Source organism: Humulus lupulus, chromosome 1 (assembly GCF_963169125.1).
Source record: "Humulus lupulus chromosome 1, drHumLupu1.1, whole genome shotgun sequence".
Classification (NCBI taxonomy): domain Eukaryota; kingdom Viridiplantae; phylum Streptophyta; class Magnoliopsida; order Rosales; family Cannabaceae; genus Humulus; species Humulus lupulus.
The window spans coordinates 237,666,819-237,738,907 of record NC_084793.1 but is presented as its reverse complement, the minus strand read 5'-3'; the positions used below and the strand labels follow the sequence as shown (position 1 = coordinate 237,738,907).

General features: G+C 37.9%; 1 protein-coding gene and 1 long non-coding RNA gene across 2 annotated transcripts in view; both read right to left on the bottom strand.

The window, feature by feature from the left end:
• Positions 1-60,460: 60,460 nt before the first annotated feature.
• On the bottom strand, positions 60,461-65,713 carry LOC133804544 (uncharacterized). Its single transcript, XR_009878532.1, has 3 exons — positions 61,757-65,713; positions 61,225-61,676; positions 60,461-61,138 (listed from the first exon to the last, which is right to left on the bottom strand). It is a non-coding gene; the product is annotated as an uncharacterized LOC133804544 (long non-coding RNA).
• Positions 65,714-68,280: 2,567 nt separating this feature from the next.
• LOC133804538 (bifunctional aspartate aminotransferase and glutamate/aspartate-prephenate aminotransferase-like) overlaps positions 68,281-72,089 on the bottom strand; it is a 10,069-nt gene continuing 6,260 nt past the window's right edge. The window contains exons 4-10 of the mRNA XM_062242695.1: positions 70,721-70,824; positions 69,926-70,174; positions 69,716-69,829; positions 69,478-69,561; positions 69,000-69,170; positions 68,779-68,892; positions 68,281-68,631 (exon numbers count right to left, since the gene is read on the bottom strand). Of these exons, the coding sequence (XP_062098679.1) occupies positions 68,497-68,631; positions 68,779-68,892; positions 69,000-69,170; positions 69,478-69,561; positions 69,716-69,829; positions 69,926-70,174; positions 70,721-70,824 (971 nt within the window). The 3' untranslated portion in view covers positions 68,281-68,496. The remainder of the gene's footprint in view (positions 68,632-68,778; positions 68,893-68,999; positions 69,171-69,477; positions 69,562-69,715; positions 69,830-69,925; positions 70,175-70,720; positions 70,825-72,089) is intronic.

The window sequence follows — 72,089 nt, the reverse complement described above, 5'->3', positions numbered from 1 at the left end:
GAGGATGTCAACATGGGCCCAATCCCCAGCGAATTGACCCTGTATAAGGCTTCAAGATTTGAGCTGGAGCACACCCGACCAAGTTGAAAATCTTGGATGCCTTGGCCCACATAAAGTGTTGGGAAAACTTATACAGGATCTTTATTTATTTTTCATGTATATCTAATATTAAACAAATTAATATGAGATAGCCTAAAACATGTTTCTAAAATTGAATTCAAAGAGAAACAAAGAATAGAATACTTACAGTATACGCAGCGGAATGAAACAGTCCTTCCTTCAGTTTCTCTAACTCTTGTATCCTCTCTGTCGCAGAGTATTATCAAGAAACTGAACCGATCTTCTATTTTCTTCACAATCTTCCAATGTATCCTTAGAACCACCTAGACTAGTGTGGGCTATTCTCAACACATGAGATAGATATAGAGAGAAGAAGAGAAAATAACAAAGAGGCTTAGAAAAGGACTTGTGTTTAGAGAGAATCTAAAACTATCAGAAAACCAGTTATTAAACTTATGTTTTGAATTCTCTCTAAGCACTCCTTTTATAGACTCAATTAGGCCATTTAATTTAATTAAAAAATCAATGAAATAATAGCCATTTTGAAGTCCTAAGTCGAAATTATCATGGGCTATAGGCCTGTGAAATTTCCCATTTGATTATAAGCCCATTGGACTTAAAATCAAGGCCTGTATTATTTTCTATTGATTTAATTATTTAAATCCTTTATCAAATTAATTATTTATAATTTGAACCTTGATTTAAACTTATTTATTAATTTAGATACCAATTTATCTTAATTAATAAATTGGCCATAATTTCTATTTTCTTCTCAAAATTACACAACTCTGTGAAACTATCCAAAATTGACCTAGTCAACTTTGATAATTCTAATTGATAATTAAATCAATTAATTGAGACTATCTAGATGATTTTATCCAAGGTACAATGGGGACCATGGGTTTATGAAATCAAGCTCCAATAAGTTATCATAAATCTAACAAATAAATTTACTAACTTATTAATTCCTCGTGACTCCACTATAGACTCGGAATTGCACTCTTGAATTCATAGAACGCTCTATAACAAATATACATACACTATTAATTATCCATTGTTACAAGCATAATTTTCACTCAATCCTCTATAGACGGTCTACAATGAGATAGGACTAAAATATTGTTTTACCCCTCATTGTATTATATCCTTAAAACACTTAGTTCCTTGTAAATGATATTTTAGTAAACTAATTTAATTACTGAAATGAGATCTCTATCATTTAACACCTTGAACCAAACTAAAAGGAAACCATCATTTCACTTCTTCAACAGAAGCTATAGATGTTCATATCTATGATTAACACTCCTACTCAATTATACTACCGAGTTCCCAATATGTAAGTATGGGCTAGTCCGTAGGGTAAGCTGGTAACGAACAAGTCAAAGAACTCAAATAATACAATCAGTTAGAATACTAACCACTCAGAATTGAGATTGAATTGACCTATGGTCAACTATATGATATGACTAGAATAGATAATAACGGTATGTTTACTTATCTTATCAACTGTCAATATCGGTCCAGTCCGATGTAACAAATACATTCGATCTCATCTGCTTTGCTAATGTTCTGGAAAGAACATAACACTGTAATGTGTAAGTAGATCATATCGTAAATTGGCAAGTCAATGTAAATATGGTGCACTGACTAATCTTAGGACTAACTTATTTTGAACATATAATCATATTTATATTCCACTGTGATTACGTCACTATAAATAAGATTAGCTATATGCTCAGGGTTTAATAAAAGTTTATATTAAATAAATAATCATGAAAATAAAACATGTGAGCAAAGTGATTCACCAAGTCAAAAAAAATGATTTCTATTCTTTTATTGATAATAAAATGAGATTACAAATAATTTGGGTTTTAATTAGGGCAAAAAACCCCAACATAAAGGCCCACAACAGGATTCGCAATGATGGCTACCTCATCTGTCTTTGTTGGGATACGGAGAAGTCCCACCACAGTGTCCACAGGTTTGGGGCCTGGAGCCAATCACATCTCCAGGCGAGCGCAACACTCCCACTCAACCAATACTTCATGAATTTTCTGAAGTATGTGGGAATCACCCCCTTCCAACTTATTCTCAATGGCTATAGGGTCTTCGCAGGCTTGTACATCTTGTACAAGTGCCACCAGTGGCCCAAACCTTCTCCAATGGAGATTCTGTACCTATACAACTTCCAAGCATGTCCAAAAAAAGAAGGAAAGAGACTTGGATGGGTTCTACACTCTAATGAAGTATGCCCAATTCAACTATAAGGCTCCTCACCAGAATGAGTGTCATGCTCGGGACATTCAAGATAATTTTTTCTTCACCACTAGCTCCCTCTCCAAGCTAATTTTACTTTACTCCTGGATTTCACCAGGGTTGGCAAGTCTTCTCGTCATTTCACGAGAACTCATTTATTAGCTCTCGAGAGCTTTTTAGACTTAAACTTTCTTTTTATATTGGAATGATTTCCTATGCACCTCGTAATTCCTACTTTCCAAGAGCATTTACAGGCAATAAAGGACTTCCCAGACGTGGAGCTGAAGTTAAGACAGTTGGTCACTACTGCGAACCTGGTCCAGGTGGGACTTCTCCGGGAGGGACATGATATCGAGAACCTGGATCTCACCAAATTCTGAAATTCCAACATGTCTCAGGCGCAGGCTAAAACACATATCAAGCAATTGATATATTGCAAGAAGGTACAGACCCAGTAAATGGCCAAGGAGCCCCGAGAAATTGGTCGGGCACTTCAAGCAGCCCACGAAGCGTTCCTCATGCAAGAAATCGAGGATGAAATAGAGGCGGGAGTTGGAGCTTCCTCCTTGGACCAAGGTAAATCTCGTCCCCTTGTTTATCATGCTAAATTGGTTGAAGGGGGTAAGTCTTGACCTTGTGTGGGTCTCTCCTACGATTCTACAATGCAACCTCATCGGCAATCGCCAATGTACTCAGAAGGAGTATCAAGACTACCAGGGCCTCATAGCCACCACGCGAAGAAGCATTTTCCTCCTTGGGATTTGTACCCCTCGATGACGTAATGTCTTTCCATGATCCATGGTTTTTCTAGTACGAGACCAATACTACTTAGGAAATGGGCCAGCTGGTGAAGGCTTCTGCTCATTCAGTGCTTCACCCAAAGGAGTTGTCAAGTGGCGCAGCTTCCAGAGAAGTCCATGTGCTCTCAATTAGCTTTATTACTTTACTATATTAGTTCCTTTGTTTTTGTTAAGTATTGACCCACTGTTTTTCTTTTTGCAAGTTCGATGAAGTTTGGAGCTCTTGCGGGAGGCTAGTGGATCCGAGACCAGATGGCAGAAGAAGTATGGAGAGGGGGTAGATCCTTCACCGCCCCCAAAAAGGCAGCAAGTGACTCAAACTTCCATCAAGGAGTCTGGGGTAGCACACGATCTTCCATCAAGGAATTATGTAGGTGTACTAAGGGGAGTCACCTAATACTGGCTCTATTGAAGTCCTTGGGGTAGCTGAAGTCTCAAAGGTCTAAGATCCTCCTCACCCTATGGCCATAGTCCTCCTCACCTACTCGTGTACTCCGAGCACTACTAGGGGAAGTTGCTCGAAAGGTACAACGCAATGGTGGAACATTTCAATGCTCGACTGGAGGAGGGAAACGCTCTAGTCCACTAGATGGGAGTGCACATTCTATAACTAAAGCCTCCAAAAGAGAAGCTTATAGAGGCTCCGATCGGGCACACATAGTTGGATAGTATTTTCACCGAGAAGCTCGATCCTTTTATTACTTCGTTGTCTGCAGAGCTTCTCCAAGGGATCAGTTTTACGATGTGTGATCTAACCACCAAGAGATACACACAACTGAAAGATGACAATGAGGCATGTCCCACAGTAAAGGTAAATGCCCTACACTCTTTAAGTTATGTTTTCTGCTCTGTTGCCAGTACTAACTTTGTTTTTGTTTTCAGGCAACTTTGATGGTCCAATGCCTGGGGAACATAGTGATGGAGAAATCCTATGAAATCCAGCGGGCCATGGATCAGTTGGCCAAATTGAGGTCTAGTGCACCTGCTGAGGAGGTCAAACAACTACAAGCAGTTCTCGAGGAGGAGAAGGCCTGATCTCGATAATACCAACAGAGGTGCTCATTTAGTCAAGCCAATTGGTATGTCATGGGATAGATAATGCTCTCGACTTGGTAAGGGTCTTCCCAGTTTAGGCCTAGCACTCCAACACTTGGATCTCGTGTTGCTAAGAAAACTCATCGCAACACCAAGTTCCCAATCTAGAACTTTTGATCCTTCACTTTAGAATTGAATTACTTGACAACCTTTTGTTGGTAAAAAGCTACTCGGAGCTAAGTAGCTTCTCAGAGTTCTTCAACTAGCTTCAATGATTCCTGGAGTAAGGTGTGATTGGTAGTCGGGTCATACGTTGTTCGTTGGAGCATGGAGATGGCAGCTTCAATTGGGAGCATAAATTCATACAGTAGGCCATGGAGAAGGGCGAGTGATCGGTGGACATTCTAGCAGTGGTATGATAACTCCACAGTACTCTAGGTAGCTCCTCAGACCAAGTGCCTTTCGCCTGTTCAAGCCTTTTCTTTAAAGTGGCTTTAAGCATCTTGTTGACATCTTCCACTTATCTGATGTCTTACGGATGAGATACGGAGGAGAAACTCTTGATGACTCCATGACTTTCGCAAAAATCAGTGAACAAATCACTATCGAAGTGTAGGCCATTTTCGGAGACTATCTTCGTTGGGAGTTCGTAATGGAAAACAATGTTTTTAATGATGAATTCTAATGCCTTCTTTGAGGTGACGGTAGCGAGAGGTTCAGCTTCAACCCACTTCGTGAAGTAGTCTACTACCACAATCACGTACTTTACTCATCCCTTTCCTAAGGGCACAGAACCTATTAAGTCGATGCATTTGACTGTGAAAGGACCTAGACTTTTCATCTGAGTGAGCTCATTAGGAAGAGCTCGGGGGATGTTAGCGTATCACTAGCATTTGTCGCATTTTTTGGCATACTCCACCGAGTCACTGTTCATTGTGGGCTGAAAATATCCTTGTCACAGAAATATCCTGGTCTCCAAAGAATCCTTCGTGCATTTCTCAGAGGATAAGTCCTACTACCTATTTGGAGACACACCAGAGTAGTGGCAATGAGTATCTTTGCCTGTATAATTTTTTGTCCTTGATCACGTATCGAGGAACTTGATAGAGTAACTTTTGAGCCACTTTCTTGTCCTACAGTAGTTCTCTAGAGACAAAGAATTTTGTGATTGGCGCCATCCAACTGTCCTAAGATTGGATTGTGTAACACCCTACCTCCTTAGAGTCATTGCTAAGTGAGTTATAAACGTGCAATTGACCCGCTAATCAAGGTTTTAAGGCAAAAGTGTAATTAAACCATAAACAAAGTCACATAATTTGAAAATACATCCATTCATTGAAAATTATAAAGCATTTAACATTTGGGATCCTGAAATACTGTTTTAGAAATATTTACAACTCAAAAATATAATTAAAGTCGACTAAACGACAAAATTAGGTTTAACACAAGCATCTCCAAAAAATACCCATGGCCATGGCAGCCAAGCAGGCCAAACATGTACACGTTGCTTCACACTCTCCGTACTCATGGTTGGTCGACCTTCCCCTTGCCCTTACCTGCACCATAGAGCACCTGTGAGCCGAAGCCCAGCAAGAAAACTCACACAAGCAAAAAACATATGCATATTTATCATTCAGCATATATTCAAGCCGCCAACAAGCTAAACACATATGGCCATGTCGTCCCAGGTGCTTTACCAAGCCCTGGGTTCGTGGTCTACACCATGAGGTATCCCAGGTATCCTTTAGGGGTCTCACCCTGGCAACTTGCACTCCACGTGCTTAATGTTGCTCCCGGCCCCTTGCCGTACTCGGCCTTGCCGTTCTCGGCCTTTGCTGTTCCCGTCCCTCACCGTTCTCGGCCTTCGCCGTTCCTGGCTCTTGTCGTTCATTTACATATATGCACACATAGCATAAATAAACAAATACCTAAACACATATAAACATAATCAATGGGGCTACGCCCTGCAACACAATCATATAGGGTCGTGCCCTACAACACAAACTATAGGGCCTCTCCCTGCTCTATGGGTACAACAGTTTTCTTACCTGTGTCCCGAGCTACCCGAGCTCCGCAATCACGAGCACAATCCTCTAACCCGAGCCTCGCTGAAAACCTAGTCACAACTCAACAACAGCATCCATCCATCAAGTTCTAATCCATTAAATAACTTTGGATCATAATTCTAGTCTCCGGGACCTCGAATTCTATCAATCCAGGTGATAAAATCCATCCTGAGCCTTAACTTTTGGATTCCCGAGCCTAAAACCTCCTTGGAGTCCAAAAGCACACTAAGCATCGCGGCTCCAAGGTCCCATGCCGCAGCCCCAAGCTCTACCAGAGGCGCAGCTTCATTTTCTCCTACACGCACCACGGCTCTGCCTGTAGGGCACCGTAGCGCACCCCTACTTTTAGGCCTCCCAAATGTTCTAAAGGGTCGCAGCTCAGCAAGAATAATGTCGCGGCCCGACCCCTCAAACCCAGAAAAATCTTCCATTTTCTCTACCAAAACCAAGCCAATTACCCCAAAAATCAACCTAACAATCCAATTTAATCATCCCAGAAGTTCTACTATGATTCCAGCAGCCAAAACCTAACAACAACTTAGCTCAAAACCTCATCAAACCCAAAATTCAATCTTCAACCCAAAGACTTAATAAAACTAAAACCCTGCCAATAACTTATAGAATTTAATGTTTAGAATCACGGTTTAAAGCTTACCTTAGCCTCTGCTTGAATCCACAAGTTGATACTGAGCTAATCCCCAAGTTTAGAGCTCCAATTCTTAGCTTAATCTTCAAGTTCCCCCTTGGTGTGTTTTAGAGAAAAAATGAGATAGAAAGAGAAATGTTTGGGTCAGTTCTTAGTTTTCCGAACATATCCTTAGTTTTGTTTACTTAACTTAGTCTCTAAGGTTACCTCAAAGGCTCAGGGTACCAAAAACGTCCCCAAGGGCAAAATGGTAAATTTCTTCGATATTCCCTCCTAAACACTCTCTAGCTTCAAATATATCTCCAAATATTTATTTCCATAACCTGATAACCCAATAAAATATCTAATACTTGAAATACCCTTCGACTCGCCCCGAGTCAGGTATTCAACCTTGTTGTGACTTTCTAGCTAAACCGCTCCTTAGGACTATCTCGGATCGTGCATCACAGATATATCACAAGTATATCACAATAATTACATTTATGCCCTCAGCGGGCTAAAATTACAAACATGCCCCTAATAACCAGACGGGGCCCACATACATATTAGTTCTCCTAAACATCCATCTCTAATCACATATTCATCAAATTCACACATTAACATAATAAACCACTTATTGCCCTTCAAGCATGATAATCAAGGCCCTAAGCCTTATTAGAAAATTTGGGACCCTACAGATTGTTTCCACTTCCTAAGGCTCTATGATGCTTGGAGAAGCCAAGTAATCAATTGGGACCATATTGAGCATCCCCACATCCTTGGTAGTGGCTAGCTTGGCTAGAGCATCTCCGATGAAGCTTTGTTCCCGTAGAACTTGTCATATAGTATATTTCTTGAAGCTGTGTAGCATTTCTTGGTTCTTGGCCAAGTCGGTAGCCATATTGGTACCTCGGGCTTGATACTCCCTGAGAACTTGATTCACCACTAGCTAACAATCAATGTAGATTTCGAGCCCCTCAGCTTTAAGCTCTTAGACAACTCGTAATTCAGCCTCATTGTTTGAGGCAACAAATCCAAATCTTAGGGCACTGTGAATCCTGTGCCCCTCGGGTGATACCAAGATTAGCACTGCTCCGACCTGATTTTCATTGGATGACCCCTCCACATAAAGCTTCCATATAATCCCAATAGAAAGGGTTTCCTCAGGCCCGTCAGTTATTCCTGTGTACTCTGCGATGAAGGATGCCAACGCTTGTCCTTTGATGGTGGTCCTCGGGTGATATGATATGTCAAATTGACTAAGTTGGACTGCCCATTTTAAGAGTCTCTAGGAGGACTCTGTCTTCTGGAAGACCTGTCTCAAAGGCTAATTGGTGAGCACTGTGATGTGATGTGCTTGGCAATAGGGTCGGAGCTTCCTTGAAGCTATCATTAAATAGAAAGTCAGCTTCTCCATGAGTGGATATCTGGACTTCTCTCTGAGGAGTTACTTACTGGCATAATAGACTGGGTGTTGGGAGATGCCCTCCTCGCGTATTAATGCTACACTAATGGCATGCTCAGTGATGGCCAGTAGTGGAGCAATGGTTCTCCATCCACCAGCATTGATAGTATCAGAGGATTTTCCATGTGCGCCTTAAGTTGTTGGAAAGCTTGCTCACATTCTTCTGGGAACTTAGATTGACATTTTGATGACTAAACCCCATTTATAACTTGTTTAGAAGTTCTATTGTTATTGATGTTGTAATTTGAGATGGGATTTTCGTACTTTGAGTAAGGTTTTTTTTATCTTAGAACTTTAAAATGGCAAATTGTATTCTATGGAGTTTTGGTGCGTTTCTGTGGTAATTTGATGTTGATAGTAGTTTATTTAAATTGTATAAGGTGTTTTGTGGTTTAAAATATGTTGGAATACATGTTTGGGTCTGTCATTGCAGAGGAAAATCGTAAGTTCGAATTAGGGAAGAACACGTTGAATTTTTGGGCATTTTTGGGTTTCTAGCGACCTAGCGCGACCGCGCTAGTGTCCGAGAAAAGGTGAAAAATTGAATTGAAATTAGGGTATTAAGTCTAGGACCACGGCCACGCTTGGTATGGTGCAATCGCGCCAGTGCCCCAGAAACCCCAAAGTTTATGTGGGCATGACCGCGCCAGGTGCCCCAAAATGTTAGCTTTCTGAATTTTGGGAATAAGGCGTGGGGTCTCGGGAATCTAGTTTGGGGGCCCACTTGGGGGGCTCGAGGACGTTTCTAGTGCCCCATTGACTGGGAACAGTGGTTCCGAGAGTTAGGGTTTGGGTTGGAACCCGTGATCTATATTTGATTCTTGATAAGTGTACACCTTTGTTGTGACTAGGGTTTCTGCGAGGCTCGGGAAAGGGATCGCACTCAAGGTCGCTCCGTCTTCAGCACAAGGCCTGAGGTAAGAAAGCTAGCATATGCACATAGAGCAGATTGGTTGTCATGGATACTAGCATTGAATTATCTATGAATGATTGGAGTAATTAACATTCAGCCATCGTGTGTAACATAGGCGGGTCGACCATTGTGCGAAACATGGGTCGTGAAGGTGAGTCCAATTTAAGGGTGAAGTCCCCACTCGCCTGGCATGGACGTAGGCTTGGTGCCAGAGTATGCACCTGGCTTGGTTGGGTCATTTGGCAAGGCTGTTTTCCTGGGCCGTGTAAATGATTGATGTGATTAAAATGAGTATACTTGCAAACCGTGAAACATGTTTACAATTTATATGATTGGAATAAATGCACTTTGTATATGTGAAGCATGTGATTATTACTTATAAATAATTGGATTATCATTATGCCATGTGGGGTTTTCTTGCTGGGCATTGGCTCACGGGTGCTCTATGGTGCATGTAAGCGCAAGCTAGAGTTGGACAAATAATAAGTTGGAGGGCTTCGAAGTGACACGTACATATTCGGCATGCTTGGCCACCACGGATAAGTTATTTTGAGGAACTTAGAACAATTAGTTCAGTTTTGCTGCTTAGGTCGGCTATTTTTGTAATGGTTAATATAACTATTTTTTGTGTATGAACTTTTGGGATCCCGTGTATATATTCGAACCTTTTAATGAACAGTTTAATTTTATTGACCAAAATTTTTAGTACTTAAACCATAGTTTAATTTTAATTACAGTATTGAGTCCAAATGACTCGTTTATCGAGTTAGGCACTATTTAAAACAAATGGTGTAATGGTCCTGGATTAGTAGGACGTGACGACCTCAAAGGTAACTTTTCAGGCCACTATGAATAGTCTTCGGAACTTAGAGGACAGCTAGGACAAGGAATGGATTGAACCTGGCCTATGCTTCTAAAACCATTCATCAGCTGCTCATGTCAAGGTTAATAGGAAGTAGTGGCATCTTGCATCCTCGGAGACACGGTGCACAGACATCAACTGATTGAACTTGGAGAGATGGTCGAACAAATCTGTCATCCCACTATACATGGTGATGTTAGGCATTTCGAAGCCTCTGAGCACTGGGCTTCAAAAATGTGCTAGGCACATACATGGCTATGTATCCTCGTCTTCGGAGTCTGAGTCATTGCGCTGCCTTTTGGCCATTTTGAGCATTATTTTTTTATACTCTCCAATTCCTCTTGGAGAGGATCTTTGTTGGCACTTTGTGACAGATATTCCACGTGGTCGGGCATTGCCTCTTTTCTTCGAGCATTTAAGTTGTCCCTAAGGTCCGGTTGTGGGTATCTCTCATGGTGGTCCTCAAGCACGGCCCTGTTCTTGCAAAAATTGAGATTGTCTCTCAAGTCAGGTTGCGCGTGCCCGCGACAACCTTCCTCAACGAGTCCTACTTCTGTTTCCCCATCAGAATTGATGTATTCATTGTTTACCGAGATGCTGAGATGGCATCCTCGGTCCATGGAGACTTCTCTCCTATTTTCTCCCAGTCATGGCTTTCCCTGAGGTTTATAGAGCACGAAGGGTTCTCTCTCTAATGGCTTAACACAGTCTGTTGCAGCGCGCCTAGGTGGAATTCTCTAGGATCCTCTAACAGTGCAGGCCTAGGATCTCCTTGGGTTTCGAAGAATAATTTCGGATCACGTACTCCCCTCGAAAGAATGTTGAGAGGCTTGAAAGCTCAGCGAGCTCCCTTTCATTTTTGGGGAACCTTAGCTCTTTCTTACCACATATGGGTTGGGTGTGCAGGTGGCACTCCAACTAATAGTTCATGTGGCACATCAGCAGGGAGTGTAAGTTGCATGCCAGCTAGCTGCATAGGTGGCACTTTGACCTGGGGGTCCACCTAAATCCCTTGGGCTGCCAATGTGGCCCTTATGGCGTTAACCCCCTCTTGTAATGCAGCAATGTTTCTTCTTTGTGCCTCCATCTCTCTTTGTTGTAAGGCGACTTGGCTCTTTAGAATCACCATTTCTGGTGGTTTTTTGGGCTAAGTTGAATGTGAAGACTTGCTGTCTCCACTATCTTCGTCGTACCCACTGTTACCTACCACCTCCGAAATGCCTACGGGAGGTGGATAGACTTGTTCTCCTCCTACTGCAGATGAAAGATCTTAATTCACGAATGATCAGTTCTGAGTGTTCACCATTGTTGAAACTCTTGCTTTCTTCAAGCTTTCAATGAAAGCACAAAATGTTCACTTGCTTTTTCGTCAACAACCAAATTGAGGGAAAAGCTTAAAGAAGAAGAATAAATTGAACACTGGATTTTACGTGGTTCAAGTTATTAATTAACCCTAGTCCATGAGTCACTTGTATTTAGGATGAAGAATAACTTGCAAAGCTCAAGCTCTCTTGGTTTTCGGGCAGCGTATATGCTCACTCTGAAAAATGGGAATTTGATCATTTACAAAGTGTGCCCTAGCCCTATTTATAGGCATATTCCTCCATTAATGATGGTTGTTATTACATAAATGGATATATTCTGAATATACTAAGCTTGTGGGCCCCAACGTATCTCATGTGGACCTAGTACAAGGAGGCTCAGCCCATTGCTTTATTGGGGGAAAACGCCCCTGACACTATCATGGTGGTAGCTACACATTTTCCCATGTCATGCGGCATCATGAGACATCTAGAGTGCCTCTTTGCCTGAAACTTGGCAACTGTTCTTCTACTCTAGAGAAGGTTTCTCGCATGCTTGGAGGAATTGGTCACAGCATGAAGGGCTATTGGAGCATTACTCCTTGACTAAGTTCTCTGGAGGTAATGCCCATGGAGGATACTCTCCTCCCATGGTGGTAATGATGATGAGAATTATACTTAAGCTCCCGTGGAGCCTTAAACTTCTTCTGTGAAGCTTTAATCACTCATAATTTGTGTCACGTGTCGATTGGTGAAAACACAAATGACAACAAGACCTAACCAATATAGCCTAGGATTGACATATTTATGTTGATTTGTGTTTAGAATAAGTATATTACTAAGCACCCTAGGTAGTTAAACTTAATGCTATTTTTAAATTTAAATTCTTTATAGGAATATTGGAATTAATCTATTGGTTAGACTCACTTATGATTTGGTAAAACCTTGTGAATACTTTGGAACCCTAGACTAGCAATTAGAACATTAAAGTGAAGATGATGAAAGATTATTATGGAAGAACATAGGGGGAAATTAATGACCTAGGTTTCTATTTGATTATTTGAATTCCTAATTTGCAATTAGATTACTTTCTTGAATCTTTATTTAGTTTTCTTTATTTTCTTGAATTATTATTTATCTTGGATTGAAAGAAAAATAGTGTTTGGTAATTAACAACTTAAAGATTAGTCTCTGTAGAATCGATTTTAATATACTACTTGTTACGATACGTACTCTTGCGTAAGGTTGATAAAATCAATAAAAAGGTTTTGGCACTGTTGCTAGAACCAATCTTTAAGAATTTATATGTTAATAGTGATGCACTATTTAGTATTTTTAGCTCAAGTTCTTTGTTTATATTTTTTTTCTACAAGGATATTGATGTTGCACGTGATTGTTAAGATCCGCTACGATTATATTGTTGGGTTTTATTCCCTTATAAAACCATGTCGAACATGTAATACGATTTCATATTTTCAATAAAAGTAGTAGAAATCATTTAGTTTGATAATCGTGTTGTTTGCTTGTTTTATTACATGATTATTGAAATAATACAAACATTTATAAAATCCGGAACATTTTGATAGTTATAATTATAGTGACTAGGTCACAGTGGATTATAGTTGTAATTATATGTTCAAAAGAACGAGTCCTAAGATTAGATCAGTGCATTGGATTTTCACTGATTAGGCAATCTATGATATGATCTACTTACACATTCGGGGTGTGATGTCTTGTCCAAGGCATTGACCAAGTAGATATGATCGGATGTATTTGGTTACATTGGACTAGGACCGATATTGATTATTGATTGAAAAATAAGTATCGTTTTTATCGAATCTAATCAATTTCACAACATTGACCATAGGTTAAGTTGATCTTAATTCTGAGTGATAATATTCTACTAATTATATTATTTAAATCTTTTGACTTGTTCGTTACTAGCTTATCCTACGGTCTAACCCATACTTACATCTTGAAGATTTAGTAGTGTAATTGAGTGGGAGTATTATTCATAGATATGAAATCTATAACTTCTGTATGAGAAGTGAAAAGATGATTTCCTTAATTGCTTTGTTCAAAAGGTTAAATGATTGAGATCTCATTTCTGTGATTAAGTTCACGGAAATATCATTTATAAGGAACTTAGTGGGAGTTAAGGATAAAATATTGATGACGGGCAAAACAGTAATTTGCACCTAGCTTGTTAGTAAGTCATCAATAGAGGATTGGCTTACTATAATGGTTATAACAATGGATAACGTATTTATTGTTTGATACGTTCCATGAATTCAAGAGTTCAATTCCGAGTCTATATTGAAGTCACGAGGAATTAATAAGGAAGTGAAATTATTCGTAAATAAATTCACGCTAACTTGTTGGAGCTTGATTTCATGGATTCATGGTCCATGCATCACCTTTGAGTAAATCATCTAGAATGTCTCAATTAATTGATTTAATTATCAATTAGGATTTTTACAGTTAACTAGGTCAATTTTGGAAAATTTACAGAGATATGAGATTTAGAGAATAAAAGAGAATCTTTGGGTAAATTTATTAATATTGATAAATTGGTGTCAATATGAATAAATAATATTAAATCAAGTTTCAAATTATAATTAGTTAATTTGAATAGGATTTAATTAATTAATTATAAATAAATAAATAAAAGGTTTTGAATTTAGGCCCAATTGGAATTTAAATTCAAAACAAAGAGATTGAGCTCAAGTCCATTTGTGGGAGCACAAGGCTTTTATCTTTTTGTTTATTATTTTAATTAATTTAAATTTAAATAAAGCCCATTAAGTTTCCTATATAAGGAATATGATATCTAGGGTTTTCATAAGCCAGTCTCAATTGATTCATTGGGTAAGTGAAAACCTAGACAGTCTAATCCTTTCTTGGCCACTCATTCTTCTTCTTCTCTTCTAGATCTCTATCTCATATGTTGAGAACCAGCCCACACTAGTTCTAGGTTGATCAAAGGCTTGTTGAGGAAGATTGTGTTACTAATCTAGTTCAATCTCTTGATAATATTCTAGTACAGAAAGGAATCAAGGGTTAGAGAGATTGAAGGAAGGAGTTGTTCCAGTTCCGCTGTGTAATGTAAGTTTTTACTTTACTATGTATATGTATCAATTTCATAGAAGCATGTTCTAGGAATTTGCATGTTTTTTTGATAATATGTAAATTACATGAAAATAAACAAAGATCCTGTAATATGTATTTCCAACATATATTGCTTGGTTGTACATAGAAAAATGTTTAATTAAGACGATGCCATGGGTTTTTACCAAGAGCACATAGAACCATTCTATACTGCTTGAGGGAGATTCAATGATTTGGTAGAGAGATGTCATCATAATTTCTCAAGAGAGTGTCTTACTTTCTTCTACTATGGGCTAGATGATGCAACAAAAAGTTGTATAGATAATGGGGCAGGGGTAACCGATGAACCTTTGTTAAGAAGAAGTCATGAAACATCAATGGAATTGTTGAATAATATGGTAGATTTTGATTACCATTGGCATTAGGATCTTTCACAATATGGTTGGAATCACCAATATGTAATTTTGGTAACTAGTTTACCATGTGGGCATCAGAATGCACAGAGCACTGAACCAAAGAGATTTTAAAAAAATTATTTAAACAATCTTTAAATAACCGGATCTATTAACATGCGTACATTAATCAATGACATAGAAAAGATAAGGAATTTTACCAGTTGAAAAACTATCAAGATTTCTTGTTATCTTTTCGTATCTCCAACGAACATCCAATCCTAAGCAGTCTCCAAAATACTGAGACCAAGATCTTCCAAGATGTATCTCTACACTTCAAGACGTGAGTGGGCACATAGAGTAATGGTGTGAATTTTAGTGATTCACAAGATATTCTCAACACATAAGATCTTGGAATTTTTAGGTCTGAAATAATTTTCAGGTTTAGAGAAGAAAATACAATATCTTTTTCTCTATGAAAAATGTAAAATCTTGGAAGTATCTAGAAACTCTTTTCATTAGATAGATTTTATAACATGAATTAAATTCAAAATTTAAAATTTAAAATTCAAATTATAAAAAAATTATTAAATAATTAAATTAAATAAATAAAAGCAACCAAGACTGAGTCTACCCCTCAGTTACACGCCATGCCAAGCATTGTGATTGGCGTGAGACACATGACCTTTTCAGGGCATGAGTCTTAACCACTTTTATTTATTTATTATTTAATAATCTATTTATTCAAAAACTTATAAAAACTATCTAAAACTGATAACTAACCTTATTAGATAAGTATTTTAATTATTGAATAAATTTAAACTAATATTTTAATAATTCACCTGGGCACGAGTTATGTTAGGCGTCCTAGGTTTAACCCGAGCTACAGATATGAAGGTTGTGAAAGCACGAGCTCGTGATATTCAAATGGCTGCCGAAGTACGAGCTCGGAGAGATATCCAGCTCGTGATAATTCGAATATATTGCGTACTCGCGAATCCCCAAAAACTCGAGTACTTTTAACGATTATTTATGACCAGTCTGTCATATTTAATGTCCCAGATATTAGGAGACCATTTATTTTATGATCAAACCATATCCCAGTATAAATGGGAATTGTTTGTATTAAATGTAATAAATATGTAAATCTGTGATTGACTCACGCGGTTACCCAAACCTGTCCAAGGAATTTCTCTATAAATACTGAGAATATTGGACAGGGGAAGGGATGATTATTCTGTAATACTGAAACTCTGCCAACATAGAGCGAGAAACATCAATAATATAGACTCGTGGACAAGGTGGATTTTAACCACTGAACCACATAAAAAGATTTGTGTTCTTCTGAGTTCATTCCATATTTCGGTTTATCATTAAGCACTAATTCAACCTTATTATTTCTTCAATACACTGTTGGCGAAAAACCGCGTCAACAATTTGGTGCTTTCATTGAGAGGGTGAAATTAGTTCTTTCATCAAAATCCCAGTCAAATCTCATCATGGTGGTCACTCGCTCAATGCACGACAATGAGATAGAACAGCTTGATGGGCAGGAGGCCCATCATACCACTGTTTCAAAGGAGCATGGCCCTGAAGTTCAGCAACGTCTGGGAAAGCAACCGGCGAGCCACAGCGATACTGGGATTTCGGCGTCATTGCCACCGAATCCAAACCCAGACTATTTAATTGCGGTTGAGGTTGAAAATATCCAGTTAAGAAGCCATCTTGCTAAGGCAAACAGGCAAATTGATGAGGTTTTGGCTCGGTTACCCCCTCTTGCAACCAACGTTAATGTCGAAAAGAGGCAAAGTGGGTCTCATAAGTACCACAAGAATAATTGATCCAAACCAAGTTGGTCAGTCACAACGGCCACCCCAAGTTCTGTGCCTACAGTGCGAGATCACCAAAATGCTCAACCTAGTGGCCCTCCTAGGTGTCATCAGCACATCAGTCGATCGGTTAGAACCACGACCCCAAGTTCTATGCCTCCATCACATGCGCCTCAGAATACCCATGGCAACCCATGAGGAGGGGCTGGAATAGGTTAACAGAGACAGAGTGTTCCAGGCAACCCTCCTGCGTCACGATCAGATCGTAAGGCGCAGAAAGCTAGAAATAATGGGGCAGAATAGAGGCGGGCTAATTTAGTTCGCCCTGATGGGACAAGGATTGCCTCGCTAGTTAGGCATCCCCCATCACTTATAAAAGATCCAACGCCACCTCGTCCTACACGAGACATTCCTGGTTATGGAGACAGCAGGAGAAATCCTCCTTCGTCTGCCCATACCTATGTCCCATGGACACGTGTCAAGAAATTTGGCCTGAGATGAGGGTGTTAGTTATAATCGTCAAGAGGGAGGTCCTTCCGAAGTATGTGATAACAGGAATGCCCCACAAAACCAAGCTAGATCTTGGAGGGACAATAACCCGTCAAACGTGTACGATAGGATGGGAGCTGTTGAACAGCCCCAAAATAACCTTGGGACTAGGGACCAAACCCTCGAGAGGCTAGCTCAGATGGAGGAGCAAATGAAGAAGCTTCTATGTGAAAAAGATAAAGACGATTGTGACTCTGAGGATGAGCTCGAGCTTTTCGCCCCAAATATTGCGGCAGCTGCATATCTGATGGGCTTCAGAATGCCACACTTGTCAAAGTTTGATGGAGATGAGGATCCATCTGATCACCTTGGAATGTTTAACACCATGATGATGGCCCACAACTTCGGACCCGATCTGAGGTGCATTTTATTCCCCTTAACTCTGGTTGGGCCAGCCAGACAGTGGTTTAAACAATATAAGAGGCATTCAATTAGCTCCTAGAAGAAGTTTTCTGCTGATTTCAAGAGAGCATTCAAGGCTTCCTAGACAGCTCGGATTAAGGATGATTCATTGGCTAATGTGAAGCAACAATCTGGTGAATCATTGAAGGCATATCTAAGTAGGTTTGCCAACATCGCTGCATGAGCTAGAGATGCCGAAGATAGCTCCAAACTCGTGGCAATGAAGACAGGAATTATTGTTGGAGGCGACTTGTGGCAAGAATTACAGAGAAAAGGAGTTAATAGTGTGGACGAGTTTTTGTCACAATCTCAAAGATGGGTTAACCTAGAAGAAGCCTGAGCTTCTGTCGCAGGAACCAACCAGATCCCTACCCAGCCCATTGGAGCAGTAATGAATGTTGCAGCTACAGCTCAAACTGTTACCCAGAATAACCAAGGGGGAAATAATAAGAGGAAGGGAAATGGTCAGGGCGACCAAAGCGGAACAAAGAAAAATAAGTTCGGGGAGAAATTTAAACTTGTTTACGCAACCTATACCGACCTCACGGATACTAGGGAGTGCATCTTCTTAGCCAACTCTACTCGCCTTCCATGGAAGAAGCCAGAACCATTGAAAAACCAAAGAGCGAAGAGAGATCCTTCGAAGTTCTGCCAGTTTCACAATGAAATCGGTCACAACACTGATGACTATAGACAGCTGAAGGATGAGATCGAGACCCTAATCAGGGCAGGGTCTTTGGCCCAGTACACCCGAAATCGAGTGGTCCCTAGTCAGCCCGCTGGACAAAATCCTCCGTCAGCTCCTGAAGCTCCAATGAATCAAGTCGGAGTCCAAGCGAATCAAGACACCCCTCCTCCGATAATAGGGGGAGATATAGCCACCATTTTGAGATGACCCCATCTGGTAGGCATGAGCAGAGGTGTCCAGAAGAGGTACATTAACGAAATAAAATCCCACAACATAGTGGAGTTCGTCCCGGAACAGCGATTATCAAAACAACAGCGATTGGAAAAGTAACCAATCATATTTACAAAAGAGGATGCTAGTCAAGTCCAGTTCCCACATAATGCTCCTTTGGTCATAACCGTTCAGCTCGCCAATCGAAAGAGTACAGAGGACACTAGTAGATAACGAGAGTTCTGTGAATCTGCATTTTAGATCCACCTTGGAAAAAATGGGGTTTTCTATAACAAAGCTTGTTGACGGTGAAATCTCGTCAGCAATTAAAGGTTAGAAAACTAAGATTTTTATAGTAAGGGTAGCTTAGAATCAAGAGGAAATAACTTCAATCAATAGAAAAAAAAACAGAGCAACAATGGAACAAAGATCATGTATTTCTAAAATGTCCCCTCATACACTCAGTTTTCCAACCCCTTAACCTGAGGGGTTGGGGCCTATTTATAGGGGGGCTCTATTGGCCCTGGATACAGACAAGTCCCAGACGACAGGGTCGTACACAGGTACTCTGATAGTGTAGTGGCTCAGGGCGTAGTGGTGTCTACCCTGATGATGCCAGAGTCGTGGCCTAGGACATAGTACTGTCGGCTCTGGCGTATGGTTGGGGGTGGCCAAGTGGTACCACTACTCTTCATACAGGTTCGTACCGCCACTACTCCTCAGATGTAGGTCACGGGGCCGTACCTTTGTTCTCTCCACAACCGTACGCCCTGCGTCAGTACGCGTGTCTTGTACCCGGTTGTCCTCATAAATACACATTTGGTACCCAATGCTGGCTTGGCATTCCCACTAAGTGTCTCTAAGTACCCCTCATGCTAATGCCAAGGAGGCTTCATCCTGTATGCGTCATGTGTGGCCGATACGCTAGGAGCAGAGGCTGGTCTACGCAGGTCACATGAAATTGAGGCTGAAGACACGGGCAGCGCAACAGGGCAGCACCCTCGCATAGCGAGGGTGTCTCGCGTAGCGGGGTTGACCTTCTTCTCCCAAGTGCAGGCGTGGCGAGGCTCGGGGCATGGACGCCATAACAAGGCCTCCATCCTCGCATAGCGAGGGTATCTCGCATAGCGAGGGTATCTCGCGTAGCGAGGCTGGCTTTCTTCTCCTAAGTGCAGGCAAGGCTCGATGCTTGATGGAACGGAGCGCACACAGATGGCCAACCCGGGACCCTCGCATAGCGAGGGTGACGTTCAGATTGGCAAGCGGCCGAGGGCCCTCGCATAGCGAGGGTGGCCCTCTTAGCTCAATTCCCTCACCATCATGTGACGTCCTCATCCCCTTGTGCGAACAATGAGTAGCTTTTAGGATGTCTCGTAGTATAGAGCTTCACTTGTGAATAGGATTCATAAGGGAGGAATTTCCACATTTACAAAGCTGAAGGTAACCTCAATGATTCTGTACGGATTTTCTGGCAAAGGATCAACAGCCATCGGGAGGATTGAGTTAGTGGTAACATTGGGAGAGGATTCGCAAACTATCTCCAAGTTACTTGAGTTCGTTGTGATCGATTGTCCAGCTGCATACAATGCAATTATTGGCCGGCCTGAGTTGATGGCATTTGAGGCCATAACCTTTATCCGCCACCTAGCAATCAAGTTCCCCTCAGTTGCGGGGATATGCACCGTCAGAGGCGATTAGCTCGCTGCCAGGGAATGCTTTAGCATTTCTATGAAGGGAAAATCACAACCCGGGTAGCAAACTATGGCCATAAGTGACGGAGGTGAGGAGTCTCGGGAAGTAGAAGATACTTGTGGGACGAAAGAACCTCAAGAAGCAAAGGATAGCAATGTCGTCCCACATGATGACATTGACCCACAAATGGGCGAGGACAGGTCAGAGCTCCAGGCCATTGAAAAGCTCGAGGAAGTAAGAATAGACCCCAAAGATGCTTCAAGAGTTGTTAAGATTGAAAAAAATCTTGATGATAAAAGGAAGAAGGAGCTGATCAATTTCTTACAAGAGAACCTGGATGGCTTTGCCTGGTCACATGAAGACATGGTGGGAATAAGCCCGAGTGTAATCATGCACACTCTAAACTTGGACAAGAACGTGCCTGTGAAATCCCAAAAATAGAGGCGTTTGGGAATAGAACGAGTTGAGGCACTGGAAGAAGAAGTAGCTCGGCTATTAAAATGTGGGTTTATTCGTGAAGCAAAATATCCGATTTGGGTTGCAAATCCTGTGCTGGTCCCAAAGCCAAATGGGAAATGGAGGACCTACATCAATTTCTCCGACCTGAACAAATCTTGCTCAAAGGATTGCTTCCCGCTGCCAAGGATTGATCAGTTGGTAGATGCCACGGCAGGTCACAAGCTCATGTCCTTCATGGATGCATATTCTAGATATAATCAGATCGCGATGAATCCTGGGGACCAAGAAAATACTAGCTTCATGACCCCAACTAACGTGTACTGTTATAAAGGCATGCCCTTCGGGCTGAAAAATGCAGGAGCTACATATCAGCGATTAGTCAATAGAATTTTTGCAGATCAGATTGGGAGAAATATGGAAGTGTATGTCGATGATATGCTTGTCAAATCCAAGACTGTTGATAACCATATATCTGATCTGAAAGGATGTTTTGAGATCTTAAGGAGGTATGGCATGAGGTTGAATCCCCAGAAGTGTACTTCCGTAGTGGCATCAGGAAAATTTCTAGGATTCATAGTCAATACGAGGGGATAGAGGAAAATCCTGATAAACTCAGATCATTGTTAGAAATCCCCTTGCCTAGGTCTCATAAGGAAGATCAAAGCTTGACGGGAAAGGTGGCAGCCCTGAACCGTTTTATTTCAAAATCCACTGTCAAGTGCCTTCCATTCTACAACTTGCTCAGAGGAAACAAGAAATTTGAATGGACTGAGGAGTGCGAGCAGGCATTCCTCGACCTAAAACGTACTTAGCCGAGCCCCAAGTATTATCTAAACCTATCTATGGAGAACCTCTGTTCCTTTATTTGGCTATGACAGAAAATGCAATCAGTGTCGTGTTAGTTCGAGAAAAAGACTGCGCTTAAAATCCAGTGTATTATATAAGCAAGAGACTTCTCAGAGCTGAATCACGATATCCACTGATAGAAAAGATGGCATTCTATTTGATATTGGCTTCCATGAAGCTCAGAGCATATTTCCAGTCCCATTCAATTCACGTCATGGCCGACCAACCTTTAAGGCAGGTATTGCAAAAACCTGAAACGTTGGGATGTCTTTTAAAATTAGCGGTTGAACTCAGCCAGTTCGAGATATTGTATGTGCCACGGACCTTAATCAACAGTCAGGCCCTTGCTGATTTTGTGGCTGAATGCACCAGATTTCAAGAGGAGCTTTTGAAGGAACCGGTGCAGGGATTGTGGAAAATATTCGTAGATGGGTCATCGAACGAGAATGGATCAGGAGCTGGGATCATATTAATCTCTCCAGAAGGGCATCGATTCCATACAGCTCTGAGATTCAGATTCAAAGCATCTAACAACGAAGCCAAATATGAGACCTTGCTAGCTGGACTGAGAGTGGCAAAGGAGCTCAAACCGAAGGTTGTACAGTGTTATAGCGATTCCCAGCTTGTGGTCAATCAGGTGTTGAGGGAGTATCAAGCTCGAGGTACCAAGATGGCTGCTTACCTAGCTAGGGTGAAGGGGGAGCTATTCGAATTTGAGTACAGTACTGTTGAACAGATACCTCGTTGGCAGAACTCTAATGCTGACGTTTTGGCAAGGCTTGCCACCACCAAGGAAGCTGAGACTTTGAATGTAGTGCCAGTGGAGTTCTTGGAGAGTCCAAGCGTGACAGAAAAAATGGTAGAGGTCGAGATGATCGACATAAGGCCAACTTGGATGACCCCCATAATGGAATACCTTACAACGAGAAGGCTACCTGAGGAAAGAAAGGACGTAAGAAAAATACTCTATCAAGCTCTGAGGTATGTGATAGTGGATGGTACATTATACCGACGTGGTCATTCATTACCTCTCCTATGGTGTGTTCTACCTAAAGAGGCTAAAACCATTCTGCAAGAAGTGCATGAAGGATTTTGTGGAGATCATGCTGGGGGGAAAAACCTAGCTTTGAAAATATTGAGGCATGGCTATTTTTGGCCCACTTTAAGGAAAGACTCCATCTCGTATGTTCATAAATGCGACAAATGCCAGTGCTTTGCCACAGTTTCCCTAGTTGCTCCAGTCGAGCTAACAATGATCTCATCCCCGTGACCATTTTCAGTCTGGGGGATCGACCTAATAGGATCCTTACCTATGGGAAAGGGAAGAGTTCGTTACGCGATAGCGGCAATCGACTATTTCACGAAGTGGGTAGAAGCCAAGCCTTTGGTGCAACGCCCTACTTCCTTAGAGCCGTTACTAAGTGATTTTAAAACGTGCTTTTAACTCGCTAATCGAGATTTTAAGGCAAATGTGTAATCAAACCATAAACAAAGTCATAAACTTTGAAAATAATTCCATTTACTGAAAAATCATAAAATGTTTAACATTTGGGATCCCAAAAATACTATTTATAAATATTTACAACTCAAAATATACTTTAAGTCGACTACACGACAAAATGGGGTTCTTTACAAACAACTTCCAAAAATACCCCTGGCCATGGCAACCAGACATGTACACGTCGCGTCACACTCTCCATACTCATGGTCGATTGACTTCCTCCTTCCCCTTACCTGCACCACAGAGCACCTGTGAGCCGAAGCCCAGCAAGAAAACTCCACATAAACAGATAACATACGCATATGAACCATTTAGCATATAACCAATTTGTCAACAAGCCAAACACATACGACCATGTCGTCTCAGGCGCTTTACCAAGCCCTGAGTTGTGGTCTACACCGTAAGGATATCCCAGGTATCCCTCAGGGTCTTACCCTGGCAGCTTGCACTCCGCGTGCTAAACGCTGCTCCCGGCCCCTTGCTGTTCTCGGCCTTCGCCGTTCCCGGCCTTTGCCGATCATTCACATATTTTCATACATAGCATAATTAAAGCATAACTTAAACATATACTAACATAATCAATGGGCTACACCCAACACATAATCATATAGGGTCGTGCCCTGCAACGCAACTAAGGGGCCTCGCCCTGCTCTGTGGGTACAACAGCTTTCTTACATGTGTCCCAAGCTTCTTGAGCACTGAACCCTCGAGCACGGTCCTCTAATCCGAGCCTCACCGAGAACCTAGTCACAACACATAAATAGCACTCCCATTACTAACCAATTCAAAAGCATCTCTCGGAACCAATCCCGAGCCCTCGGGACCTCCCGGATCCCCACAGAAAGTGGCGGAAGCGCCCCCCGAGCCCCCTGGGCAAAAGCCTAAAAACTAAAATTTCCCCCTGCCCAGAAATGGCCTAGCGTCACGGCACTAGCCCTTAAGGGCCACGGCGCCCAGTGTGGCTCCCTTCCCCTGATGCAGCCTAGCATCGTGGCGCAGAAGAACAGGGTCGCGGCGCCCCTTTGCAAACCCAGAAATCTGGGTTTCTCCAAACGTTTTCCTCGAGCCAAAACATTCCCAAACCAATACCAAGGCATACCTAAGTCCCAAATTCAATTCAAAACCTCAAATAACCCATCTAACAACTCATAAACATCAACAACAAGCCTATATACACAATCAAACCCAAAAATCACTTAATAGTTCAAAATTATCAAAACCTAAACCAGTCCTTGCAAAGTTTAAACCAGCCTTCAGAAATCTTAAACCAAACCAGAAATAAACTTCAAATATGCATGGAATTCTTACCTCAAGTGGAGATTCGACCTTGAGCTGCTTTCCCAATCAAATTCCAAGTTTAACTCACTAAATCAAAGTTGAACCTAACCATAATTCACCCCAAGAATCCAGCAAGAAAAATACACACTTCAATTCTCAAACTATAATATTCTTAGCTGAATTCTACAACATAATTACTCAGAACTTCCTTACCTCAATATGTAGAACAACCTCTAAGTTTTCTGACCTTGACTCCCCCCTTGCTTCAACAAAATTCAGAGACTCCCTTCCTTCCTTCTTGCTTCTTAACTTCTCCTTAACTTTCAGCAAGAATTGAATTTTGTCTAAGTGTAGAAAACGTGAATGACTTTCTCTCAGCCATAGTTATCCCTTCCTAAAGCCAAATTACCCATTTGCCCTCCCATCTAACTTATACTCTAGCTAATCCTCAAGGGCAACCTAAACCTTTCCTATCCTCTTACAAAAATACCTCTTTCTCACTTAAAGTAACTATCCTCACGAGCTACCTATAGTTACCCAAGTTACCAAAGTACCATTAACCATTACCCAAAATTCCCAAACTAAATTTATAATATTCCCAAAATACCCCTAGGCTCTTCCCGAGCCGGGTATTTGACCCCGTTGTGACTTTCTAGCTAAATAGCTCCCTAGGACCGTCTCGAAACGTGCATCACAAATATATCACCATTATATCACATATATCACATTTATGCCCTCAACGGGCTAAAATTACAAATATGCCCCTCACAACCAGATGGGGCCCACATGCATATTCACTCACCTAAACATGCATTCTAACCACATATTCATTAAATTCACATAAATTAATACAATATAACAATTATTTCCCTCCAGGCACACTAATCAAGGCTCCAAGCCTTATTAGCAAATTTGGGTCGCTACATTTGGCAACTATCACCTCAAAGAGAGTCTTGGACTTTGTGGTGAAGAATATTGTATGTCAGTTTGGGCCTCCTAAAAAGATTGTGTCAGAAAATGGGACCCAGTGTGACAGTGATCTCTTCACTAACTTTTGTGAAAAATACGGTGTTATTAAGAGTTTTTCCTCAGTAGCATATCCACGAGCCAACGGGCAAGTCGAGGCTATGAACAAAACCCTAAAGGCGAGCCTTAAGAAGAGGTTAGACGAGGCCAAAGGAGTATGGCCCAAATAGCTCTCACAAGTACTTTGGGCATACCAAACTTCTCACAGAACCTCCATGGGACACACTCATTTCTCCTTAACTTTTGGAAGTGAGGTCGTCCTTCCAGTCGAAGCTATGGTGACCACTCACAGGCAAAAGACATTTAACCAGGAACGGAATGATGAATTACTTAACGCATCTCTCGATCTGATCAATGAGAAATGAGAGGATTCACAGTTATAGCTCGCCCATTATCAATAAAAAATCACTCGTTACTTCAATTCTAAAGTCAAGAGACGAAGTTTTTGATTAGGCGACCTGGTTCTCCGAAGGGTCTTTCTAGCGAATAAGGATCCCAAGGATGACATTTTAGGCCCAACTGGGAAGGACCATATCAGATCGTGGAAATTTTGTGTGAAAGGACCTTCAAGATAGCTTGGCTAAATGGGGAGATAGTCCCACAGACCTGGAATGCCATGCATTTAAAAAAGTATTATCAATAGTACTGTCATCCATGTAAGGCTTAAATATGAAATCCATTTAATTAAATAACGGATGGGTTATTAAATAATTTTTCTTGTTAAGGTGGTTTTAAATAATTTTTCTTGTTAAAGTTGTATTAGCTCGTGTATTGATGTTTGTAAAATCAACCAAGAAAGTCTCTACATTCTGGTTACTTAGGAGGCATATAACCCGAGGTGGATCAGAATAAGATCGCTGGATGAGTTTAAATTACTTAAAACCCTGGATACAACTAGGTACAAAACTACCCTGGATACAACTAGGTCCAAAACTTAGAAGCTTGGAAAATTGATTATTCGAGGGCCTTTTAAGAGCTCGAGATGTCAATAAACCTAGCACAAACTAAGTTTAAATCACTTAAAACAATGGATACAACCAGGTCCAAAACTTAGAAGTTAGGAAAATTGAATATTCGATGGCTTTTCTAAGAGCTCGAGATGTCAATAAACCTAGCATAAACTCATTTTTAATCATTTAAAACCTTGGATACAACCAGGTATAAAACTTTGAGAGTTGGGAAAATTGTTTAAATCAAGGGTTTTTTAAAGCTCGAGTTAATAATAAACCTAACACAAACTAAGTTTAAAGTATTTAAAATCTCGGATATAACCAGGTCCAAGGCCTAATTCTTAACACGTATGATATAAATCAACACGTAAAGTTTGGATATAGCCGAGCTCAAAATATCTATCCCGATCTAAAAATCGATTCCTAAAATCTCGAATGTACAAGTCTAAGGAGTCATAAACATGAGAGATAATAAAGGAAAGATGAATAGATAAAAAAGTTATTTATATAAATTGAAAATAAATTTTCCCGAGGAGAAAAAACCTCGAAGTAAGCCCAAGGGAAATTGTTTACAAACAAATATAAAAAACAGAAGAAAAGAGATTGTCATTGAGCCCTTCCAGGGTGCTCTGAGGACGTGACCTCCTCGCCTTCCTGCTCGCCTGCTACAGAAGCATCCCCCATTTCTGACGGCTCCTGCAAGATTCGAGCCTTGATTTTTTTAAGGTATGGATCCCACAGCGCGGGAGCCAAGAAAGAAAAGTTGTCATCCTAGTTAAAGGCCCAACAATGATACAACATGTCTTCCATGGACGACAATGAGGCTGCCTTCTCTTCTTTAACTGCAGCCTCGACCTCTAGCTATTTTGCTTTGGCTTCATCAACCTCAGCTTGGAGTTATGAATTCTGAGCCTGGAGAGCAGTCCAGGCAATCTTTGCAGCCTGCTCTTTTTCCTGGGACGAGGTGAGGGAGAATTTTGCATCATATCCGCTCTTTTGAGCAGCCGCAAAAGTAGCTTTGGCAGCCTGCTCGCCTTATTGGGCAGCGGTCAGGGCAGTCTTGGCGGCATTGATTTCGGCCTGGAGCTCATCATTTCTATCCTTAGCCCGAACTATGATACGATGTTGAGCCAAGGTAGACTGAAAAATAACAAGGTAAGTTAGATATATTCCTTAACATGAGAAAAAGAAAGATGTCGCCAAGGAAGGATAACTTACTGTTAAGTTCATCCCCAAGGCTGACTCCAGGATTTTCTCCAGGCTTCGTTCCTCGATCGTCCTCAAGTCCCTTGAGCTGGCTTTGTAAGTGTGCCCCACCATGTGGATCTCTGTCTCGTAGAGGATTCCCCAAAAGGCTTCAGGGATCCTCTCCAAATCCTAAGGATCAACTGGTATGCGGACGGTCGCAGCTGGGGCAGGAGGAGCTGGAGGATCAACTTGAATTACTTGATCCTGAGAAGGGAAAAACCGAGGTGGGGGTGGAGGAGGAGGAGGAGGAGGAGGAATCCTCATCTGAGTGACGGAATACACCGGAGTTGTCGAGCTCGTGCCTTTCCCCTTAGTAGGGGACTTTGAAGCATTTCCTGCTGCCGGAGGGGTCTTCTTGGTAAGTCTGGGCCTCTTCACGATAGGGCCCGAGCCGGTTTTCCCAGCCTGGAAAGCGGTGTGGAGGTCAGGAGCTCTGGTTTGTTCCATCTCTTCACTTGAAAAGAACAAAAGGGGATTAGGTCACAAGTAAAGTCAAAAGCATACACAAAGAAAATAAATAAAGATCCTACCCTCCGGGTTTGGGGAGGAGTCTATTATCACGACCTCCGACCTTGGGATTACTTAAGGAGAAGGAGATTCTGTGACTAATATCTCTTGGATCCTAGGAGGTTCTGGTTCTACCTCGAGGCTGGACTCATCTATGTACTACTTAAATCCAGGGGCAAAGGTGCCCTAGAGCAGGAAAGGCCATGACCTACGGTTGGTTCGGTACTCCTCAAAGATGGCAGACCTAAAATTGAGGGTATTATCTACAACAATAATGCCCTTAGGGTAGCTATTGTCATGGCGCACCACCAAGTGATCTACACACTGGAGCAGGGTGATATTACGGTCTGGGTTGTGAGGATGACGATGGACGAGCTGATTTGGGTTAAATCTAACTAACCTAAAATCAACAACAACCCTATCTAGTTCCCCATAAGTATATGGGTTACCTTGGCCGGATGGGCCGGCTGCTGCCCCTGACGCAGCTCGCTCCAAATTGGGTTCCCGAACAGCCTTAGGAACCCACCTCTTCCGCACAAGAGGAACCTCATCCTCTTCCTCATCTTCGCCTTCGATGGCCGGCAAGGCATCTTCTTGAGAGGGTGGGAGCTCATGGAATACCGAGAGAGTAGCCCAGGTCCTTAAGGCCAATGTCGGGCCTTCGCCAATCAACTTACACGCCAGCATCATGACGTCATTTACGATCTGGAAGTAATCCTTCTCGCTGGGGGGAAGCCTAGATAATTTCTCGTACTGACCCCCAAGGGTCACGGACTTCGTCGTCCTCGCGAATATGGCTGCATGAGAAATAACCTCATTTAATACAAGTACAAGGGAAATATCATAGAAAGAATAAATTTCACGAGTTGAGGTAAGAGAATAAAGAACTTACGAGGACGGTTGAAGTATCTCTGTTTATAGTTTCGGAATTCATTCGACATAAATAACAAGTCTTTATAGTCGTTAAGGTGGCTTGGGAGCTCAATGACCAGAGCAGAATTTCAGAATCTGGTGAGGTAGTAGAACCCGTCACCTCGACCTCTTTGCTCTGGGCTGGCCTTAAGGTAGAAGAAGTATAAAATATCTGCCGGAGTGGGGACCTTTCACTTGTGCTTCAGAAACAGGTATTTCAACCCCGCCAAAAGCCTATAAGAATTTAGGGGGAGCTGAAATGGAGCCAACTTCACGAAATTTAGAAAATCCGCGAAGTATTGGTCCAAGGGAAGGAAGGCACTCGCCTTCAAGTGTTCGTCACTCCAAGCCACGAATTCGTCCTGGAGAGGAGAGCAGCTCCTTTACCCTTCAAAGGCAGGTCGAGCAATGAGGACTCTGATCCCGACCACGATGTTGTGACTCAACATAATCTTGTTTACCCTCCCCCGGGTCATGATCTTGGAGATGATTCGTTCCGCCTCGAAGTAGGCGTTGGGGTCATCCACTACTTCCTTTTCCACCACTGGACCGAAGTGGGGAATGGGAGACTCAGAGGCGAACTCCTTCCCCTTCTTCTTTTGTTGAGAGGACGAGCTGGGTTCATTCTTCTTGGGAGCCATCAGATCGCCTAATGAACAAAACTACCTAATTAGTAGGTGACCTGGGAGGATTTAGAGGTTACGACGCTGAAGTACGGAGAGGGAATGTTTTATTTTTGATACACGAGCCGAGTTGGCTTCAGCCGCATCGCGTTATGCCACGCGTTACCCTACGCTACGTGCCTCGGTTTCCTAACAGGCCCCTGATATTTAGGGATCCGTGTGTCAGAAAATCAGGCCACTACTTTCCTTGGGAGGCGGTTTAGTGCAAAACCACCCAAGAAGTGTGACCCCTAAGCAACCTGGTTTGGACCCTAAAAACTTTTCATCTTCTATATCCTGAATGGCTATTTTCTAAATTCTCCATGAATTACCCAACTTTACCCAGAAATTACCTAGTTTTATGAATGTCATAGTACTGAAGATATTTTAAGGCCTACTCATTTGAATCTAAGTTGAAGCCTATTTGCTAAGAACATTTGGGAAATAACCTAATGTTGACTACGCTGAAGTGCGGATGAGCATGGTGAAGAAAAAAAAGAAGACCAGTAAAAGAAAATTTTCTTAAAAACCAAAAGACAGAGTACTTACAGTATGTTCTTCGATGAAAAAAGGTAGATTTTGCAGGGGGAAAGCTCCTGGAAGACTCCTAAGTAACTGAGTGCAACGAATGGTTTTTGGGTTTTTTCTGAGAAAAAAGAAGGATTCAGAGATACAAAAGAGAGAAAATATGGAAAAATTTCAAATGGAAGGTGGTGAAACTCAAAAATCGCTTACCCTATTTATACGTAAACGGCATAAATTAACTTGGGCCATCCAATTTGGTTAGTACAAGATCCAAAGGCCCTGGTTAAGAAGACAAAACGGTGGCAAAAAGGTGACAAGACAATTATTATAAGCCTCAAAACTCGAACAGACGCCAATTGTGGTATCCCACGTGTCCAGTACTCGAGTAGTGGGCAGGCATGGTTTAATGCAGCAAAAATCTAAAAGTCCCTACTGTGAAGGTCAGAAGTTGACATCATGAAAAATGAGTAGGGACGTGGGGGGAAAATGTTGTACCCTAATTTTAGCCCGAGTCCTTCACTCAGCTCGGGTACAGTTGGCAAATAAATATGCGGAGAAATAACCAAGGAAATGACGTATGTTTATTGTATACGTAAGCAATTCCGATTTCACCTTGGCACGAGTGATGTTAGGCGTCCTGAGTTTAACCCGAGCTACATATATGAAGGTTGTGAAAGCATGAGCTCATGATATTCAAATGGCTGATGAAGTACGAGCTCGGAGAGATATCCAGCTCTTGATAATTCGAATATATTCATGAATCCCCAAAGACTCGGATACTTTTATACAATTATTTATGACCAGCCTGTCATATTCAATGTCCCAGATATTAGGAGACCATTTATTTTATGATCAAATCATATCCCAGTATAAATGGGAATTGTTTGTATTAAATGTAATAAATATGTAAATCTGTGATTGACTCACGCGGTTACCCAAATCTGTCCAAGGAATTTCTCTATAAATATTGAGAATATTGGACAGGGGAAGGGATGATTATTCTGTAATACTGAAACTCTGCCAAAATAGAGAGAGAAATAGCAATAATATAGACTCGTGGACTAGGTGGATTTTAACCAATGAACCACGTAAAAAGATTTGTATTCTTCTGAATTCATTTCATATTTCGGTTTATCATTAAGCACTAATTCAACCTTATTATTTCTTCAATACACTGTTGGGGAAAAACCGCGTCAACAATCCTGAAGTATCTTAATCCCTAGAACATAGTTTGCATCTCCAAAATCTTTCATTTGGAATTGCTCAGAACATAGTTTTACATCATTTCCAATCAGTAGAATATCATCAGCTTAAAGAACTAAGAAGACCAGTATCCCATTTTTTATTTGTTTATAGACACAAGGTTTATCAACATTTTGTTCAAAACCATACATTTTAATTGTGTCATCAAAGCTTAGATTCCAAGTTCTTGAAGCTTGTTTGAGTCCATAAAATGACCTAAGAAGCTTGCAAACCTTTTGCTCTTGACCTTTGACTTCGAACCCTTCAGAAATGTTGTATTTTCGTCCATTTGTCATATCTCATAATCCATGCAAGAAATTATGGACAAAAGTATGTGAATTGATTTTTGCATGGCTACAGGAGAAAATGTTTCGTTATAATCAACCCCTTCTCTCTGTGTATATCCTTTGGCTACAATCCTAGCTTTGAAAGTCTCCACTTTCCCATTCGCTCGTTTTTTTCTTTTTGAATATCCATTTGCAACCGATAGGTTTAACATTTTCTGGTAGATCCTCAAGAATCCAATCGGAATTGGAATACACCGATTCCATTTCCAAGTTCACGGCATCCTGCCATTTTTCTTTGTTAGAATCTCTCATTGCATCTCTATATGTCAATGGATCATCTTTGTTTGTGTCAAACACACGTATTTTAACTTTGTGTTCATAGTGAATTGGTTGTCTAACAACCATCCTACTACGATGAGGTTCTCTATTATTCTGACTAGAACTTGTGGCTTCTTCTTGTCATTGTTTATTGTGAATATTTGGTGATTTATTTACTTGATCTGAGACTATTTCCTCCAATACAACTTTAATACGAGACTTGTGGTTATTAATATATTCACGTTCAAGAAAAGTTGCATTTGTTGATACAAATATTTTGTTTTCTTTTGAACTATAGAATATACATCCTCTAGTCTCTTTGGAATACTCTACAAACATGCACAATTCAGTCTGTGAGTCCAACTTCTGAGTCTTTCCCTTTAGCAAGTGTGCTGGACACCCCCAAATACGAAAATGGTGCAAACTAGGTTTACTACCATTCCATAGTTCTAATGGTATCTTCTGGATTGACAAAATTCAATATGTATATTGCACATTGAATTGCAAAGACCCAGAACGACAGTGGTAATGATGAATAACTCATCATTGATCTAACCATATCTAGTAACGTCTTGCTCCTTCTTTCTGAAACACCATTTTGTTGTGGATTTCCAGGTGATGTGAGTTGGGATTGAATTCCATCCTCGAATTCATAATCCAAGTACTCTCCTCCTTAACAAGATCGAAGAACTTTTAGTGATTTACATAACTATTTTTCAGCTTTTGATTGGAATTCTTTAAACTTCCCAAAAGTTTCATAATTCTTTCGCATTAAGTATAGGTAACCATATCTTGAATAATCATTAATAAAAGTGAAGAAATATTCATACCCTCATCTTGCATGTACATTAAGTGGACCACACACGACAGTGTACAAGTTGGAGTGGTTCCTTGGCTCTTGAACCTTTAGTGGAGAAAGGTATTTTGGTTATTTTTCCTTCAAGACAGGATTCACAAACTGGTCAAAATTATTGTTTGAATAATTTATATATAAATATCATAAAATTTCATATTCATTTTTTGAGAATATGATCTTGCATGCGTATGAGATAATTAAGATCATATAAAATGAATAAAATAGTCAGCAAACATATTAAAGTATGGAATTTTTAATCAATGGTTGATAGTACGGTTTACTAAGCATATAGTTGGATTCAGATTACTGATGTGGATAGACGTCTTGGTAAATGAACTTTATATAATTTAGATTATATAAGACAAGACCTATGTGAATTAATTACTTTATAAACTTACCGTATGTCATAAATATTTAATTCATATCTTAAAAGATGATCATTTGTAGATCAATCTAAATCTAGAATAGTCATGAACTCCTGTTCATGTTTATTGGATCTTTTGATTCATTTGTTAAGGTCTCTTAATATAATGAGGCTACTGACTTTCGTTTTGGAGATTCAATAGCTTGAATGGTTGGCAACATGATTTTACAATAATGAAATTCATACTTTCTTATTGGATTGAATATTGGTTCCCTTATGGGTTAATTCTGGACTGGATAGTTATTGAGTTTAAATCTATAATATGATTATAGATTAATTTTTCACTGGTGAATTAATGGAACTTAATGAACAAGAGGTAATTAGAAGGGTAAAATGATAATTCTTGACCAGCTCTAATTAACGAACCAGCAAATGGAGGACAAAACTACATATATTGATTATATCAATGGACTGCAAGAGATCACTCTGTAAATATAATTCTATAATTACAAAGAGTGCAATTCCATATTTATAGTGGAGTAATAATAGAATTAATGAATAAGATTATTTAATTAAAGAGTTTAATTAATAGTTCGATTTATTGGAGCTTAGTTTTATAGGCCCATGGTCACTGAGTCGCCTTTGTACTGCATTGTCAATGATAAAGAAGCCACAAGCAAGATTATTGAAGAATAGTACTAAATTGAAAATGAATTAATTTTACAGGGCTTGGTAATAATTATGTGTAATTAATTAATTATTCAACTAATTAGTTTTTATTTGAAAAACTTTTTATTAGTCGAAACTAATATTAATCAGTCTTTGGATTAATATTATAGAGAGTTTAATATTATCTTAGTATAAGATCATTATTCAAAACTGATAATTTAAGATAAGGTTAATTTTGAATTAACTGATATTTATTTTGAAATAATATTTATATTATTTTGTTGAATAAATATATTGTCTTAATTTCAATTAAACAAACAAATGAGAAAAATTATGGATAGTAGAGTGTGCTACACGTCACTCACTGTGCATGCATGCCACACTCTAGTGCCACTTGTCCCTGCAATTTTAATTTTCAATTATTTAAAATTCAAATATTATTTGTTTATTTAATTATTTATTTATTGTGTTAATTTGATTAAAATAAAAATATAACAAATCAGTTTTTAATTAATGAAATTTAAAAAGAAATAAAATTGTTTTATCATCTTTATAAGTTTAAAAAGAAGAGATATTTATCAGACGCTAAAAATGGAATAAGTCTATAGAATTTTCTAAGCCTTAAAAATACTCTAGAACTCTCTAAAGTCTTCTCTTCTCCAAACTCTCTAGAACTCATGTGTTGAGAACATCTAGACAGCCTAAATAAGCAAACTAGTGAATCGCACGTGCTCACACACGTCCTTGTGTGTTTGAGGAACAACTTGGAAGACTTTGGTGTGAGTCTTCGCGTAGATAGGAAGATCGTTTGATTATGCAAAAAAAAAAAAACTCAATGACTCTTGATAGGGTACTAGAGGTATTATTCTATTCTTATTTTGTGTATAGATTTAATGTATAAATATATGTATTAATTCTGGCTCGGTGTTAATAATTTTTAAAACCACCACCCTCTTCCACTGCGTCCCTAATTTTCTAAATTAATACCAACACTTTATTGGAAAAAGTGTATAGTATTTAGATCTGAGTTGAAAACCAAAATAGCAGTTTGCATGAATAGTAAAATTGTCTTGCTACTTAAAAACATAATTTAAAACATAAACATCAATCTTTAAAATATCTATGGCGTTCCTCGATCGCTTCCCGTCCATGAGCCATTCACGGGATATATACACCTTTCTTCAAAAGATCTCAGTTCACCATGTCACCAAATACATTCATTTCTTGCCTACAGGGGTAAAAGTAAGTGGGTGGGCTAAAAGCTCAACAAGGAAGTAGACAACAACATAGCAACATACACAATCTCAAAAAAAAACATAACATAACAGTCAAACCACAACATGAAACTTTCACCGCCAATCCATAAACATACAACCATGCATAATGGGAAAGAAACTTGGTGGAATAACTGTCCTCAAAGACCACCTTAGTCACTAGTCTAGGTCAATAACTGCCAAATATATATTCTTCCCAAATACTTGTGCCTGAAAATATTAGCACAACATGCACCACAAACTAAGGAAAACAAAGCCCAACTTCCTTACCTTGGCATGAGTGACCTTGAGAGAAAATGGTGTGGGAAAACTTTACGTCCAAAACCTTATAAACATAAAATAACCTCTATGAATATCCATCAAATAATTAAAGTCAACCCTTAAAACAAAACCCAAATCCGTAGATCAAAAGTATAAACATTTTCCTCAAAATACCACTTTTTTCTTCCTCAATTTCCATATAAAACCTAATTGATTCAAATCCTTCCATTTACAGGTAAATTAAACCTAATCAAATGAAAACCAAATAATATCTTCCTATGATCTCTTCCAAATCTTGTATCTAGACAAAATTCCTACTAGGTTCATCTACCAAACCCTATCACCTATAGATTTTGAAATTTCCTATCAATCTCCTTTGATTTTCAAGTATCATGTATAAAAGCTAAAATCTTGACTAGGTTCACTTCTACCATCCATTTAGAAAATCTTGGTAATTCCATTTACCATTTTGATGACACTAAAAAGATGTAAATTCCTTTTATAAAATGATTCAACAATCCCTTTAGAATCAAAACAATATTTCCATATATACACACCTAAAATACTCATATTTTCACAAATATGGTAATTTTTAAAGATCTTTTATCTTGACCTAAATCAAGACCACCACCATCATCTTTTCTCTATGCCACGCACCCAAGGGGCTTTTTCACACACACACTCATGTATAAAAGTAAAAATCACAATATTCAAATAAAATTGAGAAAAATTTAATAAACTAACAAATAAATAAATAGGAGAAATAAACTAATAATTAATAAATAAATAAAAACTAAATTAATAAACAATTAATAAAGCAAACAAGAAATTTCCAAGATATGTAACTGGATACTACACAATATCCACTATATTTCTAAGACCCTAATATTTTAGATCAATCGTATAAGTATGAAGAGCATAAGTCAAAACTTGAAGAAATAAGGGCTCAATTTGAGAAGACTTTGAATTTTGATGGGGACAATTTAACGATGCATAAGATGGAGTGGTTTAATAACGATGACTCAAATAACCAATATTGGGAGAGCTTTTCAAATAATGTGGGAGAGCAAAAGGATGAGCCTTTAGAAGAGATCAAGCCTAATAGTGAAGAACAAGACACCTTCGAAGTTGTACTAACTCAAGATTTCGCTAAGTTGGACACTTGCTCAATAGATAATGATTACTTAGTGAATGAAGCAATGTCCATCTTTGATCATGAGTTCATTGAAGATAAAACTACAAGCATGGTTATGGATAGCCAGGTAGAGAGTGAAAAATAATTAGAGGAATTCCCATGTGAAGGTGAGCAAAATGTGAGATTGGACGATGAGGAAGTATATGCAGTTGTTGATTTGAGTTCATCGATGATACTATCACATACACCACCAATGGATCAAGATTTTCTATTAATTCCACCTTCGCCATTTCATCTCGATGAGCTACCAAAGTTCTCTCCCCAAGATCATCGTTCAAAGTCACGTGTTATTGGTGTAACATGTCGAATATATTCATATTTTGCCAAGCTTGAGGGCTTTCACAATGACAAACTTCAATTTTTCTTTCATGATGCATATAATGGGTGGATGCCACTTATTGATGTGTTTTGTCAAAGTACGGTATATTGACCGAAAACACAACAATTGGATTGATGATGATGAATGTCAAGCACATATGCCACATATGCCAAACAATTGGAGAATTTTTTTATAGAGGGTTTTTTTTCCCTCATTACTTTTCATTCCATTGAATTCCATTGGGACAATGTCATGCTTAAGTTTGGGAAAAGGGAAACTTATTCTGTGAATTCATGTTTTTTAATTTTGTTTGTTTTGTTTTGTTTTGTTTTTTTCTTATGAGCCTGAATAAGTCAATAGTATTAGGTCAATGATAAAAAATTGATTAAGATTGATATAATTTTGAGAAAATGATAGATTCCACATAAAACTGTGAGCTAGCTCTTGTTGTGATTATTGCTTGAACTTGATTTTCAATTCTAATTTTTCACATAGTTGAGATCACCTGCTTGCTAGTATCTAGAGAAAATTTATGCATGATGAGATAATATGAAAAGTGTTGGAATTACGGCTTAACACGCAATTTGAATATTGTAATTCGAAGAAATAAAACCCAAGATAACAATGTACACAATGGAATAATAACACAAATAAGATCAAGATATAGATAGTACATTTTGGAGAGAAAACCCTAGTTACATAGAATCATAGAGATTATGATTTTATATGAATGAATGGAAATGACAAAAGGCTTGACACAAATTGAAATTTTTGTTCAAAAATCTCTATTCCTAGCCTTCCTTTAGAGATTGCTTGAAGCCACTACAAGTTGGAATGAGATTGGGATTTACAAGTCTTGATCTTCAAAATAAGTCAAACTTTCTTGATGAAGATCTGGGAGAATACTAGTAATCTTTTGAGTTAGAGAGAGTGTGGGTTTTGAGAGACAGATAGTGGTGAGTGATCAATTCCCCAAGATCTCAAATGAGCTCCTTAAATAATGTAGAAATGGCATTAGTGTTAACCAATGAGATTATAGCATTTTAAACTAAGTTTTGGAGTCAAAACAAGTAACTATACGAATCTGTACGGACTACCCACACGATGCATCGCTGGCATGGAGGCGATGTGTCACCTAGCAGGTGATGCATAGTGCCCATGCATGCGATGTGTCGCCTGTCTGGGTTGTTGTGAGACAAGCGATGCAACGCTTGTTGCTCTGACATTTGACCCCGTACATCGACCAAAAACACCTCCAAATGTCACCAAACTTTTTGGGTACTCTTATATACTCCAAAGAAACACTTTGGACCCAAAAATATAATTTTAAAATGCCTACACTATAAGTCAACCCGCTCATGTTGATTTTAGTGAACTCGTTATGGTTTTGCACCTCTTTGTGCTTAACCAATTTCACTATGCATTTAACTAATCCTAACAAAAAGCTGTCACTCTAGAACTTATTTTGAAAACCAATTGAGATAAAATAATGGATAAATACTCATTTGGTATCCTGTGTTTTATTGAAATACATACTTGGTACCATATGTTTATAATAATAATAATTTGGCACTCTCTGTTTGCAATTCGTACAAATTTGGTACCCTTCAATGAAATGTGGTCAACCTATATTTCAAATATGACCATATTACCCCTCTTTTAATGATTTATTTTATTTTACTTTTATTTCTATTATTTTAAAAAGATTCAAAAATATTTTTTTAATTAATAAAATAAAAATTGTTTTATAAAATAAATCAATTAAATGTAAATTTTTAAATAAAAAATAATATAAATTAATTTTAAAACAAAAATATTTAATAAACCTATTTTAATTAATTAAATAAACATACATATATTCAATTTGAAATATAAATTAAAAAAAATTAAAGCCAATATTTTTAAATTAATTAAAGTAAACTAAAAAACCTAATAATTTTTTTCAGTTTTAATTAAACTATTTTTGTTTGAATTTATTTTAAATTTTGGCTTTTAAGTTTAGTGTGTTTATTTTAATTTTTTAGTTTAAGTTTAGGAGTTAGCTTTAATTTTTTATTTTTGTTTATTTAAATATTTTCAAATTTTTAATTATACATTTTTTTTTTATTAATTTAGAAAATATTTTTAAAACATTTTAAAATAACAAAAACAATAAGAAAATCAAATAAATCATCAAAAAGTGGGGCAATATGGTCATATTTGAAATATGGGTTGACCACATTCTAGCGGAGGGTACCAAATTGGTATGAATTACAAAGAGAGGGTATCAAATGATCATTATTATAAACATAGGGTATCAAGTGTGTATTTCAATAAAATACAGGATATCAAATTAGTATTTACCCTAAAATAATAGGTTACATAAAATTATGGAGATGACTTAGGCAATTTTTGGATCGTTTGACCCTTTAAAGCTAACCTTGATAATTGTGTACCAAGAGTTACCCTTTTTTAGCCTAATAATTCATATATTTTTTTTCTTTGTTTACCTACATATGTGATACTTTAGCATAAGCACTTAATAAAAATTCTTTTTTTGTCCTATTTTTACACCATAAGCATATATTGAATATTTAGTTGGATTGTGATGGGAAGATGGAAAGAAGAGAATTGTGATGATATATTTTATTGAAAATAAAAAATTACTTAAGAGAAAGAGGGAAATAGTGACACTCCTTGTGAAAGAAAAAAAAAAGAATAAATGATATAAGTTTGGGGGAGTGTTACTAAATTGAAAATAGAAAAACAAAGGTGAACTCTATGAAAAAGAAAGAAAGAATGGGTAGTGAAGGGAATTTTTTTAAGATGGTTTGAACGTTTGTGTGTTTATGGTGTGAATTAAGCTTAAATTTCCTTTCTCACCCACCTTAACCTTAGTCATTTATAACAATACTAATAAGTGTTATTGATCTTTAATTTTGTGTGTGCCTATATTAGTGAAGATTGGTTTGAAAATTAAGCTTATGGAGTGGTATTGTGAAAAGTAATTAAAAAAATATGTTCTTGTTGTGTATAAATTTATCTAGTGATTGGGTGAGACTAAATTTCACTTACACATGGTAATCAAGTTTGAGACATGATCATGGTTTGAGTTGAAATTCTAATAGTTGTGGAATTGATTTTCTGTTAGTGTTGTTAGTTTGTCTTTATGTTTGCTAAGGACTAATATTGTTATTCATGGAAATATTCTCATTTTGTACCCTGTAATTTGTGACCAAATTTGAGTCAAGGGTACCATTTTATATTGATTTTCAAATTACAAGGTACTCGATGACCATTAGTAAAAACAAATGATCCAAACCTATACTTCATTAAAACATAGAATATCAAATAAGTATACTCTCTATAATAATAAATATGAATTATATCATTTTTGACCTTGTGTTTTGTCTCATTACCTGTTTGGATCCTGTATTTTGATAAATTATTTTTTGGACCATGTATTTTGTAAAATGGTTCAAATAGACATCTGAACTCGATTTTGATCAAAGTTTTTTTTAACTAAAATCACAAATAATTTACCAAACTTTCAACTTAGAACAAAAGCACAATCATTCTGCATGAGAGCTGTGCTATTATATTCATTTTTTGTTTATAAAAATTGGGTTTATGGATTTATTTAAACCATTTTACAAAACATAGAGTGTAAAAAGTAATTTGTTAAAACATAGGGTTCAAACAGGTAATTAGACAAAATACAGGGTCCAAAATAATATAATCCCTAATTTACAAAAATTATCGTGTTATAGGACTTTTCATTTAAATTTGACAAAACTTCAAAATTTCCATGACAATTACGTATTTACCAATAACTAACTAGAAATTTGAGTGAAAAAAAAAACAACTAGAGAGTTAGAAGATTACCACTAAGGTCTAGTTTGGTTGGGAGAAAATAATTTTCATTCATTTTGACTAATTGTAATGATTTTTCCATTATTTTGGTAGAATGGTTATTCTACCCAAAAATAAATGAAAAGGTTTTCCTAATGCTTAATTAAAAAAAAAATTGTGGTGTAAGTCATTAAGTAGTATTAAAGGTTGCACTTAAATCTTTTTTTCTTTTTTTTGCAACAAAAGTCACTTCTATCACTATTTTGGTGTAGTAGTTACTCATCATTCCTTAAGTTAGTTGGAAAAAGTTTGTAGCAAATGTTAGTAATCAGATTAACAAGTTGCACTTAACTCACTAAATAATTTTTCGCCTATTTTAATTTATTAAATATTTAAATATCATTGCAACTATATTTTAAAATATAAATAATTTAAAATTTTATTAGAAGAAATCTAAAATATAATTTATAGCATAAAAATTCAATTCAAATTAAATAAAATATAATTGAATAATATATTAATAATAGAGAAAGAAGAAAATAGGTTTGGATGTTGTAACCCAAATCATGGAAGAAGAATAGAATTAAATATTTTTAGAACTTCTTTGATTTTATTTTAGTTTAATTTGTTTGATTTTTTTTACTTTAAATTTTAGATTTTTTAAGAGGTGTTGGTGTTTTATATTTTTAGATTTTTTATTATTTGAAAAAAGTACTTCTATTAATCTTATATTTTTTCTCTAAATATATGGTTGTTATAAATTTATATGAATATCCGTACTAGTTATTTAACAATAATTTTATATTTCTTTACACACTTTCAACATATTAACTAAATAATGTATAAAATAAATTATAAATATTAAAGTTTATTTTTTATATATTTGAATTTTTTTTATTCCAAACATGAAAGTCAAACATATTATAATTTACTACTTTTTGAATAAAAAATAAAGTTTGTAATTTTTTTAACACGTAGATGTATCAATTTTTTTATTAATATTTTAATAAAATATGGGTGTAGAAAGATTTTGTTTTTTCTTTAATTATTTTATGAAAGGGCAATTTTGTACCAAATGAAAATTAGGTAGGAGTGTGTAACGAATATTTTTAAAATTTCTAAATTTTATAAGGGGGTAATTAGAAAAGGAGTAAGGAGAGAAAAAAAGAGTGACAATAGAAACACCTTTTCAAAAATATTTAATAAATTAAAAATAGGCATAAAAAAATATTTTAGTGAGACTTAAATTTTATTTTTAAACTACTAACTAATTTTTTCATCTGACAAAAAGAAGTGTAACATTTTAAAATACTTATTGAATTTTGACGTAAATTTTTCATTTTTGTACTAACTTAAAAATATTATTGACTACACCAAAATGATGACTTTGTCGCCAAAAGTATTACGTACAATATTTTATATTATTTAATAATTTTTGCCACAAATTTTCTAAGCATTCATGTTAAGTTTTCTCTATCTTATTCCTTTTCTTATTTCTCAACTTTCATTATAACAATTCTCTTCTTTTAGTCCAAATTGAAAGAACTCTTGTATAGGGTGTCGTATGATCATATAAGGAGACGATCATTATCAATATTCTTTTTCTCAATTTCTCATCGTTTGTAATACATAAACTTTTATATTCTTTATATATATATATATATATGGCACTCTTAATGGTTAATACTCATAGATGGTTACTTTCTTATTAACCATTGGATTAAGATCAATGGTTCATGTTTATATTTGTTAATTAATATTTCTAAAAATAAATTTTGACTTTTTCAAATTTTTTGAAAGGTTACCTAATGACATAGCGGTCACATATTTATTAATTAAAGAGTAAAAAAAATCTTATTTAATATTCATTCTTCATTCCTTCTTCATTCTTGATTCATTCATTTTATCCATTTCATGAGAAAAAAAAATTATTTTGGAATTAATGGATGTTGTACCCTAAAAATTAGCACGAGTTTAATCACTCAACTAGGGGTACAACTTGCAGATGGATATATGAAAAAGCAACCAGGTAGAACATCTGGTCAATAATGATGTGAGCAGCTCGAGTTGGGACTTGGCAATACAACATTCAGGTTATCATCAAGTTGCCTCTTAGGATAACGATCCAATTCGAGACCTATAGTCGCCAGACCCTCCTTTGGGTGCTCTGAAGTTAATCTGAACTAAGGTTCGGATAATCTTTAATCACCAGCTCGATGAAGATATTTAGCTCGTGGCAACCTAGTCAGATCGCATACTGAAGGATCCCGAGAGAGTTGGAGGTTCTTTATATGCTCATTAATGCTCAGGCTGTATTGCATATTTATCATTTATGATCTGAGATAGCAGGACTATATTCTCTTCTGTTATGCAATCGTATCCCAATGTAAATGGGAATAATCTGTATTATATGTATACCATATTTATGTACACGGTTACCCAAACTTGTCCAAGAAATTCCACTATAAATATCAGAGATAATGGACAGGGAAGGAGACAGCCTTTTTGTATTATTGAAACTCTGCAGAAATTGTGAGAGAAAAGCAATAATATTGTCTCGTGGACTAGGTGGATTTTAACCACTGTACCACGTAAAATTGTGTGTGTACGAAAGGGTTCTTATTATTTCATTATGGTTTACAAATAAGCACTAACATCCTTATTAGATTTCTAAATCTACCGTTGGCGAAAAACCGCGTCAACAATGGGAATAATTAATGTGATCATTATCTTTCCAACTTGTATTTATTGCCTAATTAATCTAAAAAATTTGAAATTATTGATTTTATATATTTTATTTATTTATTTTCATCATCATTATAATCATTCATTATCAAAAACTTGTTTAGTGATTTATGGTAACCATCCATGAGTAATAACCATTGAGAAGTCTTCCATATATATATATATTTGTAATGAAATTATAGAAATATTGGTAAAGTAGAAAAAGGAAAGGAAAGAAAAATTGGAAAATGAAATGCGAGAGTAAAAAATTAATTGTTTGTTAAATGGTAAATACTCATTTGGTACCTTATATTTTATTGAAAATACACACTTGGTACACTATATTTATAATGATGATCATTTGGTACTCTTTGTTTGCAATTTGTACCAGCTTGGTACCCTCGGTAGAAATTTGGTCCACCCAAAGTTTAAATATAACCATATTGCCCCTCCTTTTAATTATTTATTTAATTTTTTGTTTTTGTTATTTTAAAAAAATTTAAAAATATTTTTTGAATTAATAAACAAAAACAAAAAAATGATTTTATAAATCAATCAATTAAAAATAAAAATAAAAAAATTAAATCTAACCCCTAAACTTAAACCCAAAAAATAAAATCAACACCATAAACTTAAAAGCAAAATTTAAACTAAATTCAAACAAAATAGTTTAATTGTAACATTAAAAAATTATTAGGTTTTAAGTTCACTTTAATTAATTTCAAAATATTTGTTTTGTTTATTTAAAAAAACTTTTATTTGAAATTAAAAATTAAAAATGTTTATGTTTATTTAATTAATTAAAAAAATTATCAAATATTTTTATTTTAAAATTAGTTTATATTATTTTTTATTAAAAATTTATTTTTAATTGCTTTTTCATTGATTAATTTATAAATCATTCTTTGTTTTATTAATTCAAAAAATATTTTAAAATCATTTTAAAATAACAAAAACAAAATAAGACCAAACAAATCATTGAAAGGAGGGGCAAAATGGTCATATTTGAAATTTTGGGTAGACTAAATTCCAGCAGATGGTACCAAACTAGTACGAATTGCAAATAAATGGTACCGAATGATCATTATTATAAACATAGAGTATCAAGTGTGTATTTCGATAAAAAACACAAGATACTAAATGAGTATTTACCCCTTGGTAAATAAGAACAAGAAAAGGAAAGGAACGTGGGAAAAATTTGGTGCACCAAAACAAAATTTATTTTCCTCTAAAATGTAGAAATACCAAAACATAGAAAAGGAAGCGTAAAAGAAGAGTGGTTTTCTTTCCATCCAACATTTGTTGTAATAAAAAAAAGCTGGAAAAATAAAAAATAAATAAAAAATTTGAAGAAAAAAAACAAAATTATCCTCAAAATCAAGAAAATATAATTATCATTAAAAATATGGCATAATCATATATTTTTTCTCAAATTTATTAGAAACAAAACTCATAATTATGAAATTTCAAATAAAAAAACCATAAAAAAGTGGAAAAGTTAAATGTCCATATTTTTGTAAATCAACTTTAAAAAGCCATAAATATGAAGAAAAAAAGCAAATATTTATGGCTTTTTTTAACAAGTTTACAAAAATATGGCTTTTAAAAAGGAAAAACTTATTTTATGGATTTTAATAAGAATTTTCAAATTTATTGATTTAATTTTCCATATTTTGTGCATAAAAATTAGTTTATGTCATAGTTTTACTCTTAATTAAATTTATTTAATTTATGATGTTATTTTAGTCATTTCAGTAATTTTATTGGGTAATTATATTTGCACCCCAAAAGTATATAAATGCACCCTATTAATTAAATAAAATTAATTTTTAAAATATTTTTTCTCAATAATTTTTTTTACATTCTTTAATTTCTTATTTTTCTTAATTTCATTAATTTTATTCAACTTGTTTTCATTATTTTTAAAAAAAAGATGCATAATTTTTTAGAAATTAAAATCATACTTTAACAAGTTTTAATTTTTTTTATTTAAATATTTAAAATATGTATCATTTATATGTATTTTTTAGAATGCGAAAAAAGAAAAAAAATAGAAAAATGTGAGAATAAGTTGAAATATGTATATATATACATTAACTTTTAAGAAGAAAAAAAATGTTGTCTTAATCAAATTTTGGGGCGCAAATATAATACCTATTTTTATTTGATTATTTTTATATTAATTTTATTATAGAATATTAGTTTATTATTTTAAAAAGATAAGTTAATATATTTTATTATTTTTATATTGTTTAATATTTTAATTTCATAATTTAATGTTACAATTTTCACTTTACCATTTTCAGTTTTCATCTCTTCAACTTCTCCTCTATGACGTTTTCTTTCTCCCCCATCTTTCATCGAACCTTTTTGGAGAGAGTCTCCTATTCAGTCGTCTCGCCTTCAAAGCCAAATTATTTCATTATTTATTATTGTACTTTTTTTTTTACCATATTTTTAAAAAAATATATCAAATCAATTTTTTGTTACAGTTTTTTCTTCTTGTTGACTACGTTTTTCCTCAACCAAAAAAGCTTTTTCAAAGAATTAGGAAGAAAATAACATTTTTTTTACGTGGTTTAGTAGTTAAATCTACCTAGTCCACGAGTCACTATTATTAATGTAATTTGGGTTAAAACTTAAGAAAGCTATTTGTCAGAATTTGAATACAAGAATTGTGTGTGCTTTACAAATAAAATGACTCAGTACTTGTAGGTTGGGTTCATATATTTCTTCCTACATTTTTTGGGAAGCTACAACAATGTACAATTTAAATTCAAAATACAAACGATTATTGGAAAAACGAATATTCCATGAAAATAGTATTAATTAAAAAATTCTATAACTAAGTCCACGATTGTAGGCTTATATTATAACTGTTTGTTGTCTACCAGGAATACGCTTTCGAGCTAACTCCTTGTTTCGAGCCAAAAATAATGGTGCGACGATAACTCTTGAATAAACTAATATGTTCATTTAATAATTCATTTGGTTCTTATCTCTGCGAGCCTACATTTCGAGATTAAATAAATCTGTCTCATAATTTGGGGTGTAACACTTCTATATTTTTTTTTAAGTCGTGACTATTTTTTTTTCTGTCTAGTTAAGTAATTGATTACTTTCACATTTACATATATATATTTTTCATATTTGGAAGTTCCCATCAGGTAACTAGTTACTCATTCACGTTTTCATATCTGATTTTTTTTTTTTCCAGAATTGAATGTTCCCATCAAGGTAACTGGTTACTCATTCATGTTTTCATATCTATTTTTTTCTATCCAAATTTGGATGTTCCTATCAAGGTTACTAGTTACCCATTCACGTTTTCATATTTATTTATTTTTTTCCATATTGGGATGTTCTTGCTAGGGTAATCGGTTACCCATTCACGTTTTTCATTATTTATTTTTTCAAATTTGAATGTTCCCATCGGGTAACTGGTTACCCGTTCAAGTTTTCATATCTATTTTTTCCTTCCCAAATTGTATGTTCATATTAGGGTTATTGGTTACCCATTCAATTTTTCATATCTATTTTTTTCTTCTAAATTTGAATGCTCTCACTTGGGTAACTGGTTACTCATTTACGTTTTCATATCAGTTTTTTTTTTCTTTCCAGATTTGAATGTTCTCATCAAGGTAACTAGTTACCCATTCACATTTTTATATCTAATTGTTACACCAAAATTTTGAAGAATAAGTAAATAGCCCCGAAATTTAGATTCGTAAAGCGTAAGTTCGAAGTTAATGAGTATTGGCATTATACTTGCACAAATAAACACGAAGTTCCAGTGTCACGTCATCAGCACTCGAGCATGAGTTGCAGGCTCGAAGGCAGAGGTCTTCTACAAAAGGATGAGTTTGAAAAAACTAGTTGAGCAAAGAGATGGCAACAACCGGAACGGTGAGCTCAAAATTACGTGATCTCAAAAGCATGTTGAAGCGATGTTTAATCTCGAAGACGCGTTAAACATGCACATAGAAAAGTTGTTAAGAAATCTCTGTTTCTTTGGGAATAAGTTAAACCTTGCATTGAATCCCTATTTTTATGAGATCTTTATTTAAATAATGCATTTAAGTTGTATTATTATTATTATTATTATTATTCAAATGTTCATTTGAATTTAGATTTGAATATATGTTGTAACTTCCCTAAACTTGTGGGAAGATATTCTTATAAACAGGTCTATAAATAGTCTAGAACTAGTCATTTGTACTCAAACACAACTTTGCACTAGAAAACACCCTGTGAAATTGTACCTTTCTGAAGCTTTAACGCATACAAGTTAATAAAGTGTGACTCGTTAACGTAGGCAGATTTTCACTGTTAAACCATGTAAAAATCTTTTTTTTTTCTTCCAATTTAATTGTTTAATTGATCTACATAATTAAGTTGACGAAAAATGATGTCAACATTTTTGTGCTTTCGTTGAGAGCATTAAGGAATTATTCTTACAGTATAGCGAAAAAACTTTCCACTTAGCACCAGTGGGCGACAACTTTCCCAAATCCCTAAGGAAAATATTGCACGTACTGAGGAGCATCCTCGAAGGCTTGGCAAACAATCAGTCGTGGACCGGAGTTCCAATGAGGGGAGTGCCCCATCGTTTCCCAGAGGATGACCTGGTAAAAGTTCTAGACCTAATGAGCATGATTATTATAATCTGGAGAGGTATGTGCCAGCAGTTGAGCTCAAAAATCGGAGGTTGCGTGAACAGTTATCCAAGGAAACGCGGCTAAATGAGAAGATGGTAAGACAAGCCGCTAAGACCCATGCACCTCTGCAGAGGACTAGGGGGTGACCTTGGGAAAGCACGGTTGCCAGGATGGCTGAACAAAGAGCCCAACAGGCTCAACCAAGGCCTAGGGAGAATACTGGAGAAAACTTGCCCAGGATGTCATCACGAAACTATACCAGGAACAACCCAGCTAGGGACATTTCAGCAGACCCTGAGAATAACCGAGCTCCCTCGGCAACTCGGAGTAGTAACCCAGGCCATGCCAGAAATAATAATAACCCTGAACCTCTGAGGCCAAACGATGAGAGGCCACCACCATCTCCAATCAGACACCCTCCATAACCAATCAGACATCCCTCCCCAGCTCGGGTGTACCTCAGCAAGCTCCCAGCGGAAATGGAGCTGGGGAGAGAACGCCTCAGAGGCCTTCTCAAAGTGCTAGAAATGGAAGTCGGGACAAGAGTCGTCGTGCTCGACTCGAGCATAGGGGAGAACGCGAGGACCCACTAGGGGCACGTTAGGAGCATAGACAAGCTAGACAACCCAAACCATCTGGGAGTTATGTATCGAGGTCATAGGCAACCAGAATTAGGGCGCATGTGAGTAACCCACCATGCAATCAAAACTCACAACAGCTAGAAATAATTGCCAAGTTTCGTGATGGAATTCAAGATTACAACAGGCCGGTGAGTGTTTATAACACTGAACCTAGGTATTATGAGAACTATCCGAATAGTTATTTTGATCTTCGAGACCACCTAAACCAGAACCGGGGGAAGTTTAATCAACAAAATCCAGACCTGAGGGCACACTTAAATGTCGAAAGGGAGCCTCTACAACAAGTATATGGAAATCAATACAACCCTATACTGCGACAAGGAGCTGGAGTTCCTATGAATAACAACCAACTCCCAGTAGCGCAAGCTCCCCCTCTGGTGGATTCGGTTCAGGAGAGAATCAACTAACTTGAGGAAGCGTTCAGACTCCTAGAGGAAGGGAAAAATAATGAAAAGGCCTACGATTCAGATGAGGAGCTTGAGCCTTTTGCTCCCCATATCTTGACCATGCCATTCCCCAATGGTTTCAAGATACCCCATGTAACGTCCCAAATCACCTAAAAAGGCTTAGGGCCTTGATTAGGGGGCCAGGATGTCAAATTATGGATAATTATTTTAATATATGTGATATACATGTGTGTCATTATATGATTATGTTAGTTATATTATAATAAGACTAGATATGCATGTTTAGGGGTATTAAATATGCATGTAGGCTCGTTTTTTATTAGAAGGGCAATTTTTGTAATTTGGCTTGTTATGGGTATATTTGGAATATATGTGACTATATGTGACTTATGTGTGAGACCACATTATTATGTGGATATATTTGGGTTACTCGACACAAGGAGATCCTAGAGAGCAATTTAGTGGGAGAGTCACAACCGGACCAAATACCCGACTCGAGTTCAGTCAAGTAGTGTTTTGGGTATTTAGTACATTACTGGGATATCGGGTAATGGGAATAAATATTAACAGATATATTCAGAGTTAGTGAGATTATGAGGGGGATTTTGACCATTTTACCCTCAGGGACATTTTTGGGTGCCCCGAGCCTCGAGATTTGCTTAAGGTTACTTGAACCTTAAGTAAACCACACAAAACAGAAAAGAAAAAAAAAACGCTCAGGAACTCTCTCAACACACTCTCTCTCTCAAATCTTTGAATTTCCTTGCGATCTAAGGGGAATCGAAGCTAGCTTAGGCTCGGGATTTCTTGGTGAAAAGCTTAGCATCATTTTGGGCAGAACGGTATCAATTTCTAGCCACAATTCTTTATGTTTTTCTGATTTAGCTAAGATTTAGAGTTTTGAAAACTCAAATGAATTTGGAGATTTGGTGAGGTTTTGGCCAAGTTTATGCTTGGATTTTGTAGGTGCTGAAGTGCTGAGTTGATTGGGAACTTTGTTTTTGGGATTTGGCTATGTTAGGATGGGTTTTTGGTGAGATTTGGCTTGAAGAAACGAGCGAAAAAAATTGGGTTTTCATGTTGAGTCGCGGCCCTGTTCTTGGGGCGTCGCGGCTCTCATGAACGATGGGAGAAGGAGGTGTTGAATCTCCGTTTGAGTCGCAGCGCTCGTAGGGGCGTGTCGTGGCGCATGTGTCCAGAGAAGAGCCCTTGGGCTCTCTGACTTGGGGTAGGCTGCGACTCTTTTGCCTTAGGTCGCGGCGCTTGAAGGGCTTTTATGCCCCAGGAAGGTCTTGAGTACGGGAACTCAAACTTAAGGGCTCAAGATTGATTTTACTACCCGCTTTAGTATAATTCGATGTCCCGGAGGCTAGGACTTGGTCTAAAAGCCTTCATTGCTCATTATTGATAGGATTCTATATTATGGTTGTGACTAGGTTTCCACTAGGGGCTCACAACCAAGATCGTGCTTGAGTGTAACGCCCTACTATCCTAGAGTCGTTACCATATGATTTTAAAATGTGCCATTCGCTCGCTAATTGAGGATTTTGACCAAAAAGTGTGATTAAATCATAGTAAAGACTCATTTAATGAATTTTAAGTATAAAAGGTTGGACATCATTTAAATCATAAAAGTCTTACATTGGGATCCCAAAATATTGTTTAAAAAGTATTTACAACTCAAAAGTTAATATATAGTCGACCTAGGCGACAAAATCAAATATTTATAACGCGGTCCTCAAAACAACCTCAGTCGTGGCAGCCAAGTAGGCCAAACATGTACGCACCCCTCCATGCCCTCCAGCTCATGCTTGGTCGGCCTTTCTTTTGCCCTTACCTACACCATAGAGCACCTGTGAGCCAAGGCCTAGCAAGAAAACTCCACAAACATAGCATATAACAGTTTATTTCAGTAAACACATAACATAAACAAATATATAAAACAATTCACAACAACGGCCTAAACCGATCCAGGTGCGTTACCAAGCACCAGGCTCACGGTCTTAACCGAGCGAGTGAGTACAGCACCTAGATGGCCATGTCATGGCAGCCTACATTCAGCATGCTTATTGCCATTTTCGACCCTTTCCAATTCCGGCCTTTGCCAATCCCAGCCCTTGCCGAACCCGGCCTTCGCCGATTAGTCATAAACACATAAACATGACATAACAATTATACACATTCATACATAACACTAAACACAGATAATCGGGCCATGCCCTGCTCTACAAGCACAAACAGTTTTCTTACCTGAGTCCTGAGTTGACAGTGCAAGGCGATCCCGAGCATGATCCATAATCCGGAGCCTTAGCAGTAAAACCTAGTCACAACGTAATAATACATAAACATCACAATCTAAATCAATTTAAAGCTTTCATAATAATATTCTAGCCTCCGGGACCTAGAATTCTACTAAACCGGGTAGTAGGATCCTTCCCGAGCCCTTAAATTTGAGCTCCCGGGCCTAAAAACCCTAATTAGCCTATATTTTATATTTGAGTCGCGGCCCTCCCTAGAGGCTCCACGACCCTCTACAAGTCTGAGAGATTGAGGTTCTCACCTAGGGGACACGGGGCGCGGCGCGCCTTAACTCGCGCCGCGGCGCCTGGACAGTTTCAGAGACCCCTAAGGCCTTCTGGGTTCATGCGGGTCGCGGCTCGAGCTCTAGAACCCAAAATTCCCTTAATGTTCTCGAGCCAATTTCACTAAAATTCACCCTAATCAACACCTAAACTCATAATTTAGTCTAGAATCCATACCAAGGCACACATAATCGGTATAATTACCCCAAAAAACTACTCCATAATCTCACCAAAAATCCAAAAACCAGCCTAAGGCTTAAACCCCAGGAGAACCCGTAAATCACAGCAGAAACCAACATAAATCAGAATAAAACCTTACCTCAATCTAAGAATTCGCCCTGAAGCTGCCTCCAAACTTCCTCCTAGCTTGATTTCCCCAAGTTCCCAGCCTCAAATTCTCCATAAATTCAGAAAGAAAAAAGAGGAAGTAAGCCTAAGGGAGAGAAAGAGAGAGAAACGTGTGAGAGAGAGGGAGAAAGCTAAGTGATACCCTTGGTTTCTGGTTATTTATAGGTTACCTAAGTCTATCCTAAACACCAAAAGACCAACATGCCCCTAGGTAAATTCCTAGCCCTTAAATACCACCAAGGGAAAATCCGTCATTTGCCACATTCCTGCTAATTCCTCGAGTAGTCCTATAAATTCCCAATTAATCCCAACTACCCAAATAACCACTAAATAACTACCCATTACCCGGTAAATCCCGAACACGCACTAACTCCCCAAAATACTCATAGGCTCACCCCAAGCTGGGTATTTGACCCTGTTGACGTAGTTTTTCGCCAACAGTTTATTAAGAAATAATAAGGTAGATTAATGCTTAATAAACCGTAATGAAAAATAAATGAATTCACTCAAGAACACATAATTTTTACATGGTTAAGTGGTTAAAATCCACCTAGCCCACGAGTCTATATTATTATTGTTTTCTCTCTCTATTTTGGCAGAGTTTCGGTATTACAGAATAATGGTCCCCTTTCCTGTCCAATATTCCTAGTATTTATAAGGGAATTCCATGGACATGTTTGAGTAACCACGTGAGTCAATCACGCATTTACATAATTATTACATTTAATACAAATAATTCTCATTTATATTGGGATATGATTTGATCACAAGGTAGATGTACTCCTAATATCTGGGATATTAAATATGACAGCCTGGTCATAAATATACGTATAAGGGGATCTCGAGTCTCTGGGGATCCTTGAGAAGGAAATATATCAGACTTACCACGAGCTGGATATCTTCTCCAAGCTCGTGCTTTGACAGCTATTTTAATATTCTGAGCTCGCGCTTTACAGCCTTCGTATCCCTAGCTCGAGTTAAACCCAGGACGCCTAACACCACGTGTGACCACATGAAACTCGAGTTGTCCACGTGGATAATAAGCAGATATCATTCCCTTTATTTCTCCATATATTTATTTGCCAGTTGTACCCGAGCTGAGTGAATGAACTCGGGCTAAAATTAGGGTACAACAGACCACGTTGTGACTATTCCATTAATCTGCTCCCTAGGACCACCTCGGACCACACATCTCAAATATATCTCCACAATATTGTGGTCTTACTCATATCACATACACAACACATATATATATATACCCTCAACGGGTCAAAAATTACAAATATGCCCTAGTTAACCAGAACGGGCCCACATGCACATTTACTACACCTAAACATAAATATCTAATCATATCATATCATAACCCAAGCAATAAAATGATGATGCACATATATCATGATTAACCAATAATATAACTAAATCAATGATTGCCCTCCCAACACGCTAATCTAGGCACCAAGCCTTATTAACGAATTTGGGGCGTTACACTGAGGGTCGTTCTTATTATACATTGCACTCGGACCTGAGGTAAGAAAACTGCACCCAATATGTGATATATGTGACTACGGCTTGGCCGGGTTGTTAAATATAATTATGAGTATGACTCGGGCCCCTGAGAATGAACATGATTAAGATTATGGTTGTGATCGTTGATTATGCATGCTTGAATGCTCTGTATTAGGATAATTGTTAAGTAATGTACGCTTGTTTACATTATCTGCGTAATTAGGGCTCGACCCCGTCAAGGAACATGGTTATTACTGTGTTTGTATTTAATTGGCTGAGATATATAATTAATACATATGCATACTTGTAGTAACTGAAGTATGCCTATCTGTATCTGGTTATCTGTATCAGATTATTTGTGCCTGGTTATTTGTTTATCTGGTTGTTTGAATATTTGGTTAAGGCATTGCCTTATTAATCAAGGGTGGCAATAGCGCCCTGTACACTGGTCGAGAGGCTTAGGCCTAATCATGGACGTACTATTACGTTGGCCGACCCTATGGTCATTTGGAAAAACAAAAGCGCTTGGCTAGCGCTATTGCTAGTTACTCAGAGCTAGGGCAAAGGGCCTCGGGTGACTCTATAGTCAATTAGCTAGGGCTTAGGGCCCCAGAATGACTCTATGGTCATCTATTCAGGGTAGCGAGCCCTAGAATGATCCTATAATCATTTATTTGTAATTTCAGGCATGCATGAGTAGGTTATTACTACTGGGCATGCTAGATATGCATCTGGAATCTGCATTTACTGTCCATGCACATGTTTAAGTTTTCTTGTTGAGCCTTGGCTCACAGGTGCTATGTGGTGCAGGTAAGGGGAAAGGGAAGTTGGACCAGCCATGAGCTGGAGAGCTTCGGTGGCGACGTTTACATATGCGGCTGCTCGACCACCATGGCCGAGATTATCTTGGAGGAACTAGGGTTGTATCCCTTATTTTGCCGCTTAGGTCGTCTGGTTTTTACTTTTGAGTTGTATTAACCCTTTAAACGTTATTTTGGGATCCCATGTATGAATGTAAATACTTTAATGGAACGATTACTCCTTTTTAACAAATATTTTTAACTCTAACCATTGTCATTAACCTTAGTTACACGTTTATAACCAAGTGACTTGATTAGCAAGTCTGGCACTATTTAAAGTACACAGTGTAACGATCCTGGATTAGGAGGACGTTACACCCCATGTAGCGCCCTATGATGGGACTACCGACCCGGGCAGCCACCTTAGCACGTTCAATATTGTGATGCGAGCCAGAAATGTTGGATATGAGCTCAGATGTACGCTCTTCCCCACCAAATTCACTAGACCAGAAAAGAACTAGTTTGACAGGTTTTGAAGACACTCGATCTCACCTTGGGATCAGTTGTCTAAGGAGTTTAAAAATCAGTTCCAAGCTTTGAAGAGTATCAAGCCCGAGGCTTCCACCCTAACAAATGTTAGACAACAACTAGGTGAATCACTAAAGAGCTACCTGGCGAGGTTCAATATAGAGGCGATCTGAGCTCGCAATGTTGATGACATCAGTCTTCTTATGGCAATACGAGCTAGAGTACGACCAGGAATTCCTCTTTGGGACGACATGCAAATGAAGCCAGTGAGGACAATATCCGAGTTCACCACTCAAGCTCAGAGGTTTTTCAATGTATAGGAGGCAAGGTTGGCACTTAAACTGGCTCCTCTGCCCTCAATAACTACAACAACGAACGTTAACTCAGCCACTACCTTGACTACGCCCTCCACGACATAACCCACAGGAGACAATTCTTCTAAGAGAAAGAAGAATGAAGGGAACAACCTCGAGGCTGGTGGGGGTAAGAAAAAGAGAGGAGATAAACACTTATCCATTTACACAGTATATACCGAGCTCACAGATACTCGAGAGAATATATTTGTTGCGAATGACAATCAAGTCCTCTTTAAGCGACCCGATGCAATGCGACATCAGAGAACCAAGAGGGATTCAAACAAGATCTCCAAATTCCATAGGGACGTAGGTCATACAACTGAGGAATGCAGATAGTTAAAATATGAGATCAAAGGGTTGATCTCAAGAGGCTACCTCGGATAATATATTCAAAACCGGAATGAAGTCCAGGCTCTGCCTGGTCAAAAGGTCATTCCGACTCAACCTGCCCAACAAGCTGCAACCCTACCTAAGAGGACGGGTACTCGACCTCCCCCAATCGATGGAGAAGATGTAATAACCATCACGGGGGGACCACACATTGTAGGGTCGGGCAGAAATGCTCAAAAGAGGTATGTCCAAGAGCTTAAAAAGGGAGATGGATCTCCCTATGTGCCTGAACCGCAAGCTCTGAAACAATAGAGAGTTGAATCCCAACCTATCACTTTTACTGAACAGGATGCTTCGCACATCCAATTTCCTCATAATGACCCCCTGGTCGTAACCTTCCAACTCGCCAATAAGAGGGTGGTTGAGTCATAATTGACAACAGAAGCTCAGTCAACATCCTATATAAAGCGACCTTGGAAAAGATGGGCCTATCTGTTTGAGACCTTAAAGCATGTGAAATGACTCTATACGAATTCTCAGGAGAGGGAATTGCCAATACATGGTCTATCGAGCTCCTAGTAACCTTGGGACGCTACCCAGTCTCGACAACCAAGATTCTAGAGTTCATCGTGGTAGACACCCCATCCGCCTAAAATGTCCTGCTTAGGAGACCAGCCCTGATTGGGTTTGGGGCAGTTACATCTATCAAGCATTTGGACATTAAATTTCCAACTCCCAGCGGTATTGGAACAATGAAGAGGGGGTCAATTAGCAGCCCAAGAATGCTATAGCATCTCGATGAGGGGAAAAGGCCAAGATAGTGCACATGCCCTAGTAATCATTGAGGAAATGGACGAGGTAGTATACGAGGTCGGTGAAGAGATCGACCCAAGAGTAGAAGAAGGCAGGGTCAATCTCGGTCCAATCGAAGAGCTCAAAGATATTCAGGTCGATGAAAAGGACACCACAAAGCTGGTAAAGATTAGGAAGAACCTCCCAAAGGACGATAGATAGCAGTTAATTCACTTCCTGAAGGAAAATCAGGATGTATTTGCATGATCGCACTCAGTTATGATTGAGATCAGTCCAAATGTTATAAGCCATATGTTAAACATTGACAAAATCTTCCCTCTAAGACAGTAAAAAGGGAAGACTCCTCTACGACGAGAGGAAGAAAGCCTTGAAAGATGAGGTCGGTATAAAAGCAAATTTGTTTATTCCAGATGCTTTCTACCCAGAATGGATTTCCAACTGAGTGTTGGTCCTGAAACCCAATGGAAAATGGTGAAATTGCATCGACTATTCAGACCTCAACAAAGCATGTCCAAAAGATTGTTTCCCTCTGCCTCGAATCGATCAGATCGTGGATCCAACCTCAGGTCATGGAATCATATCATTCATGGACACATATTCTAGATATAACCAGTTAGCCATGCATGCACCCGACCAGGAGCTTCATGCATGCACATATACAAGCTTCATGACCGATAAAGGGTTGTATTGTTACAACATGATGCCCTTTGGGCTCAAAAATGTTGGGGATACATATCAAATACTGGTAAATAGAATGTTTGCCGAATAGATTGGAAACAACATGGAAGTGTATGTGGACGATATGCTGGTCAAGTCCAGGCACAATAATAACCATGTTGATGGCCTCGCAAAGTGCTTTGCTATACTTCACAAGTACAACATGAGACTCAACCCACAAAATTGTTCTTTCGGAGTATCTTTGGGAAAGTTTCTCAGATTTATAGTAAACGCTCGAGGCATCGAGGAAAACCTGGATAAGATAAGGGCCTTAATTGACATGCCTTCACCTCGAAAGCATAAAGATGTCCAAAGTCTAACTGGACGTAGGGCGTCTTTAAGTAGGTTTATCTCGAAATCTACGAATAATTACTTACCATTCTTTAATCTTTTAAGAGGGGGAAAAAAGTTCGAATGGTCAGATGAGTGCGAGCTCTCTTTTCAGGCTCTCAAAAATCATCTCGTTGAGCCACCTATCTTATCCAATCTAGTTATAGGTGAAATATTGTATTTATACCTCGCTACAACCAAGCATGCAATCAGTGCATCACTTGTTTGGGAGGATAAAAAAAATACAAAAATAAGCAAAAGATTATTAGGGGAAAAATCGAGATATCCACTAATGGAAAAACTCGCATTGTGTTTAATACATGTGTCCCAAAAACTTCGACCTTATTTTCAAGCACACTCCATGCATGTGCTGATTGATCAACCGTTGAGACAAATATTATCAAAACTCGAAGCATCCGGAAGACTATTGAAATGGGCAGTCGAACTTGGGTAGTTCGAGATTATGTATCACTCGAGAACGACAATAAAGGGTCAGGCCTCAGCTGACTTCATAGTTGAATGTACAGTGATAAGCAACAAAGAAGTCGTAACCCCAACCTGCGAGCTGTGGAGACTGCATGTCGATGGATCCTCTAACGAGAACGGATCAGGGATAGCCATTATCCTAATAACCCCATCAGGAAACAGGTTTCATTCAGCCTTAGGGTTTGGCTTCGAGGCCTCCAATAACGAGGCTAAATATGAGGCACTATTAGTAGGGTTCCGCATAGCTGTCGAGATAAAAGCAAAATCCATTTACTGCTATAGTGACTCTTAATTGCTTTTCAACCAAGTCTTAGGAGAATACCAGGCTCGGGGCACTAAAATGGAAGCATACTTGGAAAAAGTAAAAGAAGCATTCAGACAATTTGAATTCTACGTGATTGACCAAGTTCCACGAGAACAAAACTCGAATGCAGATGATCTAGCTTGACTCGCAACAACTAGGGAAGTCGATACACTTAATGTGGTACTAGTATAATTTTTTCCAAAGCTGAGCATAATTGAGCATGACAAAGTTGAGGTCGATATGATAGACTCACAGCCTACTTGGATGACACCCATAATCGAATACCTCAAAATCGGGAGCCTCCCAGCAAACCGAAACGATGCTCGAAAACTAATGTACAAAGTACCAAGATATACTATCTTGGAAGGGAGATTGTACCGGAGAGGGTATTCCATGCCATTACTAAGAAGTGTAACTCCACCCGAAGCTAAAAATATCCTAGAAGAAATTCATGAAGGGTTTTGTGGAGATCACACTGGGGGGCATAGTCTCTCGAAGAAAGTAATTAGGCAGGGATATTTTTTGCCTAGTATAAAGACAAACTCATTCAAATACGTCAAGTGTTGCGACAAGTGTCAACGATTCGCCTCAATACCTCAAGCTCCACAAACCGAGCTCCCCATGGCCACTCGCAGTATGGGGAATTAGACCTCGTAGGATCTTTACCAACGGGAAAAAGGTGGAGTCAAATATTTTGTAGTGGTTGTGGACTACTTCACCAAATGGACCGAGGCGGAACCTTTGGCCACAATCACTTCAAAAAAAAGTCTTGGATTTTGTGGTAAAGAACATAGTTTGCAGATATAGGAAACCAAGGAAGATTATCTCAGACAATGGGACCCAGTTTGACAGTGAGCTGTTCACATAGTTCTCGAGAAAAGTTGGATAATTAAAAGCTTCTCATGAGTAGCCCATCCAAATGCAAACGGCTAGGTCGAAGTCGTAAACAAGACTTTAAAAAGCTCCATTAAGAAAAGGCTCGAAGAAGCTAATGGCAGGTAGCCAAAAGAATTACCACAAGTCCTATGGGCTTATAGAATGATAGCTCGAACCTCAACCAAACATAAACCCTTCTCTCCAGCCTACAGCTATGAAGCAATATTGCCAATCGAGGTCGAAGTTCCTACTATCAGACGAGTATCATATAATCAGGACTCAAACCAATCACAACTCGAAGAAGAAAAACGAGATGAAACCCAACTTAAAAACGTTGCATACCAACAAAGGGCTACAAGATATTTCAATAAAAGGGTCCAAGACAGACACTTTGGATTGGGAAATTTGGTGCTTAGGCACGTATTTTTGGCCACACGAGACCCATCTATAGGCGTGCTAAGGTCTAATTGGGAGGGACCTTACCAAATCAAATATATCATTCGACCCGGAGTGTACAAACTAGCGAGATTGAATGGAGAGTTGGTTCCACAAGCTTGGAACGGTGAACATCTACATCCTTATTATCAATAATGTATGAATGATGTTTATTTAGTTGTAACCAAGCTTGTACTTTTCTATTTTATGATTAATAAAGCACAATTTCTTGTTCAAAATTAATTTTTATTATTATATTTTCGCAAGCTCTCAAAACTCAATAACCTAAGATTTCACAATCGTAGGAATTTAAGGGGGCATAAGCAGTATATAATTATACCATAGGCTCGAAAAAATATTGCATAAAAAATAAAAGCAAAATCAATAATAACTAAAGTGCATGGATCGCTACTAACCAGGCACGAGCCTAACTTATACTAGTCTGGGATAACCAGCACAAACAAATTGATACAAGAATAAAGTGGGAATTCTAGATTAACCAACAATATTCATAAATCGAGACAGGGCTGGAATTTGTTGCAAAATAGTTTCGACCTCTTAACTTCGAGACCATACTTGAGGATGAGGACAAGTTACTATCACTAAGCAAGAAATGACTAGACTAATGAGACTACATGCCAATAAGTGTCCTTTAATGCAAAGATGCATGGTGTGAGTATAATTTGACCTTGAGTATAACGATGTCGAAATTGTGCAATTGAATTAACTATGTATGAATATATAGAAGTTCGAACCTAAGCACGAAAGTGTATTTGTATAAAACAAATATAAAAGAAAGTCCTTAGTAACATGCTCGAAATATTTCGAACCAGAAATGTGATGTATAATATTAAGGAAAAAAGCTAAAGGTAGATAATGTTCAAAAACGTTTTCAAGCTGGAAAATTAAGAGCATAAAAACTACCATTAAAGTATAGCATTCACAAGATAATAAAAATAGCTCAAGCTCGAGCTATAAATTTTCTTTGCCCCAAGGGCAACAAAAATTATAATTACAAAAAAAAAAAAAACACCATGGGTCACAACCATGTTTTGATCTTCAAGGATCGGCGGCTCTGGCATCCACCGATCCAGCATGCTCCATGGCCTTTGCAGCCTCTTGGCTTCTTCCTCTTCCAAACGAGCCTGCCACCTATTGACATTCTCGGTCTCCTTGATAGACAGGAAACTGGTATCGAGGTTGGGATTTGTGGCTCAGATGTGATACATCGCCATGTCGATGGCGTTATCCTTCTTGGTCTTGAATTCCTCAAGAAGACGAGCTTTCTCGCTCTCTATGAGCACGTAAGTTGTCATCTTGTCCTCCTCAAGCTTGGCATTTAGCTCTTGTTGTGCCCTCTTAAGCTCCAGGTCTTTTGCTTCTAGCTCCTTTTACACCTTCTTAAGGTCGTCTTTAGCCTTGATCTATGCTACCTTGGCACTTTGAGCATGCACCTTGCTCATTGCGACCTCGCGGTCTAGGATGTAATTATGCTTGACAAAGGAAAAGAAGGCCTGCGATAAAAACAGATATTAAAAATCGAGAAACAAAGAGTTTGGCATTAAACATTGAGTTTATCAATCTTTGAGGAAATACTTACCAAAGAAAGAAACTCTCTGCTCTTGTCTAAAAGGGTGTTGGCATTCTCGCAGCCTGTTAAGAACTCTCATTGGGGAGCCCCGAGGTTGCTGAGGCATTGGCCCATGCAGGTCAAAGCATCTAAACCTAGCTGAACTCCTAGGGCACTGGCATCATTATTGACCACGGACTCAGAAATGTAGGTCGCGACATCAAGTTTGCAATCTTGGATTGGAGTGTGGGAAGGACGAGTTTTCTTCGCTTGGCTCGAGGGAGGAAGAACAATGACCTCTGGGTGCACCGTAGGAACAGTGACAAGGCCTGACTCAGTCTGCTTTGAGGCCGATGGGGTGGCCTCGGTCGTTTTGGTGACCTTGGAAAAACAGTCTCCCTTCGAGTACACCCAATTACGCTTGGACCCCTTAGACACGGTGGGCTGGCTAAGGATATTATCAATGTCTGAATCCATCTCTCCTGGAAAAAGGAAAACAAACATTAGTACTTGATCATATTTGAGAAAAGATATTGAAACTTCTAAGTAAAAGAAACCTAACTGGAAGATCCCCTGTGGCTTGAGCTCGGGGACCAGGAAATCCCTCTATCTTCAGATGATTCTAAGGGGGTTCCCTCTCGATAAGTAAGGTACATCCTCGATAAATCCCTATAGTCATTAGTCCTGTACTGGACGGCTATACCTTCCCAAACTTCGTTTGTAACGACCCTAAAATGCTAATAAGGTTTAGTGCTTGATTAGCGTGCCGGGAGGGCATAATTGGATATGTATGAGATTACGCGATTTAAATGCGTGACTATATGGCATGCATGATATATATATATGATGATATGAATATGTTTATATGCATGTTTATGAGTATTAGATATGCATGTGGGCCCTTTATTGTTTATAAGGGCATATCTATAATTTTGGCCCTTTAAGGGCATAAATATAATTATATGTGTTAAATGGTTGAGACCATATTATTATGTGGGTATATCTGCAGTATATGGCTTGAGACGACCTTAGTGAGTGGATTAGCGGAGTAGTCACAATAGGGAATAATACCCGCTCGGGGTGAGCTTAGGGGTATTTTGGGAACTTAGAGAATATTCTGGGGTTTATCGAGTAATGAGGAAGTATTTGGTAATTAGTTGGGCATGATCGGATTAATTGGCAAATGGTAGGAATAATTGAGGAATTAGCAGGAATCGAGAAATGACCAGTCTACCCCTAGAGGAAATTAGGGGGCTGGGAGAACTTAAGGGCAATTTGGTCTTTTTGGAGTTGAGGATAAACTCATTAAATTCTAAACATAATCATAATACCCTTAGAACACTTAAACACTCTCTCCCTCTCACTCACCCACGTTCACTCTCTCTCTCTCTCTCTCTCTCTCTCTCTCAATCTTGAAACATTGAAGGAGAAACTCAAGATCTTTGGGCTGGATACCAAGGGGAATTAAAGCTAGGATTAGTCAAAGTGTTTGCTAAGGATCTAAACTGCAAACTGAGGTAAGGTTTCAAAGTTCTAATCACTGAATTCTGCTATGTTGCTGTTAGAGTTTAAAGTTTGCATGATTTCTTGGTTGTGATTGGTTATGGGTGTTTGATGGGTGTTAAGGAATTGTTTATAGACTGGATATGATGTTTAGGCTATAAGGATAAGATTTCTAAGCTTATTTATGAGTTTGGATGATGATTGGGGTTGAATTTTGAGGTTTAGGGTCTAGGAAAAGGCTGGAAAAAGGCTTGATTTTCTGGGTTTGGGGGCTGGGGCCATGGCCCTATTCTTTAGGCGTCGCGGCCCGCGTGCTCGAAGAGGCTGGGGTGCCTCTATTCTGCCTAGGCGCACCGCGACCCAGGGGCTACAAGTCGTGGCCCGTGTCCTCCAACAGGGAGGGCCTTGCCTCTATCTAAAAGGCGGGCCACAGACCTAAAGGGCAAGTCGCGACCCTAAATGGAAAATAAATGAAAGTTAGGGTTTTTAGTCACGGCGAGGCATGGAGATTCAAACCTAAGCGCTTGGGACGAATTCTACTACCCGGTTTGGTAGAATTCGAGGTCCCAGACACTAGTAAGTGTTTCCAAAACATTTAATTGGATTAGAATTTGATAAGTTATCTATCATTGCTTGTGACTAAGATTACGGATAAGGGTCAGGACTGAGGATCGTGCTCGAAACCGTACTTTATCCATCACTCGGGATTCGAGGTAAGAAAACTACACCCATGTGGTTGTGTTTGGGACTGAGATTCCCTGTAATTGAACTTATGTATTATGTAATTGTATGGCTATTATATGCAAAAAAGAAAGTACGGCCTAAGGGTGTCGAGGCTGATGATAAGCATACTGAGTGCAGCTCGGCCTAAGCGAGCCGGGATCAGCTATATAACCAGAGGGCTCGGCCTAAGGGCGCCGACACCTAATTGGTTGTATTACTGATCAAAATATATGCTGAAAGTATATGTTTATCGTTGTTTAGCTTTAAATTTGTATTCTACTGATTAGTTGAACTGACTGGATTGAAGATGATTACATGCCCTTGTTGCTATTCATGTTTGTTGTTTATGGTTTTCTTACTGGGCCTTGGCTCATGGGTGCTACGTGGTGCAGGTAAAGGCAAAGGGATACTGGACTAACCATGAGTTGGAGAGCTCTGGGGGCGGAGTGTACATCGTCAGCTGCTCGACCGCCACGGCCGAGGGAAGTTACATTAGAGCTCTAAATTGTATTTTGCCATTAGACTGGCCTTGGTTGTATCAATTTTTTAGGGTTTTTTTCCGCCATATAAATACTATTTTTGGGATCCCATGTATCGAACATTTATTTCAATAAAAATTAACCATTTATGATCAAAATCTTTTAACCCTAACCTGTCAGTTGATTTTAGAATCACATTACGACTTGATTAGCAAGTCTTGCACTATTTTAAAGACACAGTGTAACGGTCTTGGTTATCCAAGGTGTTACATCGTTTATGCTATACATGGTTTGGTATTTTCCTAACCAACTATTGTCCCTATGAACCTTAAGATCTACCCCGACCAAGTCATAAAATTGTTTCGGGGATCATTAAAAAGGACTACGACATTGGGCTCTTGTTTTAGAAGAGTTGGAGACCACATAGATAGGTCTAACACAACTTTACCTTCGTTAGACGAGATTTGAGAGGCCTCGTCGTGCGCTTTGGTTCCCGAGCCTGGAGGTTCAACTAGGCGAGGGATAGAGGCCCGAGAACACGAGCTTGAGTACTTCCTTTTGGAGGGAAGCTTGGTAGTTAGGACAGTGACATCTTCCCATCTCGCGTACTTGTGAATCCCAACATCATCTGTAGACTTGCCTTCGCCGAGGAGACCGCATTGTCAGAGCTTGTCCTCGTGAAGGAGGTAGTTGAGGGACCGCTGACCATACAGAAGCTTTCAGAATTTCTTCCATGTAGTCTTTCATGGCCTTAGTGGGTTGTGGGCGGTTGTAATTGGCTGTTCAATTAACTTGGATGAGCATTTCGAGCTCGAAATGAAGAATTCGAGAAGAAAGCTACGAAAGAATACTTAAAGATCCGTTGAAACTAGTAGAATCTAGATGGATCGAGACAGTATGTCCAGAAGAAAATAGTCTTGAAATTTGGAGGGTGGTTAGATATGTCCTCAAAAAACCTCATCTCCTTTGGATAGCTCGACAAGTAGTAAAAGCCATCCCCGCCATGAGCTTAGGAAGGGTTGCTTTTCAGAAAAAAGAGATACAGAATCTTCTGTGCCGAGGGTCCATTCCATTTTTTTCATGGTATAGCGACTTCAGTGTCGTTAAGACCATGTACGAGTTGTACTGGATATGGAAGGGGGAAATACCAACGTAGTTGGTAAACTTCCTGAAATACACTTTTAAGGGCAGTAGTGCCCTAGCTCGCATATGCTCGCAACTCCAGGCTGTGAGCTTGACTTTTTTCTCCAGGTTGTCTTTATCTGGAGCAAAGCAGCTCCTTTCGTTGGAGCTGGCAGGCCGACATACCAACTTGTCGGGCAGCTTTAGTCCATGACAAGACAATGTCTGAAATTTGTCTCGTGGAGGTGATGGAACTCTGATAATGTTCAACCTCGTAGAAAGAGCTCTCCGAGGTTGGGGCAGAAGGAACTTCGGAGGCATGTTGTTTGGTTGGTTGATTCGGTATACTCTCTATGAATTCGAAGGAGAGCTCACCTGGGGAAATGCTATTGTGACCTTACACTCAGAATCTAATGGGATTGGTCAGACCTCAAGATCTATGTCAAGACGACAAGTTGTAGTCTCCTTCTTTTCCCCTCTTCGATCTCATTAATCTGACGTCGAAAGTGGGCTCGTATGTCTTCCAGTTCGAGGCGCCCTTCGTGCTGCGGAATCAACCATTGGTTTCGAGTAAATGGAGACTCAACTCGAGGAGACGGTGGGCAGTAAGGGATCGCAAGCTTGGGCCCCCACTAATTCTCTGAAGACTATATCATCTAACAAGAAAGATAAGGGCGAGGGCCCGTTACTTATAAAAAATAGGAAGTAAAAATCTTGATAACTCGAGTTCGCAAGCTCGAGATAACGAGATAGAATAAATCGAGCTCGAAGACTCGAAATAGCAAGACTGCTCAAGTGCCATAACCGAGCTGTTATAAGATCGGGCATCGAGAGTAGGTTCACGCGAGAGTGGGACGGTTACTTCCAATTTTGGGTATCCTGAATTTCTAGGGAGGAATTGGCAGTTACCCAAAAAGGAGATGTCATCGAGTTATGTGCATTAAAACCCTAATTCAAAACCCTATTCCTTACACTACACGAAACCTATATCTTATTACCATGTGACTTAGAAAAGAAGCCATTTTTATTAGTCTTTTACCAATTTTTTTCCCAAACTAAAAACTCCTAAATACAATCTAAGATTTCAACCATGAAAGTTTTTCTGTTTTTTTTTTTCATGCATGGAAACAAAGAAAACGGTGTAAAAAAAGGAAAAGGAAATAAGGAGGGTTCGAAGAACTTACGCAAAGACGATCCTGGGATTGAAGAGACCGTAGATTGGAAGATCGGGAGCAGGAATGAGGCGATGGAACCGAGTGAACCACGATTGCTTTGCTTCTTTTGCTTGGAGAACATGCAAGGGCTTGAGGGCTCTGGTTCGTGTTTTCTCTTCTAAAAATTGAAAAGCAAAAGTGAAAATGAAGAAGGTGAAGAAGGGATTTAAATAGGCAAACAATGGCATTCGAAAGAAAATCTAAGCCCTTGATTTGGGTTAAAACGTGATACGAGGGGCCATGTTTAATATCGAGAAGTGGCGATAAAAACTGGAATAGGAAATGACGATGCAAAAAGAGAGTACTCGAGTATGCTTAGCATCCATCCATGTGATGACATGTGCCCATACTCGAGTGTGGTAGGTGGGCACGTTTTTCAAAAGTGAAGTTCAAAAGTTTCTTTCTCGTAGGATTCGAACCAACACTTTTGAGGGGAAAAAATGTTACACCCAAATTTCGAAGAATAACTAAATAGCCTCGAAATGTAGGTTCGTAAAGTGTAAGTTTGAAGTTATTGGCATTATACTTGGACAAATAAACACGAAGTTCTAGTGCCACATCGTCAGCACTCGAGCATGAGTTGCAGGCTCGAAGGCAGAATTCTTCTCCAAAAGGATGAGTTCGAAAAAACTAGTCGAGCAAAACGGTGGCGACAATTGAAACGGTGAGCTTGAAGACGTGTTAAACATGCACACAGAAAAGCTGTTAAGAAATCTCTATTTCTTTGGGATTAGGTTAAACCGTGTATTGAATCTCTATTTTTATGAGATCTTTATTTAAATAATGCATTTAAGTTGTATTATTATTATTATTATTATTAGTCAAATGTTCATTTGAATTTAGATTTGAATATATGTTGTAACTTCCCTAAACTTGTGGAAAGAAATTATTGTAACCATGTCTATAAATAGTATGAATCTAGTCATTCGTACTCAAGCACAACTTTGCACGGGAAAACACTCTGTGAAATTGCTCCTTTCTGAAGCATTAACGTAGACAAGTTAATAAAAGTGACTCGTGAATATAGACAGATTTTGCACAAGCACAACTTTACACAGGAAAACACTATGTGAAATTGCTCCTTCCTGAAGCTTTAACACAGACAAGTTAATAAAAGTGACTCGTAGACGTATGCAGATTTTAATTATTAAATCACGTAAAAATCTCTCTATTTTCTTTTCTTCCTATTTAATTGTCTAATTGTTCTACATAATTAAGTTGACGAAAAACAACGTCAAACACTAATTTTTTTTCTTTCCAAATTTGGATGTTCATACTAGGTTTACTTTAAAAGAAAAGGTTGAAAAAATTGATTTGAATTTTTCTACATATTGTAGAAAAAATACTAAAAAAAGTACAATAATAAATAATAATAATAAAATAGTAAAATAATTATGTAATATTAAAATATATGTGAAAAAAAAGAAAAAGAAAAAGAAAATGAAAGGAGAAAAGAGTAAGAAGAAAAAAGAAAAAAAAACAAAAGTATATGATAAAAAAAATAGAAGGAAAAAGAAAGAAAACAAAAAGGAAGAAAGAAAAGTAAAAAAATAAAAAATAAAAAATAAACAAATGATGAAAGAAAAAAAGTTGATAAAACTAAATAATACAAAAAAAAAATGATGAAAGAAAAAAAAAAAGATGAAGGAAAGGAAAAGAAAATAAATGAAAAAATGGAAAGAAAAAAAAAGATAGGAAGGAAAAAATGGCAAAAAAAAGAAGAAAACTAATTGTAGAAAAAAGAGAAGAAAAAAAAGAACGAAAAAAAAAAAGGGAGAAAAAAAAGTTGGAAAAATAATTAAGAAAATTGAAGAAAAAAAAACAAAATTACTCTTAAAATCAAAAAAATATGGCATAATCAAATTTATGGGGAATAAAATTTCCAAATTAAAAAAGTCCTAAAAAATTAAAATATTAAATGTACATATTTTTATAAATCTACCTACGAAAAGCCATAAATATAAAAAAAAAAAAAAAAAAAAAAAAAAATTCCCTTATTTTTTCTCCACCTCCAATTTTTTTTTCTTCTCTAGGAAACAGCCACATTGATTTATTCTTATCTTATTATTATAAATGACCACGTTGATTTATTCTTATCTATTAAAAGAAAAACACAGAATCATGAGTTAATAACTCGGATTTATTCTTATTCATCAAAAGCCACTCAATCACTCCATACCAATACCAAACCTCACTAGTCACGACATTACTATTTCAGCTTTGACAAGAACCTGTTTCAATATCATCCGCCGATGTAATATTTAGGCCGGACGCTTAAGAAGAAGAAGTGATTTCTTAATGCTTTCAAAGGCTGCCTTTAGAGTGTCAAGAGATGAGGAATAGGAGATGCGAAGGCCTTTGTCTTCTCCGAATGCACTCCCTGGGACTGTCGCAACCTGTTAATCAAAACACAAATTAACCATTTATAAACAACTCAATAAGTAACTATGTACCCAGTCTTTTCTTTCAGATATTTTGGTTGTAGTTTAGCATGACAATATCACATTCTGAATATCCTAATGTGCTTTTGATTGTTAGCTTACCTGAGCCTTTTCAAGCAGGTACCCGCAAAAAGACTCTGAGTCATCTATTTTTCCAAATTCTTCAACCTCTGATCCATAGTAGAAGCTAAAATCAAGGAAGAGATAGAAAGCTCCCTGCAAATTAATGAGATATAATGTGTAAAAACATATTATCGCAACATAAACACTTGAACATGCTCATATTCAATGAAAAACTAGTAAAAATGGTTAAAAGTCATTACCTGTGGTTCCAACATTTTCACACCCTCCAGCTCACCAAAGCTTCGGACCAAGAAATCACGTCTCTCCCTAAATGCTTTTACCATGGTAGCAACTGCTTCGCCACCAGCATGACCCAGTCCTAAGGCAGCAACAGCTGCTTTTTGGGATATATTACTGGCACTTGATGTGAACTACATTACAGTACATGTTGTTAGCCAAGTGTCTGTAAAGAGTTTTATCATTCTCTACCTGCTTGTAATGCATAAGAAAGCATGGGGCACTATAGTTGATCTTCCTTGATTGTTTGCGTGTGCAGATAAAATGGTTTCTATTAATGTTAGAAATATAAATAAAATGCTGGACTTCACAGTTCAGTTCTTAACTTTAGTTTTCCTTTGAAATTAATAGGGAGTGCATAAGATTACATTTCCATAGATTTGGTTGATTTGTTATGACAAATACGAGTAGCAGATCATATAGATATTGACCTAGATATACCTGACTCTGCAATTTTCCACATGCTGCAACAAAGTGTGAAGGCCCAGCAAGATACCCAAGCCGCCAGCCAGTCATTGCAAAGCACTGCATAACATCCCTTTTTGAGTATCAAATTTCACAGTAAAACACCATTTTTGTATAGTAAAATGACCAAAAGCTCTAAAATGATCATTTCAAGTCTAGACCAATGAAAGGCAGAGAGAGAAGACCAATATGAAAATGCAAAGACACAAGTTACCTTAGAAAACCCGTTGATTGTAAGTGTCCTCTCCCACATATCTGGCAAAGATGCAAAGCTTGTATGAGTTGCTGGCGCATACATGATGTGTTCATATATTTCATCTGAAAGAACCTACAATAAAAACAACCAGATAAATTTCAGAATCAAATCATGTAAAGTTGGGGATAACATTAAAAGACTAGATTTTAAGATTTAGGTTGTAAGTACCAAAAGCCTTGGATGCTTTGCTACAATTTGAGCAATCTCTTCAAGCAACTTCTTGGGGTAAACAGATCCAGTTGGGTTACAAGGAGAACAAAGAATTAAGAGTCTTGACTTTTCAGTGAGTTTGGATTCAAGAACCTTTGGATCTAGAAGAAAATTATCCTCTATCCTAGTTGAAAGAATCACAGGTGCTGCATCAGCCAACCTTGCTATTTCTGGGTAACTCACCCAAAATGGAGCTGGGATTAAAACCTGAATAAAAGTGTTCAGTAATTAGAGCCAACTTCATAAGTCATGTCAAAGATTTATATGATTAACAACCGAATATCATACCACAGAAAACAAATAATTCCAAAATATAAACACAATATACTGATCATATACTATTTATATATCAAATAAACAAAAGCACCAAGATTCAAATCCATAAAGTAGTTAATTATCAGTAGTAATTCTCTCATACAGACTAAAGAGCTTAAAATTTCAATTGTAGGAAACTGCGTTGTAACTCCTGCTGGTCATCTCATATTTCCAGTTTGTGTAAGAAAACGAATAGTCTGCATAATCTTTAGTACAAGTGACTCGATCAAAACATATATTCAGAGAGACCGTGAACATTGAAGGAATTCAATCAAGCTTTAGATGAGTACACATGCTAGTACATAATAACATTTTCACGATCACGACAAAAGCCCCATTATTAAGAAAAAGGAGGGAAGGGGAGCAAATAACAAGTTCGTATTAAGAAGAAAACAGAAAAAGAAAATTCAATAACCATTCGAGTGTAAAGCAGTTTACCTCATCTCCAGGAGAACATACTGCAAGTACTGCTTGAACAATACTCTGCTTCGCACCGTTGCTAACTACAATCTGATCAGGTGTGTAAGAAATTTCATTCTCCTCTGCAAAGCAAGCAAGACCAATTATCAGAATCTTAGTTCTTACAGTACAACAGAATAATGCTACAAAGTACCTAGGGTGCTCAACATTACAACAACTAATAAATGTCAGAATTGATGACTTTTGTTATTGGTCAACGGTCAGTTTCTGGGGTTAGTTAAATTAGTTAACAAAGCAAACAAGACTGCAGCTTGTTTGTTGGAACTGCAACTGACTATATGATAGACTCTATTTTGACTCTTAAGGCCTCAGTTAGTGTCTGGGCCCGTAATCTGCACTAGGAAAACTTTAACGTCTGTATTCAATTTGGTATCTGTTGAAAAAGGGGAAAAAATCAGTAATATTATATTACTGATTATAATATCTTTGTAGATATTTTGTACATTTACTCGGTATCTTCCTTTAGGAAAACCAAATAGTTAGTTTCCTTTTTTATTTTTATTTTATTTTCCTGCTCTTAGGTTTAGTGTTGAGCTAGAATATTTGATAGTTAATAGCAGATTTGTACAGATTTGTTTATAGCTTATACCAGCCTATTTAAAGGCTCTTTTTCTCTATCAATAATATACAAAAAAAAGTTACCCTAATTCACATGGTATCCGAGCCACCCCAAAACAAACACTGTACTTCAAATTTTTTTTTTTCACTGCCAAAGCCTTTTTTCCTTCCAGCAGTCCAGCCATGTCTGAAGAATCATCTGAAACTACTCTCGTTCTCCCAAACCCACCTGCAACAAAGAACACCACTCGCCAATCCAATACTGATTCCACCCTGTTCAAATCACCACTATCCGCCTGAATGGGGATAATTTTTTACGTTGGTCGCAGTCTGTTTGAATGTACATCAAGGGAAGGGGAAAGATTGGGTACCTGACTGGAGAAACGAAGAAACCAGCACCTAAGGATCCGACTTATTTGACCTGGGACGCAGCAAACTCAATGGTGATGACTTGGCTCGTGAATTCAATGGATGAGGCAAGGTTTAAAAAAACGTTTTTAAGCCTCAAGGCGTTTCCTTTTTGTGAGGCGAAACGTAAGCCTTGAGGCGCATTGAGGCGTAAGTCTCAAATTTCGAATAGAAAATATATTTAGATACATAAAATATCATGATAATAACCCAAAGTTATATGGAGCATAAAATAAAGCATGCAATGTCTCATAAAACTCAAACATAGCATAAAATGTCTCATAAAACTCGAACATAGCATAAAATGTCTCATAAAACTGAAACATAAAATTGTCTAAAATTATAATTTAAAGATAGAAGT